General features: G+C 43.0%; 1 protein-coding gene across 1 annotated transcript; it reads left to right on the top strand.

The window, feature by feature from the left end:
* The first annotated feature begins 10,175 nt into the window (after positions 1-10,175).
* On the top strand, positions 10,176-52,101 carry LOC121574803 (semaphorin-4G). The gene is made up of 15 exons (XM_041887391.2): positions 10,176-10,275; positions 18,741-19,241; positions 40,524-40,672; positions 41,494-41,556; positions 41,981-42,079; positions 42,302-42,395; positions 43,072-43,185; positions 43,587-43,741; positions 44,708-44,883; positions 46,105-46,249; positions 47,558-47,780; positions 48,009-48,124; positions 48,414-48,568; positions 48,877-48,938; positions 49,427-52,101. The coding sequence occupies exons 2-15, from the start codon at positions 19,106-19,108 to the stop codon at positions 50,539-50,541; spliced, it is 2,802 nt and encodes a 933-aa protein (XP_041743325.2). The 5' UTR covers positions 10,176-10,275; positions 18,741-19,105; the 3' UTR covers positions 50,542-52,101.
* The last annotated feature ends 5,365 nt before the right edge of the window (positions 52,102-57,466 follow it).

The following is a 57,466-nucleotide window of genomic DNA, read 5'->3' as shown; positions in this document are numbered from 1 at the left end:
AAGATATAAAATATATTTTAAAAATATACTTTTTTGGTTACTACATGATTCCATATGTGTTATTTCATGGTTTTGATGTCTTCACTTTTATTCTACGTTTGCAGATCTGCAGTCTCCTGCCCTGCCTGGATTGCAGCCCCCTGCCTTCGTTGGTATGCAATTGCCTACCCCACCAGGTTTAGAGCCACCTGCCCTGCCAGGCTCTAAGTTAGGTTCCCTGTCTGTATGTCTGTAGTCTCCTGCCCTGCTCAGATCGCAGTCCCCTGCCTTAGTTGATAGGCAGTTGCCTATCCCACCAGCTTTAGAGCCTCCTACCCTACTACGTCCAAAGTTCACTGCGCTAGGTTCTCAGTTCTCAGCCCTCGTTGGCCCTCAGTCCCTAGCCCAGGTGGGTCATAAGGCTCCTGCTCCGCTAGGCTCAAAGGTACCAGTTTCTCCAGTAGGCCCAGAGCTCTACTGGAGTCCTAGCCCTCAGTCGTTGCCCCTGTCAGATCCAGAGCCAGTTTCCCTGTCAGGTCCAGAGATAGTTTCCCTGTCATTCTAGTTTCGCTGTCTCCAACTCTAGTCGGTCCTCAGTCCACTGCTCCATCAGGCTATAAGTTCTCTGCCCCACTAGGTCTGCAGCCTCTGCCCTCAGTTGGTCCACAGCCCCAGTCTCAGTCAGCAAGCAGTCAGCTCCTCCAGTGCTACATGCCAAACCTCCTGCCCTAGGTCTAGGCCCTGGGATTCCTGTCCCACTAGGCACCCAGCTGACTGTCCTAGCGCTAAGCTATAAGTTCCTTGCTCAACTAGGTATTTGTATTTTGTATTTGTATTTATTACAGATCCCCATTAGCGGCTGCCAAGGCAGCAGCTACTCTTCCTGGGGTCCAACCACAATTTACATACAATACATAACACAACACCTTATTACACACTACTCTACCATAACATATTTACAATACAAAATCAATAATACAGCAAAATAACAATATTAAAATGTGTGTGTGTAGAGTGTGTGTGTTAGCATGTGTCTGTGAATGCTGTGTGTGTGCCTGTGTGTGTGTGTGTGTGTGTGTGTGTGTGTGTGTGTGTGTGTGTGTGTCGCTTCACAGTCCGCTCTGTTCCATAAAGTGTAGTTTTATCTTGATTTTTAAATCTGATTTTACTGCTTGACTGAGTTACATGATGTGGAATAGAGTTCCATAGAGTCATGGCTCTATGTATTACTGTGCGTTTCCCGTAGTCTGTTCTGGACTTGGGGACTGTGAAGAGACCTCTGGTGGCATGTCTCGTGGGGTATGCATGGGTGTCCGAGCTGTGTGCCAGCATTCCAAACAGACAGCTCGGTACATTCAGCTTGTCTACACCTCTTAAAAAAGCAAGCAGTGATGAAGTCAATCTCTCTTCCACTCTAAGCCAGGAGAGACTAACATGCATGTCATTAATGTTAGCTCTCCGTGTACTTTTAAGGGCCAGCCGTGCTGCCCTGTTCTGAGCCAACTGTAATTTTCCCAAGTCCCTCCTTGTGGCACCTGACCACACTACTGAATAGTAGTCTAGGTGCGACAAAACTAGGGCCTGTAGGATCTGCCTTGTTGATAGTGTTGTTAAGAAGGCAGAGCAGCGCTTAATTATGGACATACTTCTCCCCATCTTAGCTAGTGTTGTATCAATATGCTTTGACCATGACAGTTTACAATCCAGGGTTACTCCAAGCAGTTTAGTCACCTCAACTTGCTCAATTTCCACATTATTCATTACGAGATGTAGTTGAGGTTTAGGGTTTAGTGAATGATTTGACCCAAATACAATGCTTTTAGTTTTGGAAATATTTAGGACTAATATATTCCTTGCCACCCATTCTGAAACTAACTGCAACTCTTTATTAAGTGTTGCAGTTATTTCAGTTGCTGTAGCAGCTGACGTGTATAGTGTTGAGTCATCCGCATACATAGACACACTGGCTTTACTCAAAGCCAGTGGCATGTCGTTAGTAAATATTGAAAAATGTAAGGGGCCTAAACAGCTGCCCTGGCGAATTCCTGATTCTACCTGGAGTAAGTTTGAGAGGCTTCCATTAAAGAACACCCTCTGTGTTCTGTTAGACAAGTAACTCTTTATCCACATTATAGCAGGGGGTGTAAAGCCATAACACATACGTTTTTCCAGCAGCAGACTATGATCGATAATGTCAAAAGCAGCACTGAAGTCTAACAAAACAGCCCCCACAATCTTTTTATCATCAATTTCTCTCAACCAATCATCAGTCATTTGTGTAAGTGCTGTGCTTGTTGAATGTCCTTCTCTATAAGCATGCTGAAAGTTTGTTGTCAATTTGTTTACTGTAAAATAGCATTGTATCTGGTCAAACACAATTTTTTCCAATAGTTTACTAAGGGTTGGTAACAGGCTAATTGGTCGGCTATTTGAGCCAGTAAAGGGGGCTTTACTATTCTTAGGTAGCGGAAAGACATTTGCTTCCCTCCAAGCCTTGGGGCACACACATTCTAGTAGGCTTAAATTGAAAATATGGCAAATAGGAGTGGCAATATCGTCCACTATTATCCTCAGTAATTTTCCATCCAAGTTGTCAGACCCCGGTGGCTTGTCATTGTTAATAGACAACAATCATTTTTTCAACTCTTCCACACTCACTTTACGGAATTCAAAATGATAATGCTTGTCTTTCATAATTTGGTCAGATATACTAGGATGTGTAGTGTCAGCAATTGTTGCTGGCATGTCATGCCTAGGTTTGCTAATTTTGCCAATGAAAAAAAATATTAAAGTAGTTGGCAATATCAGTTGGTTTTGTGATGAATGAGCCATCTGATTCAACGACTGATGGAGCTGAGTTTGCCTTTTTTCCCAAAATTTCATTTAAGGTGCTCCAAAGCTTTTTACTATCATTCTTTATGTCATTTATCCTTGTTTCATAGTGTTGTTTCTTCTTCTTTTTATTCAGTTTAGTCACATGATTTCTCAATTTGCAATACGTTTGCCGATCGGTTGTGCAGCCAGACTTATTTGCCTTTCCTTTTGCCTCATCCCTCTCAACCATACAATTTTTCAATTCCTCATCAATCCACGGGGATTTAACCATTTTTACAGTCATTTTCTTAATGGGTGCATGCTTGTTAGTAACTGGAATAAGCAATTTCATAAATGCGTCAAGTGCAGTGTCTGTCTGCTCCTCATTACACACCACGGACCAACATATATTCTTTACATCTACAACATAGGAATCACTACAAAACGTATTGTATGACCTCTTATACACAATATTAGGCCCAGCCTTTGGAACTTTGGTTTTCCTAGATATGGCTACTATATTGTGATAACTACATCCAATGGATTTGGATACTGCTTTCAAACAAATCTCTACAGCATTAGTAAAGATATGATCAATACATGTTGATTATTTAATTCCTGTACTGTTTGTAACTACCCTGGTAGGTTGACGGATAACCTGAACCAGGTTGCAGACCCTGGTTACAGTTTGAAGCTTTCTCTTGAGTGGGCAGCCTGATGAAAGCCAATCAATATTTAAATCACCCAGAAAGTATACCTCTCTATTGATATAGCCTCCCGCCATACCTGGCTTGCAGTCCTCAGTCTTAGAAGTAGGTTCCAAGTCCGCTGCCCTGTCAGGCCCTGAGTTTCCAGCCCTGCTAGGCCCCCAGCCCCCTTACCTGGGGGACCCACCGTTCCCTTACCTGGGGGCCTGCTGTCTCCAGTTCGGCCAGATGTACACTAGGACTGGACCTGATCCTGTCTGGTCCCTTAACTGCTCTGTCCCTCTGCCCTGCCTGTCCATCTGGATAGGACTAGACCCCTTTAGGACTAAGCCCTCTACTGAGACCTTTTAAGATGTGTGGATTTCCACCAGAAATCTAAGGGTGGCTGTAAAAATGGCCGGCCCTCTTAACCCGACTGGCCTTCAGACCTGTCAGTCACCAATCTCATTTCCAACCAATCAGGGCGCTTGGACGCACTCCACTGCTCGAGAAGATGCAAGTTGTGGAGTGACGGACTCTCACATGCTGGTTTTCTATCTTGAAGTGTTGTGCATCCATCAAACATAACAATCATATAAAACATATTCAAATGGAAACAGCTGTGTGTGTGTGTGTGCGTGTGTGTGTGTGTGTGTGTGTGTGTGTGTGTGTGTGTGTGTGTGTGTGTGTGTGTGTGTGTGTGTGTGTGTGTGTGTGGTGGTGACCATAAAGAGTACAGTGATGGGCCTGAACATCATGTTCTAACCAGACAGTACTATAGTGGGCAGAACCAAAATAAATCAGCATTAAGTATATAGCAGGTGAGAGCATATCTTGCCAACCGCTCAGACGAGCTCCAGTTAGCCGTTTTTTACAACAGCACTGTTTCCGTTTAATTAAACGTTGCACTCTGGTGACTTTTCTACTCCAAAATAAATTAAAATAAAATAATGGTGACACCATTCCAATATAATTTCCCCCTCCAAAGATTTGCCTAAAAACATATTGGTCCAGAATGATTTTGCAGTGCATGGTGATCAAACAGGTTTCCTGTTATATTCATCAGAGGTGTAGGGAGGGTGAAGTCTGTGAATCCCCAAAATAGTAATTATACAGATAATTAACAAAACATGCACACGGCAGTATTCAAACCTTGGTTTTTGTGGTGAATGTGAATGAAAAAAATTGTTTTGATAATGGTTTTCATACACATACCTTGTCCATAATGCAAAGGCCTATGGGATTTTCATTGAAGAGGTAAGGGAGGAGGATGGTACATGTGATCTGCATAACATACCAGTACCAATTGACATACCTTTGTACAATCTAAAAATTAGGGGTTCAACAAGGGTTCTTCTAAGACCCTCAAAGTTCTTCGAAGAACCTTAGGGTTCTTGGCACTGAAAATGGCCCCCAAAAGGTTCTTCACTTCTCTATGTAGCAGTCTATGGAAATTGTCTTTCTGTTCCGGACGTCAGTTAAACTGCGTTACTGAAGCAAGACTGTAGGAGCAGTCAAAACAGTGCTTCTAAACCGGAACCCTGGCCCCTTGATTCGGCTTTATTACAGCCTTGCCAAGTCAGCCCTTTCTCATGCCATGGTTCTCATAGCTAGACGAAGTGAAATGATAGGCTACAATGACTTTGCTCATGATGCACGCTGCAAATGATATGTAACAACGAGTGGAGGCTGGTGGGAGGAGCTATGGGAGGATGGGCTCATTGTAATGGCTGGAATGGAATGTTGGAACGGAGTCAAACGTGGTTTCCATATGTGTGATGTGTTTGATACCGTTCCATTTATTCCATTCCAGCCATTACAATGAGCCCGTCCTCTTATAGCTCCTCCCACCAGCCGATGTTGACTCCAATGCTTCCCACAGTTGTGTCAAGTTGGCTGGATGTCCTTTGGGTGGTGGACCATTCTTGATACACATGGGGAAACTGTTGAGCATGAAAAACCTAGCAGTTTTGCAGTTCTTGACACACTCAAACCGGTGTGCCTGGCACGTACTACCATACCCCGTTCAAAGGCACTTAAATATATTGTCTTGCCCATTCACTCTCTGAATGGCACACATACACAATCCATGTCTCAATCATCTCAAGGCTTAATAATCTTTCTTTAACCTCTACGGGATCGGTGTCCCGTATACGGGACTGTTGAGCTAACGTGCGCTAATGTGATTAGCATGACTGTTGTAAGTAACAGCAAACTTTCCAGGACATTGTCACGATCATCTACGAGAGAGGACCAATGCGCAGCGTTGAAGGTGAACATAATATATATTTATTAACTGATCACACGATCAAAACAATAACCAACGATGCGTGACGTCTAAGGTTACAACACGAACAAACCTTAACGGAACAAGAAACCACAACACAAAGTGAAAAGACCGATAGTTAAATATGGCTCCCAATCAGAGACAACCAGCTGACACTCGTTGCCTCTGATTGGGAGTCACTCAGGCCCACATAGATATACAAACATAGACTTACATACCCTGGCTCAACATAACATAGTCCCCAGAGCCAGGGCGTGACAGACATAGACATGTCTTATATGGGCAGAAAGCATACATTTTTGTTAATCTAACTGCACTGTCCAATTTACAGTAGCTACTACAGTGAAAAAATAGATGTATCTACCGCTTGGATAGTTTCATCTGAGCCACTGGCATACCTGTCTCCTCCCCTTCATCTACACTGATTTAAGTGGATTTAACAGGTGACATCAATAAGGGATCATAATTTTCTCCTGGTTTTTTGGGGGTTGGGGGGCCCCCTGGAGATCGGTGCCCCGGGGCCTCAAATGCAGTAGTCCGGCCCTGCAGCAAATGCATTCATGTGTTCTGACTGCCATCTTATTCTGATTAGGCCTATCTTCACTAAAGGTTTATACAGAATACCATTATTCTCATTTAAAGTTAGCCTTTTTAGAAAGGGCATCCATTGAACTCCTCTAACACACCCCATTCAGCTCTGGCCCTCTGTTTCTGTAATGAACTGTAGCCTTACTATATATCTGTCCAAATAGGCTTTGTTTGACCCTCTGAATGCTAATAATGTCTGTCTTCACCCAGCAGGTGTCAGTAAAGTTCCAGCTGTGATGTGAAGTGATGCACAAACAGTGCCTTCAGAAAGTACTCACACTCCTTTACATTTTCCAAATGTTGTTGTCTTACAGGCTGAATACTTTTTTATTACATTGAGATTTTGTGTCACTGGCATACACACAATTTTCATAATGTCAAAGCAGAATTATGTTTAAAAAAACGTAATTAAAAATGAAAAGCTGAAATGTCTTGAGTCATTAAGTATTCAACCCCTTTGTTATTGCAATCCTATATAAGTTCAGGAGAAAATAATTGCTTAACAAGTTATATACGTTGCATGGACTCACTCTGTGTGCAATAATAGTGTTTAACATGATATTTTAATGACTACCTCATCTCTGGACCCCACACATACAATTATCTGTAAGGTCCCTCAGTCGAGCAGTGAATTCCAAACACAGATTCAACCACAAAAACCAGGGACGTTTTCCAATGCTTCGCAAAGAAGGGCACCTATTGGTAGATGGTTAAAAAAAAATGCAGACATTAAATATCCCTTTGAGCATCGTGAAGTTATTAATTACACTTTGGATGGTGTATCAATACACCCAGTCACTACCATGATACAGGTGTCCTTCCTTACTCAGTTGCCGGAGAGGAAGGAAACCACACAGGGATTTCCCTGTGAGGCCAATGGTGACTTTAAAACAGTTACAGAGTTTAATGGCAGTGATAGGAGAAAACTGAGGATGGATCAACAACATTGTAGTTACTCCACAATACTAACCTAAATGACAGCGTGAAAAGAAGGAAGCCTGTACAGAATACAAATATTCCAAAACATGCATACTGCAGAAAATGTGGCAAAGAAATGAACTTTATGTCCTGAATACAAAGCCTTAGGTATGGGGCAAATCCAACACAATACATCACTGAGTACCACTCTTCATATTTTCAAGCATGGTGGTGGCTGCATCATGTTATGGGTATGCTTGTCATTTGCAAGGACTAGGAAGTTTTTTAGGATAAAAATAAACGGAATAGAGTTAAGCACAGGCAAAATCCCAGAGGAAAACCTGGTTCAGTCTGCTTTCCAACAGACACTGGGAGACAAATGTACCTTTCAGCAGGACAATAACCTAAAACACAAGGCCAAATATACACTGGAGTTGCTTACCAAGACGACCTTGAATGTTCCTGAATGGCCTAGTTACAGTTTTATGGCTTTAAAATCTATGTCAAGACTTGAACATGGTTGTCTAGCAATGATCAACAACCAACCTCACAGCTTGAAGAATTTAAAAAGAATAATGTGCAAATATTGTACAATCCAGCTCTAAGAGACTTACCCAGGAAGACTCACAGCTGTAATCGCTGCCAGAGGTGATTTTAACATCTATTGACTCAGGGGTGTCGGAAGTTTACATACACTTCGGTTGGAGTCATTAAAACTCGTTTTTCAACCACTCCACAAATGTCTTGTTAACAAACTATAGATTTGGCAAGTCGGTTAGGATATCTACTTTGTGCATGACATAAATAATTTTTCCAACAATTGTTTACAGACAGATTATTTCACTTATAATTCACTGCATCACAATTCCAGTGGGTCAGAAATGTACATACACTAAGTTGACTGTGCCTTTAAACAGCTTGGAAAATTACAGAAAATGATGTCATGGCTTTAGAAGCTTCTGATAGGCTAATTGACATCATTTGAGACAATTGGAGGTGTACCTGTGGAGGTATTTCAAGGCCTACCTTCAAACTCAGTGCCTCTTTGCTTGACATCATGGGAAAATCAAAATAAATCAGCCAAGACCTCAGAAAAAATAATTGTAGACCTCCACAAGTCTGGTTCATCCTTGGGAACAATTTCCAAATGCCTGAAGGTACCACGTTCATCTGTACAAACAATAGTACGCAAGTATAAACACCATGGGACCACGCAGCCGTCATACCGCTCAGGAAGGAGACGCGTTCTGTCTCCTAGAGATGAATGTACTTTGGTGTGAAAAGTGCAAATCAATCCCAGAACAACAGCAAATGACCTTGTGAAGATGCTGGAGGAAACAGGTACAAAAGTATCTATATCCACAGTAAAATTAGTCCTATATCGACATAACCTGAAAGGCCGCTCAGCAAGGAAGAAGCCACTGCTCCAAAACCGCCATAAAAAAGCCAAACTACGGTTTGCAACTGCACATGGGGACAAAGATTGTACTTTTTGGAGAAATGTCCTCTGGTCTGATGAAACAAAAATAGAACTGTTTGGCCATAATGACCATCGTTATGTTTGGAGGAAAAAGGGGATGATTTCAAGCTGAAGAACACCATCCCAACTGTGAAGCACAGGGGTGGCAGCATCATGCTGTGGGGGTGCTTTGCTGCAGGAGGGACTGGTGCACTTCACAAAATAGATGGCATCATGAGGAAGGAAAATTATGTGGATATATTGAAGCAACATCTCAAGACATCAGTCAGGAAGTTAAAGCTTGGTCGCAAATGGGTCTTCCAAATGGACAATGACCCCAAGCATACTTCCAAAGTTGTGGCAAAATGGCTTAAGGACAACAAAGTCAAGGTATTGGAGTGGCCAGCACAAAGCCCTGACCTCAATCCTATAGAAAATATGTGGGCAGAACTGAAAAAGCATGTGCGAGCAAGGAGGCCTACAAACCTGACTCAGTTACACCAGCTCTGTCAGGAGGAATGGGCCAAAATTCACCCAACTTATTGTGAGAAGCTTGTGGAAGGCTACCCAAAACGTTTGACCCGTTAAACAATTTAAAGGCAGTGCTACCAAATACTAATTGAGTGTTTGTAAACTTCTGACCCACTGGGAATGTAATGAAAGAAATAAAAGCTGAAATAAATCATTCTCTCTACTATTATTCTGACATTTCACATTCTTAAAATAAAGTGGTGATCCTAACTGACCTAAAACAGGGAATTTTTACTAGGATTAAATGTCAGGAATTGTGAAAAACTGAGTTTAAATGTATTTGGCTAAGGTGTATGTAAACTTCCAACTTCAACTGTATGTAAATGAGATATTTACAGTTATTTTATTTTCAATAAATTAGAAAAACTTTATAAAAACACGTTTTCACTTTGTCATTATGGGGTATTGTGTGAGTAGATGTGTGAGAAAAATAAATGTAATCCATTTTGAATTCAGGCTGTAACACAACAAAATGTGGAATAAGTCAAGGAGTATGAATACTTTCAGAAGGCACTGTAAGTGCATAGTAGGTCTACAGCTAAGATAAGGAAGGACACTCTGCTGTTTTAAAAAATGTATTTACACAAACACGTTTCAGAATGTTTATTGATCAAATTGACCCATTGATCTCGTCATATTCCAGTTGTCAACTTCCATGAAACTCAGGCATTGAAAATGGAATAGATTAATGGAAAAAGCCTGAAAACATTAAAGAACTACATGCTCACATTTATGGAACCTTATATAATTAATTTGATGATATTTTCTAGGATTCTGTAAAATGTACGTTTTGTCAGATTGCTAGAGTTTAGATCATAACTTGGCATAGGCTACAGTATCATGAATATTCATGAAGAGGCGTGGTCACCTGTGACGGAAATTCTACACCTCTTATTTTTCAGGCTGCCACAGTTCGCTGTGGGCGAAAGTCCACTGTAGATTACAAACACACCGCATTGGAAATTTTTACACCGAACATTCCGTCTCTTCAAGGAATCCCCGCATGATTTCAGGTAAAACAGAATGACTTTATCTCCGTGTACTGCGCTTCTTTGTGACTGTATGATTCATTTCTATGCGTTTTGGAAAGGCTACCTGCTGCTGTACAGTAGCCTACAGCAGGAGCTTACAGTAGGTGCGGAAAAAGATAGGGACTAGATCAGAAAATCGAGACAATGGACAAATGACGATACTGGTGTTCAATATAAAGTAGTAGACTATACCTACTGCATAGATACTGACAGAAAATGTGTTGTTTTTCATTGATAGGCTATGCCTATGTAGAAATATAGACTAGGCTACTTGCAGAAAACGAACTAAAATATATTAGATGCGAGTTGATTAAGTATAGGCTAATTGCGTTTTATAGGAGCTCTGTTAGATGAATTTCCTACCCTGTTGTCACAGAAAAGCGCGTTTGGGACTTCGGTCTAAATAACCGGTGAAAGGCTATCCACTCAAGATGGTTGATAATAATCAATGTAGTGTCTACCTGTTATTCTATTACCAAGACATGTATAGTGGAGTTTAAATGCCCTTGCTGAGTGGCCAATAGCCAGCCGCCTATGTCAACCTGGTCTCAGAACATTTTGTATTATTCTATACGTAAACCTGAGATACTACATTTAGTATGATATGTTACGTTTCAAATGGTATGTATTAATTTGTGTATATCCATTACCCATTTCGTAAGATATGTTACGAATTACAATTCATATTATATGTTACGAATTAGCTAAATGTACAATATGTAATGAATTTTTCTAGCTAGGTGTCTAACGTTAGCTAACTGGCTAACGTTAGCTAGACTAGGGGTTAGCATTAAGTTTAGGAGTTAGGTTAAAGGGTTAGGGGAAGGGTTAGCTAACATGCTAAGTAGTTGCAAAGTAGCTAAAAAGTAGTAAGTAGTTGAAAAGTTGCTAAAATGCTTAAATTGTCCGTGATGACATTTGAACTCGCAACCTTTGGGTGGCTAGATGTTTGCGTTATAGCTAAAAGGGTTAAGGTTAGGGGAAGGGTAAGTAGTTGAAAAGTTGCTAATTAGCTAAAATGCTAAAGTTGCCCGTGATGAGATTCAAACTTGCAACCTTTGGGTTGCTTGACGTTTGTGTTATAGCTAAAAGGGTTAGGGGAGGGTTAGCTAACATGCTACTAAGTAGTTGCAAAGTAGCTAAAAAGTAGTAAGTAGTTGAAAAGTTGTTAATTAGCTAAAGTTGGCCGTGATTAGATTCGAACTAGCAAATGTTGGGTTGCTAGATGTTTGCCTCATATGCCCACCCACGAGACCAGATGAAAATAGATTAGTGTTTCATTAAGCTGTGTTTATGGATTACAATGATTTGTGAGTAATCATCAGCTAGCATTGTTAGCATGGGATACCAGGTAGCGTAGCATGACAATCACATCAGAGCACCTGGGACCATAGGTAGATCACATTGATTCAGATTAAATGGACAGGGAGGACCTGATCCCAGCTCAGGACTCCTATTCTGAGACACTTGATACATAGGCCCCAGATCTAACATTACTGGACAGGTGACAGCAAGGTACCACTTCAAATGCGTTCCCACCATTACAGTCATAGAAGATCAAGGATTACGCCTACCTCAAGGAAGGGAGGAGGAAATTGTACATTTTAGAATTGGAACAAGGGCCACCGTATCATCTGAAAACCCAGTGATGAGATTGGTAATGATCAGATCATTACTACCCTCTTCCATACTGAAGGTATCAATGACATCAAGTGCAATCAATGCTACAATTTCCAATTAGATTGCAGAATGTGAAGATATTTATGTTGGGTAATGACTCAATAAATAATTAACAAATCATTTCTTAATTATAAGCAGTTCATAAGTGGTCTTAAAGTTATTCTTTCTCTATTCTAAAGGAGGAATACATCAAATCAAATGTATTGGTCGCATACGCCGAATACAACCGGTGTAGACTTTACAGTGAAATGCTTACTTACGCCACCAGCCCGTTCCCAACAATGCAGAGTTAAAAAGTAAGACATATTTGCCAAATAAAAAAGGAGATAGTAACACAATAAAAACAATAACGAGGCTATATCCAAGGAGTACCAGTACCAAGTCAGTGTCTTGTTGTCTTTTTTCTGTCTCTTCTCTGTTAGCTGCATTTCAATCACTTCCATTGATAATTCATCCTTCCTCTTTTGTGTTATCCTCTTCTTTATGTTATACTGTAGAGACCATCAGTGTCATACACAGAGATTTGTTCCTACTCTTTATTCCATTTAATAAAGGGAAAGTATTATTAGTCAATGGTGTTGTAGATTTGCATGTTCCAGCTGGGGAGTGTATTGTGTGAGAGAGAACAGTTCACATTCATTAAATTGTTCCCATATATTTTCCTGTTACCAACAACACTGTCTCTCTGCCTCTCTCTCTATGTAAATTCAATGGCATCAACTGTCGTCATTTTCACTATTTGTCTGTCTCTACACATGTGTACACGAGCGCAGACACAGGGATTATATTTTAATTTTCAGAGAAGGAAGGATCATAGATGAAAAAGTATTATAGATAAGAGATGCAGAACTAATCAGGAAGGCTGGCAGCCTGACACACACACACACACACACACAAAGACTGTCTGTATAATACAGCTTTATACCAAGATGTGAAAGTGGTCTGGAGATATTTGTCATTATAAGTTATCTATCCATAATTGGTCCTTATAAAGAGTTCATACATTCATAATTAAAGGCTTTATATTGAGATGTGAAAGGGGGCATCTTGGATGGCGCCACCTTAGTTATCCAATCCGCCATCGCTTCATTAGACAGAGCTCATTGACACACAGTAATTGCCTAATACTCTAAACCCATTTTAGTGGATGAGTTCTAAGGAAACTCACAGTGGATCATAGTCGGGACCTACTGTAGATGATGAGTCACGAAAGCTAATAGCTAATACCCTTTGGATTTGGACTGGGGACCCACTCTGACAACCACTGGATTAGAGTGAGGGCAAGAGGCAGCAGGGGGTATGTTTTGGGCTCGCAGGGTGGATTTTTCTCTCTCTCTAACTCTCTTCCCCGCCCAAAGGTTGAATACTGGAGTGATTTTGCCTGTGGTTGCATCATCGAGATTTATCAATTTATGTATTTTTCTCATTAAGCAGTTTACAGGTCAGTAGCTCAACATTATCCACACATCCTGCTGTGTGTGTGCAGCATGCAAGTTTGTGTCTGCGCACACGTGTGTACTCTATAAAGGTTTTTCATACACTGGACTTTCATTAAACCTGTAGTCCATGAGGAGTCAGAACTAATACATTGTGTGCTGTATGGACACTTCTTTACACTACCCTGTCTGTCCGTCCTTCTGATAATCCTGGCTCACTCCAGACAGTGAGGAACTGATAAAGACGTTTTCTGCTCCTCTGACACATCTTTAAGAGTTTTTTGACAGGCCATCTGAAGGGCATTTCAGGAGGGCATTTCCATGTAAAAAGCCCCATGAGCACTACAATGTGAAGTTCATAGGAACACATCAAATTTGGTGTTAAATGAAAGCTTAGAGTCTATATTTTTTAGAAATTAAGGCATATATACATTTCTCAACCAGGAATAAGTAGCTAGCTATGGCAACGCAATGCTGTCATGACAACAGATTGTGGAGTGTTGTGATGTTTTCAGATACAGTACAGATGTCTAGATTGAGATTCTGCAGGCCCCTCTCGGACGTGTGTGTGTGTTTGTGTGAGAGAGAGAGTAAATGGGGGTAAGAGTGAGAGTTCCGGTGAGTTTGTTTAATGGAATGAGAGAGTGGGAATGTTTACACCAAAGAGAGACAACATTAGGAAGGCAAAGACTGAGGGTGTTTATAGTAGTGCGTTCATGCACCTGTTTGTGAAAAATCTGTCTGTGCCCTTGAGCAAAGCACTTAACCCTAATTGCTCCAGGGGTGCCGTTGATAATGGCAGACCCTGGCCGTGACCCCACTCTCAGAGGGTGTCTCAGGGAGAGTTGGGATATGCAAAAAACACATTGCCAATTCACACATGTATTATTACAAACTTGTATGTGTGAAATAGGACAAATATAAGCACCTAACAAATTATTAATAATAATAATATTATTGTGAGAGAGTATATAGTAGTGTGTGTGTGATGGAGAAGGGCGATTCCACTCCATTGTTCTGACAATTCTCACATAGAAACTTCATTGGAAGGAAGGATGTTTTGATATGCTTTTTACATTTGTATTACAAATACATTTTTTGAAAATCATGATAAAGTGGCCATGTTAGGCCATTTTTAGACCTATACATGATACAGACATCTTGGTGTCATTATACTCCTTATAGTGTGTTCTAACATATGGAGTATGTCTAGATTCTGAAATACTAATTTTCACATTAATTTATTCTCAAAAGTACCCTTTTTGATTTTGTTCATTTTAAGACAGATTGCTTGAAACAATATACAAGTACATCACATATCCAGAGTGGGCTCTGCTAATTCGGAAGGTATCATACATTTTATGAGCACCACCAACACAGTGAATGGGAAAATGGATTCCAAGGGAACTCCCTCTGCTGGTGATTTGCTGAATGTGCAATCCTAAAGGAGGGCTGTGATTGGTTAATGACCGATAATGTCAATTTCTATGTAATAAAATGGCTCATATCATTAAAAGTACCAGATAGCCCACTCTGGAAATTGTACGTGTCTGAAGAGTATATTGTTCCAAACAATATATCTAAAAACAAGCTACAGCAAAAGGGTACTTTTGAGATATTAATATTTGTTATGTAGAGCACACTATATGGAGTATGATGACACCAAGATGTTGTCTGTATCAGGGCTCTAAATAAAAAATGTAAGATTGGTAGCACTGGTGCTCCCAACTTTAAAAAGTTAGGAAAACCACATGAAATTTAGGAGCAAATTGATTGAGATACAGCCTATATTGGTCCTATATGAATTCGAGCCACTTTTGAAGCACATTTTGTGCCCTATAATCTAAAATGTAACACTGTAAATACATTAGTTTATTATAAAAGCTCAAATGTTACTACGAATACCTGCCATTTGAAATTACAAAGTCATTTGTGGAATATTAGGTTTCTACGTTGTGTAAAAGCATTATTTTCCTATTGAAATGCATTACTTTGAAAATTGTACACTGTTTCTTTAAAAAAGTCAAGTTTGTGATGATAATTTATTGCTATGATCATTGATCTCCTGAAGAAGCTATCCCTTTTCCTTCCCCCCCCCCCCCCAAAAAAAAATATACTGGTTACCAAGTTGTTAGCTCGTTAGCCAATGAGGTAACATGACTGAACAAAGTATAAACAAATGGTTAACAACATCGATGCGCAAGTAGTTTTAGAAGGCCCACAATATGGTTTAAGAATGTAAAATGCGGTCCCGGCAATCCGCTATAGGAAAAAAAAAATGTGCCGTAATATGTATCAGATCTTTTGATCTGGTTGGTCTAGAAGCAATCTGTTTTCGCTGTAGGAATGGTGCAACCATGATGCTAACGAATCTTGACTCACTTGTTTCTCTAGGGCACTCTGAAAAAACAGTGCAGCGAAGCCTTCTCATTACAACAATTATTATCTGGGAGATTCATTTCATAGGTCGCACAGTGCTGCAAAAATAAAACTCCTGGTTGCACAACAAAATATTTTGTTGCATATGCGACCAAATAGGTCGTACTTTAGAGCCCTGGGCCCGGTTTCCCAAAAGTATCTTAAGGCTAAGTCCATCATTAGAACCATTTGAGCTCAATAATTCTAACGATGAACTTAGCCTTAAGATGCTTTTAGAAACTGGGCCCTGGTCTGTATCATGTACGGTTCTCTGACCATAGGCTCTTACAGGAGGCATATATAGGTCTAAAAAGGGCCTAGAATGGCCACTTCCGTCATTATTTTTTTGTGATTAAAAAAATGTAAATATCATGTCAAAAATCCTTTGTCCCAATGAAGTTTCTATGTGAGAATTGCCAGAACAATCTGAGATACCAAAAATATTTTCGGGCTACACTGGCATGGAATTGCCCAGAGAGAGAAAGAGAGACATAAACACCCTGCTAAATCAGATGAAACAGGGTGAGCCTTGCGCCACAGGATGTGTCTACGAGTGTTTTTACAGCATGTGATTCCTTATGACTGACCTAAAGCCATAGGACTGAAGAGAGCTAAAGGCAAACTAAGGGGAAGCTAGAGACTTTCTCTATGTTATGCTGCATCCATCAAACTACTTTTCTATCTTCTCTTCTCTCATTCTATCAGTCTGTAAGCAATCTCCCCTTCTACTATAGTGGGAAGCAGGATCATTCTATTACTCTCTCTTCCGCTCCTCTCTCTCTGACTCTCTACGTTCTTTCTCTCCACACAACAGAAAACAGTCTCTCTCTCTCTGTCCCTCTCCTTCCTCTCTCATTCCTGTGCAGCCTGTAGAAACACTCGTAGATAGCTGTCGTTCCTCCGTCTCATCAACCAATGTGAATGTTATATTCTCTCCTTTTCTCTGTGGATTTTAGTGATTTAACTCTCACACTAATTTCATGCTTCTGGATTTCGATTGCATCCCATCACTATCCTATCTGTAAGTGTTTACTTGATTTATTATACAGTGAGGGAAACAAGTATTTGATCCCCTGCTGATTTTGTACGTTTGCCCACTGACAAAGACATGATCAGTCTATCATTTTAATGGTAGATTTATTTGAACAGTGAGAGACAGAATAACAACAAAATAAATCCAGAAAAAACGCATGTCAAAAATGTTCTGAATTTATTTTCATTTTAATGAGGGAAATAAGTATTTGACCCCTCTGCAAAACATGACTTAGTACTTGGTGGCAAAACCCTTGTTGGCAATCACAGAGGTCAGACGTTTCTTGTAGTTGGCCACCAGGTTTACACACATCTCAGGAGGGATTTTGTCCCACTCCTCTTTGCAGATCTTCTCCAAGTCATTAAGGTTTCGAGGCTGACGTTTGGCAACTCGAACCTTCAGCTCCCTCCACAGAACTTCTATGGGATTAAGGTCTGGAGACTGGCTAGGCCACTCCAGGACCTTAATGTGCTTCTTCTTGAGCCACTCCTTTGTTGCCTTGGCCGTGTGTTTTGGGTCATTGTCATGCTGGAATACCCATCCACAACCCATTTTCAATGCCCTGGCTGAGGGAAGGAGGTTCTCACCCAAGATTTGACGGTACATGGCCCCGTTCATCGTCCCTTTGATGCGGTGAAGTTGTCATGTCCCCTTAGCAGAAAAACACCCCCAAAGCATAATGTTTCCACCTCCATGTTTGACGGTGGGGATGGTGTTCATAGGCAGCATTCCTCCTCCTACAAACACGGGGAGTTGAGTTGATGCCAAAGAGCTCGATTTTGGTCTCATCTGACCACAACACTTTCACCAGTTCTCCTCTGAATCATTCAGATATTCATTGGCAAACTTCAGACGGGCCTGTATATGTGCTTTCTTGAGCAGGGGGACCTTGCGGGCGCTGCAGGATTTCAGTCCTTCACGGCGTAGTGTGTTACCAATTGTTTTCTTGGTGACTATGGTCCCAGCTGCCTTGAGATCATTGACAAGATCCTCCCGTGTAGTTCTGGGCTGATTCCTCACCGTTCTCATGATCATTGCAACTCCACGAGGTGAGATCTTGCATGGAACCCCAGGCCGAGGGAGATTGACAGTTCTTTTGTGTTTCTTCCATTTGCGAATAATCGCAACAACTGTTGTCACCTTTTCACCAAGCTGCTTGGCGATGGTCTTGTAGCCCATTCCAGCCTTGTGTAGGTCTACAATCTTGTCCCTGACATCCTTGGAGAGCTCTTTGGTCTTGGCCATGGTGGAGAGTTTGGAATCTGATTGATTGATTGCTTCTGTGGACAGGTGTATTTTAAACAGGTAACAAGCTGAGATTAGGAGCACTCCCTTTAAGAGTGTGGTCCTAATCTCAGCTCGTTACCTGTATAAAAGAAACCTGGGAGCCAGAAATCTTTCTGATTGAGAGGGGGTCAAATACTTATTTCCCTCATTAAAATGCAAATCAATTTATAACATTTTTGACATGCGTTTTTCAGGATTTTTTTGTTGTTATTCTGTCTCTCACTGTTCAAATAAACCTACCATTAAAATTATAGACTGATCATTTCTTTGTCAGTGGGCAAACGTACAAAAGAAGGCAGGGGATCAAATACTTTTTTCCCTCACTGTACATATTACACAGTGATGGGTTGACGAATACACATGCAATTGATGCAGTTATGATGTTATAGTAATGATTGCTGTGGTTATGATATTTAATGATAGCTGAATGTGTAAATGTGTGCTGCTGATATTCTCACAAACAAGAAGGGTTTGGAGTTTGACAACAGTTGCTGGCAGCAATAAATCTAACGTAGATCAGACTTATGTGTAGATGACATTGGATAAGTCTAACATAGTTATCTTGTTGTTGTTGTTGTGTGTTTTCTCTATAGATGGAACCTGCAGCAAGGAGATGAGCCAGCTGCTTCAGCCTTCAGCCAAGAGCGAGAGAGACTTCCAGTGTCTGTTGGCGTGGGTGTGCTAGAGTGTATATGTGTATATGTGTGTGTGTGTGTCTGCTGAGAGGAGAGAAGACTGCCTTCCAGCGTGTGTGTGGGAGCAATCGTGTTTCTTCGCTTGAGTGGGTGTGAGTGTGTGATTTCTTTGCTCTGAATAGTAGGAGAATGGCAGCTCGCTAGTGTGTGTTTATGTGAATGCATGAGCGTGTGTGTTTTCACGAGTGAGTGTGTTGTGTGTCCTCCTCTCTAAGGAGTAGTAGGAGGGCAGCTCTCTCCCCCTGGCTGGGGTGTGTGTGGAGATGGCAGTGTGTGTGTGTGCTGCCTTGCCCTCCCTGCTCTTGCTCCTAAGCTGCGGTGTGTGTGTGACGGTGGGATACCCCTTTAGACCCCCCATGGACCTGGATGTCACCCCCAGGATCACCGTAACTACCAGCGGTAAGCACACACACTTGATAGATACGTAGAGGGAAAAAAATAAAACAGAGAGAGAGAGAGAGAGAGAGAGAGAGAGAGAGAGAGAGAGAGAGAGAGAGAGAGAGAGAGAGAGAGAGAGAGAGAGAGAGAGAGAGAGAGAGAGAGAGAGAGAGAGAGAGAGAGAGAGAGAGAGAGGACGACACACTACAGTCAAATGGATATAAAGAACTCACTAAAGACTGAAGGAAATGACAGTCATGACTCATGATGTACAGTGCCTTGCAAAAGTATTCAACCCCCTTGGCATTTGTCCTATTTTGTTGCATTACAACCTGTAATTTAAATGGATTTTTATTTGGATTTCATGTAATGGACATACACAAAATACTCAAAATTGGTGAAGTGAAATGAAAAAAATAACTTGTTTCAATCTAAGTGTCACATGATCTCAGTATATATACACCTGTTCTGAAAGGCCCCAGAGTCTGCAACACCACTAAGCAAGAGGCACCACCAAGCAAGCGGCACCATGAAGACCAAGGAGCTCTCCAAACAGGTCAGGGACAACGTTGTGGAGAAGTACAGATCAGGGTTGTGTTATAATAAAATATCTGAAACTTTGAACATCTCACGGAGCACCATTAAATCCATTATTAACAAATGGAAAGAATATGGCACCACAACAAACCTGCCAATAGAGGGCCGCCCACCAAAACTCACAGACCAGGCAAGGAGGGCATTAATCAGGGAGGCAACAAAGAGACCAAAGATAACCCTGAAGGAGCTGCAAAGGTCCACAATGGAGATTGGAGTATCTGTCTATAGGACCACTTTAAGCCGTACACTCCACAGAGCTGGGCTTTACGGAAGAGTGGCCAGAAAAAAAGCAATTTCTTAAAGAAATAAATAAGCAAACATGTTTGGTGTACACCAAAAGCCATGTGGGAGACTCCCCAAACATATGGAGGAAGGTACTCTGGTCAGATGAGACTAAAATTGAGCTTTTTGCCCATCAAGGAACACACTATGTCTGGCACAAACCCAACACCTCTCATCACCCCGAGAACACCATTGAAGCGTGGTGGTAGCATCATGCTGTGGGGATGTTTTTCATCGGCAGGGACGGGGAAACTGGTCTGAATTGAAGAATTATGGCTGGCGCTAAATACAGGGAAATTCTTGAGGGAAACCTGTTTCAGTCTTCCAGAGATTTGAGACTGAGACGTAGGTTCACCTTCCAGCTGGACAATGACCCTAAGCATACTGCTAAAGCAACACTTGAGTGGTTTAAAGAGAAACATTTAAATGTCTTGGAATGGCCTAGTCAAAGCCCAGACCTCAGTCCAATTGAGAATCTGTGGTATGAATTAAAGATTGCTGTACACCAGCAGAACTTGAAGGAGCTGGAGAAGTTTTGCCTTGAAGAATGGGCAAAAATCCCAGTGGCTAGATGTGCCAAGCTTATAGAGACATACCCCAAGAGACTTGCAGCTGTAAATGCTGCAAAAGGTGGCTCTACAAAGTATTGACTTTGGGGGGGGGTGAATAGTTATGCACGCATTTTGTCTTATTTCTTGTTTGTTTCACAAGAAAAAATATTTTGCATCTTCAAAGTGGTAGGCATGTTGTGTAAATGAAATGATACAACCCCCCCCCCAATTTTTTTTATTCCAGGATGTAAGGCAACAAAATAGGAAAAATGCCAAGGGGGGTGAATTATTTCGCAAGCCACTGTAATGTCGTGAAGTATGCTGTATGACTACGCACTTCAACTGGATATGATTTATTGGCGAGGTAGCCTAACGGTGACTATTGCATTCTGGTCACATACTTCATGTAATTCAAACGGGACAATATAGGCTAACTGCATATATATTCTTTGTGTGGATGAAAATTATATCTAACTAATCATAGACCCGATTTATTTTGGTTCAACGTATCATGCTTCCTTTATGTTGAAGTGGGGTTTGTGGGTGCGCTCATCTCCATGCCCGTCGGGGCGGCCGGCCGGGCGGGGTCTTTCCCATCCTTGGAAAATCCCTTTGGGCCCAGGGGGCAGGGGCCTCGGCCGACCGACGGCTCGAGGCGGGTGGGGTCGAGCGCACCTACGGTCAACAGTAGCCGATTGTATGGGTCTATTCTGTTTGGATTTGTATATTGGTGTGGCGTCTGGGTGTCTGTCCGCTCTCAGGATAAAGATTCCAAAGACCTTTCTCTTTTGTTTTTACTCCATGAATGGTTCATTTAATAAGGCCTATGTTTTTTATGTTGGAGCTGAGAGCGCAGAGGGAGAAAATGACATGAGCCGGTCGGACAAGCATCATAATATGGCCCGAATAATCTAGATTGATAGATAGATATTGAGAGGATGTTCTGTTTGATTTTGCTGTCTATAATACGAAGCAGAATGGGATTTGTCCTGACATTCGATTAAGAAGCCAGCTGTCATGAACGAATCCCTCAACTTTCTTAAGTCTATTGTGTTCTTATTAAACTAGAAGATTGTTTAATTAAGGGAAGTTTGTAATAATGAATTAGGTTATAATTAATTAATTAATTAATTAAATAGTACATTATCTGTCAGCTAATGGCTTTGCTGACTGAATGCACTATTGAATGCTGTTTTAATTGCACTGATATCTACTTCCATTTGGGAAAAGGCCTCTAGGAAGGTAGACGGTACCAGAGTAGCTAATGGTAAAATCGAAACATTTATTTGGACCAATGATGAAGATGCGCATAGGAGACGATGACCTAGACCACGTTATATTTAATTTCAGATGCGGTCAAGACTCCACCTCCCCCGCGGTTAGCCTCCTTCAGTATCACGTACTGATTCAATCTTTGTCAGATGTTTTTATTTTGTTTTGTAATGTCGGTGTGTATGGTTTGTTTATGTTTTTCTTTATCTTAATGTTGGCCAAATATGTGAAATATTATCAGACTGGTCTTATTGCTCTTTCATTGCTTGTTGCAGATTCTGTAACAACAGCAAACCCCCATGAGTGATTTAAAGATAACTACTATTAATTTGAAAGGAATTAATTTCCCTATCAAACGTAAAAAAGTATTGACTTCAGCTTAAAATAAAAAAGGTACAGATTGCTCTCGTACATGACAGACATCTGACTGACTTGGAACATTAGGAATTAAAGCGAGACTGGATAGGCAAAGTGTTTTACTCCTATCATTCTAAAAGCAGAGGGTCTGCCATTCTTATTCACAAAAATCTCCCTTTTACACTGGATAAGATTGTTAATGACTTTGAAGGTAGATATTTGATTATTACTGGTTTTCTATATGGCGAGCATATTCAGCTGGGATCAATTTATGCACCTAATGTTTACAAAAATACCTTTATTGCAAAACTTGTAAATGATGTGGCCTCACTGGCGACACCATTTTGTATTTTAGGAGGAGATTATAATTGTCCATTGAACCCACTGGTCAATCAGAAACCTCCCAACCAGAAGGTATCTAGGAAAACTAAGGGTATACATAATATTTGTGATTTCTGTCTGCATGATGCCTGGAGGATTATGCATCCAAATGAGAAGGACTTTACTTTTTATTTTGCCAGACATAAATATTTTTCTAGAATTGACTACTTTCTAACTTCACAACTGGTTTTAGACCGAACACAGTCTTGTGATATCGGTATCTTATGTTTGTCAGTCTTCACACCTTAATAAGGCCTACAGCGATCCATCTAACAGAAGGGTGCGTTTAAACCCTATGCTATTTAACACACCTGAATTCACTTCATTTTTTTCTTTTTAAATAATCAATGGAATCTCTATATGGAGAATAATGACACCCCTAACGTATCTCCTTCAATCATTTGGGAAGCAGGCAAGGCAGTTATCAGAGGGAATATTATTTCCTATGTTGCAGCTAAAAGAAAGAAAACATTTAAACTACAGTTGGACTTAGTTAAAAGTAAGGCAACTTGAAGATGAATTTAAAAGGACTTCTTCCAAACAGCTCTTCAAAGAATTACAATCTGCAAGATCAGCATTAGACCAACTGTTTACAGACGAAGCAGAAGCATCTATTTTCCAGGCTAGACACAGATTATATGATCATGGAAATAAGCCAAGTCGATTCCTCTCAGGACTGGCAAAGAACAGAGGCTATACCCTCGTTAAAGGATCAATCGGGGGTGGAACGATTCACCACTAGGGAAATAAATACCATTATGAGGGACTACTACCTGTAACTCTACAGCTCCGACTCCAGCAATAATCTGGCTGACATCAATCCTTTCTGGACAAACTATCTCTCCCAACGATACATGTGGGAGACAGATAATTATTATGCAAGGAGATACCCAAAGAAGAAATACAAGAGGCAATTAAAACCCTTAAAAATGGGAAATCCCCAGGACCTGATGGGTTTGGACCAGAGTTTTATAAGAATTGTCAAGATTTCATAACAGAACCCCTTTTCAGAATGTATACAGACTCCTTTGCCAGGGGCAAACTCCCTCCAACTTTAAACCATGCTAATATTGTTCTCATTCTTAAGAAAAATAAACCAGCCAAAGATTGCTCTAGCTATAGGCCTGTGTCCCTTATTAATGTGGACAGTAAGCTCTTATCTAAGATCCTAGCTAGGAGACTAGAAAGATTTCTACCAACTTTAATAAAGCCGGACCAAACTGTTTTTATAATGCAAATGCATTCATTGACAAATGTCAGACATCTCCTCAGCATAATACAACTCTGTAAGCAATCACAACATAGAGACACTGCTCTATCATTGGATGCCAAGAAGTCATTTGACTGAGTAGAATGGCCATACCTATTTAAAGTACTTAACTGCTTGAAGTGTGAGAGAATTTCGTTAACTGGATAAAGCTGATAGACCATGCCCCTCAGGCCGCTGTGATAACAAATGGAATGCAGTCACCCACTTTCTTTCTGGGTAGAGGGACACGCCATGGTTGCCCACTGTCACCTCTGTTATTTGCCTTGGTATTAGAGCCCCTGTCAGAGGCTATACGTACCCAGGAAGGTCTTACAGGTGTGAAGACTGAAAAACACTCACATTATATCTCTATATGCAATTGATATTTTGCTATTAATTTCTAACCCAGAAACCTCTTCCCATTCTTATTGACTTAATTAAGAGGTTTAGCTCCTTTTTCTGGCTTCAAAATTAATTTTAATAAATCAGAAGCTATGCCCCTAGGGAGCTTGAGTGACAACAACAATTTGAATGACTTCCCGTTCAATTGGACATTTGTTTTGTTTTGTTTTTTGGTATAAAAATGTTGAATAAACTTCACAACCTGTCTAACATCAGCTTTGCACCTGTACATAGGGCAGTTAATGAAGACCTAGATAGGTGGATGGACCTGCCATTATCATGGATGGGTAGAATTAATCTGATTTAAAATGATGAATGTTTTCACCAGACTTTTGTTTCTCCAGATGGTCCCATTATATATAAAGAAAAATAATTTTAATGAACTCAATAAATACCTCTCAGACTTTATATGGCACGGCACAGAAAAAGACCAAGGTTGAAAATTTGTAAACTGCAGCTGCCGTATAATTTAGGAGGCCTAACACTACCTAATTTGCTATTTTATAACTGGGCATGTCATGCTCGCAAAATTGCAGAATGGCTCAGAGATGAACATTGCTCTAATTGGGTCAGTAATGACTCCTGTTTCACATCTCCATACTCATTCATCAGTGTTATGACTGGTGATAGAAACTCAGTCAGCACAGAAGTGAAGCATAACCCGATTCTTAACAGCACCTTTAAGATCTGGAGAGATATTTGCAAACACTTTGGGAGAAAGGATTACTTTCCCCCTGGCATCTCTGATAGCATTTTCCACCTCCCCCACAGAACCCAATACGAACTGCAGTGGACCTCCTGTTGAAAGTTGAAAGACCTAAACACTTTATCTCTTCATTTTAAGCTGCCATACACTCTAATGTTGAAAGTAACTAAAGTGCTCTGATTAGGGTATGGGAAACAGAGCTGGGGAGAGGCACAGAAATTCAAAATTGGACAAAGGCTATGCTCGAAGCAAGACAACTGTTCACCTACAACAAGGTGCAAGAGATGCAATATAAGATTATGCAAAGGGTTCATAGGACTCCCATTATATGTAATAAAATAAAAGCAGAATTCTCTGATACCTATTAGCCATCTGTTTTGGACTTTCCCATTAATTAAAATGTTCTGGGAAAATGTCAAAACGAAGCTGGAGGGCATGTTCATACAGTGCCTTCGGAAAGTGTTCAGACCCCTTGACTTTTTCCACATCTTGTTACGTTACAACCTTATTCTAAAATGGATTAAATAAAACAATATCCTCAGCAATCTGCACACAATACCCCATAATGACAATGAGAAAACAGGTTTTTAGAAATGTTTACAAAAATACCTTATTTACGTAAGTATTCAGAACCTTTCCTATGAGACTCGAAATTGAGCTCAGATGTATCCTGTTTCCATTGATCATCCTTGAGATGTTTCTACAACTTGATTGGAGTCTACCTGTGGTAAATTCAATTGATTGGACATGATTTGGAAAGGCAAACACCTGTCTACATAAGGTCCCACAGTTGACAGTGCATGTCGGAGGAATTGTCCGTAGAGCTCCGAGACAGGATTGTGTCGAGGCACAAATCTGGGGAAGGGTACCAAAAAGTTGCTGCAGCACTGAAGAACACAGTGGTCTCCATCATTCTTAAATGGAAGAAGTTTGGAACCACCAAGACTCTTCCTAGAGCTGGCCGCCCGGCCAAACTGAGCAATTGGGGAAGAAGTGCCTTGGTCAGGGAGGTGACCAAGAACCCGATGGTCACTCTGACAGAGCTCCAGAGTTCATCTGTGGAGATGGGAGAACCTTCCAGAAGGACAACCATCTCTGCAGCACTCCCCCAATCAGGCATTTATGGTAGAGTGGCCAGACGAAAGCCACTTCTCAATAAAAAGCACATGACAGCCCCCTTGGAGTTTGCCAAAAGGCACCTAAAGACTCTCAGACCATGAGAAACAAGATTCTCTGGTCTGATGAAACCAAGATTGAACTCTTTGGCCTGAATGCCAAGCATCACGTCTGGAGGAAACCTGGCACCATCCCTACGGTGAAGGATAGTGGTGGCAGCATCATGCTGTGGGGATGTTTTTCAGCTGAAGGTACTTGGAGACTAGTCAGGATCGAGGGAAAGATGAACGGAGCAAAGTACAGAGCGATCCTTGATGAGAACCTGCTCCAGAGTGCACAGGACCTCAGACTGGGGCAAAGGTTCACCTTCCAACAGGACAATGACCCCTAGCACACAGCCAAGACAACGCAGGAGTGGCTTCGGGACAAGTCCCTGAATGTCCTTGAGTGGCCCAGCCAGAGTCCGGACTTGAACCAGATCGAACATCTCTGGAGAGACCTGAAAATAGCTGTGCAGCGACACTCCCCATCCAACCTGATAGAGCTTGAGAGGATCTGCAGAGAAGAATGGGAGAAACTCCCCAAATATAGGTGTGCCAAGCTTGTAGCGTCATACCCAAGAAGACTCAAGGCTGTATCGCTGCCAAAGGTGCTTCAACAAAGTACTGAGTAAAGGGTCTGAATATTTATGTAAATGTGATACTAAAGCAGGAAGTACCAGTGACTCGCTCAATACGGAATTGGTCAGATGACACAGATGCTAAGCTACAGGACTGTTTTTCTAGCACAGACTGGAATATGTTAAGGGATTCTTCAGATAGCATTGAGGAGTACACCACATCAGTAACTGGCTTCATCAGTAAGTGCATTGATAACATCGTCCCCACAGTGACCGTACGTACATACCCCAACCATAAGCCATGGATTACAGGCAACATCCGCACTGAGCTAAAGGGTAGAGCTGCCACTTTCAAGGAGCAGCACTCTAACCCGGACGCTTATAAGAAATCCTGCTATGCCCTCTAACGAACCATCAAACAGGCAAAGCGTCAATACAGGACTAAGATTGAATCCTACTGCACCGGCTCCGACACTCGTCGGATGTGGCAGGGCTTGCAAACTATTAAGGACTACAAATGGAAGCACAGCCGCGAGCTGCCCAGTGACACTAGCCTACCAGACGAGCTAAATTACTTCTATGCACGCTTCGAGGCAAGCAACACCGAAGCATGCATGAGAGCACCAGCTGTTCCGGACGACTGTGTGATCACGCTCTCTGTAGACGATGTGAGTAAGACCTTTAATAATAATAATAATAATAAAATGCCATTTAGCACACGCTTTTATCCAAAGCGACTTACAGTCATGCGTGCATATATATATATTTTTTGTGTATGGGTGGTCCCGGGGATCGAACCCACTACCTTGGCGTTACAAGCGCCGTGCTCTACCAGCTGAGCTACAGAGGACCACAGGTCACTTTAAACAGGTCAACATTCACAAGGCCGCAGGGCCAGACGGATTACCAGAACGTGTACTCCGAGCATGAGCTGACCAACTGGCAAGTGTCTTCACTGACAATTTCGACCTCTCCCTGACCGAGTCTGTAATACCTACATGTTTCAAGCAGACCACCATAGTCTCTGTGCCCAAGAAAGTGAAGGTAACCTGCCTAAATGACTACCGCCTCGTAGCACTCACGTCAGTAGCCATAAAGTGCTTTAAAAGGCTGGTCCATGGCTCACATCAACACCATTATCCCAGAAACCTTCAATTTGCATACCGTGCAAACAGATCCACAGATGACGCAATCTCTATTGTACTCCTCACTGCCCTTACCCACCTGGACGAAAGGAACACCTACGTGAGAATGCTATTCATTGACTACAGCTCAGCGTTCAACACCATAGTGCCCTCAAAGCTCATCCCTAAACTAAGGACCCTGGGATTAAACACCTCCTTCTGCAACTGGATCCTGGACTTCCTGACGGGCCGCCCCCAGGTGGTAAGGGTAGGTAACAACACATCTGCCACTCTGATTCTCAAAACAGGGGCCCCTCAGGAGTGCGTGCTCAGTCCCCTCCTGTACTCCCTGTTCACCCATTACTGCATGGCCAAGCACGACTCCAACACCATCATTAAGTTTGCCGACGACACAACAGTGGTAGTCCTGATCGCCGACAACGATGAGACAGCCTATAGAGAGGAAGTCAGAGACCTGGCAGTGTTGTGCCAGGATAAAAACCTCTCCCTCAATGTGATCAAGACAAAGGAGATGATCGTGGACAACAGGAAAAGGAGTGCTGAGCACGCCCCCATTCTCATCGATGGGGCTGTAGTGGAGCAAGTTGAGAGCTTCAACTTCCATGGTGTCCACATCACCAACAAACTATCATGGTCAAAAACACACCAAGACAGTCATGAAGAGGGCATGACAGCGCCTATTCCCCCTCAGGAGACTGAAAAGATTTGGCATGGGTCCTCAGATCCTCAAAAAGTTATACAGCTGCACCATCGAGAGCATCCTGACTGGTTGCATCACCACCTGGTATGGCAACTGCTCAGCCTTCGACCGCAAGGCACTACAGAGGGTAGTGCGTACGGCTCAGTACATCACTGGGGCCAAGCTTCCTGCCATCCTGGACCTACAGTGGGGAGAACAAATATTTGATACATTGCCGATTTTGCAGGTTTTCCTACTTACAAAGCATGTAGAGGTCTGTAATTTTTATCATAGGTACACTTCAACTGTGAGAGACGGAATCTAAAACAAAAATCCAGAAAATCACATTGTATGATTTTTAAGTAATTAATTTGCTTTTTATTGCATGACATAAGTATTTAATACATCAGAAAAGCAGAACTTAATATTTGGTACAGAAACCTTTGTTTGCAATTACAGAGATCATACGTTTCCTGTAGGTCTTGACCAGGTTTACACACACTGCAGCAGGGATTTTGGCCTACTCCTCCATACAGACCATCTCCAGATCCTTCAGGTTTCGGGGCTGTCGCTGGGCGATACGGACTTTCAGCTCCCTCCAAAGATTTTCCATTGGCTAGGCCACTCCAGGACCTTGAGATGCTTCTTACGGAGCCACTCCTTAGTTGCCCTGGCTGTGTGTTTCGGGTCGTTGTCATGCTGGAAGACCCAGCCACGACCCATCTTCAATGCTCTTACTGAGGGAAGGAGGTTGTTGGCCAAGATCTCACGATACATGGCCCCATCCATCCTCCCCTCAATACAGTGCAGTCGTCCTGTCCCCTTTGCAGAAAAGCATCCCCAAGGAATGATGTTTCCACCTCCATGCTTCACGGTTGGGATGGTGTTCTTGGGGTTGTACTCATCCTTCTTCTTCCTCCAAACACGCCGAGTGGAGTTTAGACCAAAAAGCTCTATTTTTGTCTCATCAGACCACATGACCTTCTCCCATTCCTCCTCTGGATCATCCAGATGGTCATTGGAAAACTTCAGACGGGCCTGGACATGCGCTGGCTTGAGCAGGGGGACCTTGCGTGCGCTGCAGGATTTTAATCTATAGTAGGAAAACCTGCAAAATCGGCAGTGTATCAAATACTTGTTCTCCCCACTGTATATACTAGGCGTTGTCAGAGGAATGCCCTAAAAAATGTCAAAGACTCCAGCCATTCAAGTCATAGACTGTTCTCTCTGCTACCGCACGGAAAGCGGTACCAGAGCGCCAGGTCTTGGACCAAAAGGCTTCTTAACAGCTTCTACCCCCAAGCCATAAGACTCCTGAACAGCTAATCAAATGGCTGCCCGGACTATTTACAGTGACCCCCTTGTATTATTTGATTATTTTTCACTGACTCTTGCACTGGCTTTATGCACACTCACTAGACTCTACCCACACACTCACACATACTACATTGACACTCCAACACTCCAACACACACACACACACACACACACATGCATATTGACACCATACACACTCACACATAGACACACTTTCACACTCTTCACATACCCTGCTGCTACTCTGTTTATGATCTATCCTGATTGCCTAGATATACATACTGTATTACTCTATGTAGGGTAGTGTCTTTGTAGAGATGTTGTCATCACAAGTTTACCTCATATCAAACTGATATAAACTAATCCTGTGTGTGTGTGTGTGTGTGTGTGTGTGTGTGTGTGTGTGTGTGTGTGTGTGTGTGTGTGTGTGTGTGTGTGTGTGTGTGTGTGTGTGTGTGTGTGTGTGTGTGTGTGTGTGTGTGTGTGTGTGTGTGTGTGTGTGTGTGTGTGTGTGTGAATTCCTTTGGATTATGCCAGAGTGAATAATATCTGCCTGTGTTTGGAGCACCTTTAAGGCGTCAGCATGCTTCAGCCTAGCCGAACTGAACGAGTGTGCTCGTATACTCCCTTAAAATACCTTTTCTTGAAAAACGAGAAAAAAGCGGCAATAGTACTGTTTGTCCGTTTTGAGACACCGTAGCCAGTATACGCTTCCTCAAAATAGTCAGAAATAATCTAAGATAACTGAAGAAATCTGTCATTAATTTTGACGTTTTTGCCGAAGAGATCTTAGTCACACAATTTTACATCTAACTAAGATGTTTGGTGCAGTATTTTTTTAATGAATTAATCTCTCGTTGAATGAAGACTTAATTGAAAAATCCCTACTGATGACCAATCACCGACGAAGGGGTGTAGACTTCGGCTTGCCTCCAGAAAAAAATGTGTGTGCCCGAACAGCCGATAAACCCCTCACCGAAATCCAAAACGAACAATAACGTCACAGAATGTCATCATAATATATGCACAAACTCTACCGAACTGTTTCGACTGGGAAGCATGCGGACTCCTTTATGCGATCACATCTGTAAGAGGCTATTTGGACAATGGTCCTCCTCTCCTTCCCTCCTTCCCCTCTCTCATCTCACTCATTCTAAATCAGCACTACCTCTCCGCCTTCTTACTTGTCCACCTGAACACTCATCTCCCTCCTCATCCCTCTCCTTTTTCCTCCATTACTTGCTCCCTCCTCCCCCTCTCTTCTACTCGGCTCCCTCTCTCTTTCTAACTTCAAGTCTGTATTCATTCCTTCTCTTTCTTAAGTTTGTTTTTTATCCTTCCATCACTGTGGCTATCATCTGCAAACTTTTACTAATCTCTTTAATCTAAGTGTTACCAACGCAACACTCCAAACCCACCATGGGGTAGTAAAATACACTCTTAACCTTAACCATCAGGGAGGGGAACACAAAACTGACCTTAGCTCAGTGTCTAGCGGCAACTTCATAAACTCATGGCAGACTTTGGGAGGTGGTGACATTTTATTGTATACAGAAACTAGTGTGAAAGAGCAAAGGGGAGTGAGAAAGGGGGAGGGAGAAGAGGGGACAAATATCTGAAATGTAAATTGAAGAGGGGCGACTGAGTAGAGGTCATTAAAGTTATACTCTTCCAATCAGAGGACTATACTGTACCAGTCTATGGGAAAGTAAAAAATGTGTGTTAGCCTTTTACACAGATGGTAAAGAGACTATGGAAGAGAAGACAGGCTGACACACACAGTACTATACTTAATGTAGGCCTACATCAACTTTAAATACACCTGATGCGTGTGTATATCTGAACACTGTTCTGAACTTCTGACCTGATCAACTGAGGCCCCACTGGGTTAAAACTGCTTGAATCAACGTTGTCTCCACATAATTTCTACGAAGAAAATGATATGTGATGATGTTGAGTCAATGGGGAAAACTAATTGGATTTGCAGAAAGTCATAAACGAAAGGGAATTTCGTATTTTTTTCACCCAACTTTTAATTGAAATCCAATGGCAGGGTGACATTTTTGGTTGATTTTATGTTGAATTCAACTCAACCAAATGTAAATAAAAACTAAACATTGAACTAACGTCTGTGCCCAGTGTGGCCCTTCAAAATGTTTACATAAAGTCCTCAGGGTCTCTCTCTCTCTCATAAGCACACACACTGTAATTAAAGGTAACAAGCAATATTGCTCAATAATGAATTGAATAGCAGACAGTGTGTGAGAAACCAGTGTTTGTATTCCCAGTCAAGCTTAGCCGTACCTGGTCAAACAAAGGTTCATGAATAGCACCTGAATCCTAACTGAAGTAAATCCTGAATGGGATAAATCCACAGCCTAAGGGACAGATTAATTCTGACCCTTAGTAACCCCTGATCCCCAGTGACCTTTGGATCCTCTCTCTCAATCTATGACACACTGGGATTGTTCCCTCAAGGTAATCTTGTTGTTCCTCTTAGGTGTGTGTGTGTTCATGTGTTCATCTGTGCGTTCATGCATTTGTTCTATTGTGTGTGTGTGTGTGTGTGTGTGTGTGTGTGTGTGTGTGTGTGTGTGTGTGCGCATTTGTGCATGTATGTGTGTGTTTTCTTTTCCTTCATACTCTCACCTGCCTTAGTGAGGGAAAATGCTAGGATTACAATGACTGGTCTCTGCCTGGGGCCTCCAAATCACTAAGTCCTCCCCTGAACTCAGGCATTGTCTTTGCAACACACATTGTCCCCGCTCTCAATGACAGGCTAATTGTGTGTGTAGTGCGTGTGTGTGAATGGCTTTGTCTTTCACAGTTCTGCTTACAGAAGATCTCACACGATTCCAGGGGAAAGAATACTATATTCTGGTAATACAATCATCCAGAAGGAATGTATTATGGAAGCTGTCCTTTGTGTCTGATTAATCTCAATGCTAGTCACTGGGAAGTACAAATCTGAAGAAAGATGGGATTACAAACCTAGTATAAGAAATTAAGCAGAGTAACTTGCCAGTTAGGCTGGTCTGAAGCCGAAAAGTAAAGTAAATTCACATGAGCATCACAAGACCTACAGTGCCTTGCAAAAGTATTCAGTCCCCCTTGGCGTTTTTCCTATTTTGTTGCATTACAACCTGTAATTTAAATGGATTTTTATTTGAATTTCATGTAATGGACATACACAAAATAGTCCAAATTGGTGAAGTGAAATTAAAAAAATTACTTGTTTCAAAGAATTCTAAGAAATATATAACGGAAAAGTGGTGTGTGCATATGTATTCATCCCCTTTGCTATGATCCCCTAAATAAGATAATAAAGTCCACCTGTGTGCAATCTAAGTGTCACATGATCTGTCACATGATCTCAGTATATATACACCTGTTCTGGAAGGCTGCAGAGTCTGCAACACCACTAAGCAAGAGGCACCACCAAGCAAGCGGCACCATGAAGACCAAGGAGCTCTCCAAACAGGTCAGGGACAAAGTTGTGGAGAAGTACAGATCAGGGTTGGATTATAAAATAATATCTGAAACTTTGAACATCCCACGGAGCACCATTAAATCCATTGTTAAAAAATTGAAAGAGAATGGCACCACAACAAACCTGCACCACAACAAACCTGCCAAGAGAGGGCCGCCCACCTAAACTCACGGACCAGGCAAGGAGGGCATTAATCAGAGAGGCAACAAAGAGACCAAAGATAACCCTGAACACAGCGGAGATTGGAGTATCTGTCCATAGGACCACTTTAAGCCGTACACTCCACAGAGCTGGGCTTTACGGATGAGTGGCCAGAAAAAATACATTGCTTAAAGAACAAAATAAGCAAACACATTTGGTGTTCGCCAAAAGGCATGTGGGAGACTCCCCAAACAAATGGAAGAAGTTAGTCTGGTCAGATGAGACTAAAATTTAGCTTTTTGGCCATCAAGGAAAACGCTATGTCTGGCACAAACCCAACACCTCTCATCACCCCGAGAACACCATCCCCACAGTGAAGCATGGTGGTGGCAGCATCATGCTGTGGGGATGTTTTTCATAGGCAGGGACTGGGAAACTGGTCAGAATTGAAGGAATGATGGATGGCGCTAAATACAGGGAAAGTCTTGAGGGAAACCTGTTTCAGTATTCCAGAGATTTGAGACTGGGACGGAGGTTCACCTTCCAGCAGGACAATGACCCTGAGCATACTGCTAAAGCAACACTCGAGTGGTTTAAGGGGAAACATTTAAATGTCTTGGAATGGCCTAGTCAAAGCCCAGACCTCAATCCAATTGAGAATCTGTGGTATGACTTAAAGATTGCTGTACACCAGCGGAACCCATCCAACTTGAAGGAGCTGGAGCAGTTTTGCCTGAGGTACTGAGCGCTCTGGAGCAGGTTTTCATCAAGGATCTCCCTGTACTTTGCTCCGTTCATCTTTCCCTCGATCCTGACTAGTCTCCCAGTCCCTGCCGCTGAAAACATCCCCACAGCATGATGCTGTCACCACTATGTTTCACCGTAGGGATGGTGCCAGGTTTCCTCCAGACGTGATGCTTGGCATTCAGGCCAAAGAGTTCAATCTTGGATTTATCAGACCGGAGAATCTTGTTTCTCATGGTCTGAGAGTCCTTTAGGTGCCTTTTGGCAAACTCCAACCAGGCTTTCATGAGCCTTTTACTGAGGAGTGGCATCCGTCTGGCAACTCTACCATAAAGGCCTGATTGGTGGAGTGCTGCAGAGATGGTTGTCCTTCTAGAAGGTTCTCCCATCTCCACAGAGGAACTCTGGAGCTCTGTCAGAGTGACCATCGGGTTCTTGGTCACCTCCCTGACCAAGGCCCTTCTCCCCCGACAGCTCAGTTTGGCCAGGCGACCAGCTCTAGGAAGAGTCTTGGTTGTAGAAACATCTCAAGGATGATCAATGGAAACAGGATGCACCTGAGCTTAATTTCGAGTCTCATAGCAAAGTGTCTGAATACTTATATAAATAAGGTGTGTATATATATTTATTTTATTTGCTGAAATTTCTTAAAACCAGTTTTTGCTTTGTCATTATAAGGTATTGTGTGTAGATTGATGATGATTTTTATTTATTTAATCCATTTTAGAATAAGGCTGTAACGTAACAAAATGTGGAAAAAGGGAATGGGTCTGAATACTTTCCGAATGCACTGTAAGCACAGGAGGTTGGTGAAACCTTAATTTGGGAGGACGGGCTAGTGGTAATGGCTGGAGCGGAATAGGTGGAATGGTATCAAACACATGGTTTCCATGTGTTTGATGCCATTCCATTTGCACCGTTCCAGCCATTAGTATGAGCCGTCCTCACCTCAGCAGCCTCCACTGCATATAAGGGTGGTTTTCCGGACACAGACTTAGCCTATTTCTAAACTAACTAACAGTAGAGATTGTCTCTTGGAAGTGCTTCTTAGTCCAGGGAAATCGGCCAATAGAGAGTCACTTGTTATTAATAAGGAGCTAGATAAGGAGCTACACAGTACACTTTTTTTTTTTTAAAGGAGTACCCTTTTTGGTTCCAGGTAGAACCCTTTCCACATAGGGTTCTACATGAAAGCCAAAAGGATTATACCTGGAACAAATGAGGGTTCTCCTATGGGGACAGCCGAAGAACCCTTTGGAACCCTTTTTCTTAGAGTGTACATTTATTGTTGATAATTATCTGCGACGTGTGTGACTGCTCAACCATGGCTGCAGATAAGAATCTTCTTAATACAACTTACAGAATATACCAGCTACTAGTACCTTCATGAGGTGGAGAAGTCAGACATTTCTTGTCCACAAGTCTTCTCTTTCCAGGAATCATGTTGATCTAGGATCAGATTCCCTCTGTCCATGTGATGTTATTTGTTGTGAACAAAAAGCTAAACTGATCCTAAAAGAATTGCCACACTGGGGGAACCTTTCCAGTTCAAAAAGGTTCCTTGAGGAACCCCTCTGAAAAGGGTATTTGAGGAATCCCTGTGTAAAGGTATTATTTGAACCTTTTTAGTAATATATTCTAGAGGTGGCAGCCTATCAGAAGATTGGAGGTGTTGCTTATTGGAGGCGTGGCTTTCAGATAGTTATTGTTGGCTGCAAATTGAAATGTTTCTTGAATATTTATGCATATTACATATTCTATAATGGTATTAATAATACTAACATTGCTGATTACATATAGTAATAAAGGGGTAACTATTCCAACTTTTTTTTTTTTTTTTTTTGCATAGGCTCTTGAAGAACTCGGTGTTTAACCTTAACATGTGATGACAATACAACAGAACAGATGACCCAGACTGACATTTACTCCCATGGGTGTCCTAAAAATATATATCTGAAAGCCACTTTCGTTTCGATTCATGACGTTCTGGCATGTCTGCCTACAGGCCATTTGTTGGGAGAGTAGTCTGTCTGAAGAGGACCCTCCCCAGAACACTTTTTTTTCCTTCCTTCCGTTTTGAATTTACCAAGACAGTCTGTCATGATTTCCACACCTTAGTCACTGCTGTTACCTGTGGGTCGGGTTTCCGAGACAAAGCCCAGCCTTTACAGTCTTTATCATTGAGTCTGTGCCCCTGGAACGTTTTTTTTTAGGACTATCATTTCCTCCACCAGGCTGTTTGTCTCCCTTCTTTCCGTAGGCCTAGGCTATTGGTACACTCAAGACAAAGTTGTTTTTAATTATTTAAGTTTGTCAGTGTCATTTCGTTATTTTTTGTGGTATTTAAAAATATTCTAAATGTCACCAGTCTTTAAAATGACGTCATAATTGCATGTAATGCGTTTAGAAAAGGCAAACATTTTCCTGGACCTCCTAAAATAATTGACCCCTGGGGCTGAGCCTCGAATGTGTGCTCTATTCAGAACGGTCATTTTAAATTAGTGAGTTAAATTAACAATTAAGTCGTGAGTTAAATTAACATATTAGGCTGCAGTGACTAGGCCTACTATTACCGAATGTAGGCTAGAGAGTCTGCGGGTCCGGACAAAGATAATTGCGGCGCGGCGGCATGTTTCATGCTGCGGTCGGGAGCGGGTAGTCTGACAGACAACTTTTTTTGTCCAGCAGATTATTTGGAAATGGTCTAATTTCTGTTTTGTATGCTGTAGCCTAGGCCAACCAATTGTATTAAAAGTACCGCATTATTCACACACCCTCATCATTGGCTTCATGTTCTGTAGCCTACCTCTCCTCGCCTAGTTGAGCATGCGAGATCAAGTGCGCCTGTATGTGTAATCTCAATGGAATAGAGTATGCTGCCTATAATCAATTGGCAGTTATCTTGCCAAGGAAATGTGCTTAAATATGATTAGGCTATAGTTTTACTATAGTGTCTGTAAATAAATGTTAGTCGAAAGAAGTGGAGGGCGCTCAACTAACCCCTTCAAATAAGTGGATTCGACTATTTCAGCCACACCCGTTGCTGACAGGTGTGTAAAATCGAGCACACATCCATGCAATCTCCATAGACAAACTAGTGGAAAGCCTTCGCAGAAGAGTGGAGGCTGTTATAGCAGCAAAGGGGGGACAAACTCCATATTAATGCCCATGATTTTGGAATGAGATGTTCGACGCGCACTTTTGATCATGTAGTGTATGTACATAAAGGCAGGGGTAAAGTGACTAGGCATCAGGATAGATAATAATAAGAGTAAAATAAAGAACATAGTAGCAGCAGCATATGGTGTGTGTGTGTGTGTGTGTTTATGTAGTGCATGTAGTATGTATGGGTTTGTGTGAGAGTGTCAGTGTAGTGTGTGTGTGTGTGTTTATGTAGTGCATGTAGCATGTATGGGTTTGTGTGAGAGTGTCAGTGTAGTGTGTGTGTGTGTTTGAAGGAGTGGGTAGAATCTTGTGAGTATGCATAGATTCAGTGCAAGATAGGGTCAATGCAGATAGTCTGGGTAACCATTTTATTAACTATTTAACAATCTTATGGCTTGGGGTTAGAAACTGTCTCGGAGCCTGTTGGTCCGAGAGCCGATCCTCCGGTACCGTTTGCTGGACAGTAGCAGAGTGAACAGTCTATGGCTTGGGTGGCTGAAGTCTTTGGTAATTTTTTGGGCCTTCCTCTCTTCATGACTGTGCGAGTGTTTGTGGACCATGTTAAGTCCTTAGTGATCAGGCCTACCACCGTCATGTCATCAGCAAACTTGATGATGGTGTTGGAGTCGTTGTGCGTGCCCACGCAATCGTGGGTGAACAGGAGTATAGGAGGGGACTAAGCACACACCCCTGAGGGGCCCCCGTGTTGAGGGTCAGCGTGGCAGAGGTGTTGTTGCCTACCCTCACCACCTGGGGCCGGCCCGTCAGGAAGTCCAGGATCCAGTTGCAAAATCCACTAGCCCCTAATTTGGGATTTTATCAGGCCAGGCCAGGCCAGGCTCTTCTCTGTCCTGGCACCCCAATGGTGGAACTAGCTTCCCCCTGAAGCTAGGACAGCAGAGTCCCTGCCCATCTTCCGAAAGCACCTGAATCCCTACCTTTTCAAAAAGTATCTTAAATAATCCCGCTCCTCACCTCGACCCTCACCCCCCAATTTTATTTTACTGAACCAACACTTTCACTTGACTCTCCTACCACATCTGATCAGCTGAGAGTGCTAATATCCTTTGGCATAGATCCTGTTCTCTCAGTTAGACCAGATGTTTTTTGTCACTGTTACTTCTATCATTTGAAAACAGTCAAATGTTTTATTATCAATGTTGTTTGTCCCTCAACTGCCAGTCATCCCAGTTTTCTGAGAACGTGTTATCACTAATCACACTGCTAATCTTGGCTTCACTTGGGGATTGCAGTGGTATGATTCCAACATATTTTGTTATAGGAAAAAATTATCATAATCTGCTCCAGTCTCCAGCAAAGTCATTTAAAATCATACCCAAACCATGTGCAGGCGAGTTGCCGCGCCCTGAACCCTGAACTCAAAGAAAACAAGCATTTGAAATGTTCTTGTTTTGCTCTGCTAATATAGAGTTAAAACATAGGCACAAAACCTGCCTTAAGAAACCGTTTTTTATTTACAGAACGGATTTTTTGGAGAGCCATGGTTTTAACATTTCAGTCCAGGGGAGGGTTTATTGTTTTTTATTTCAGTACAGGGGAAGGTCTTGTAATTTGTAATTGATAAAATGTTCAATATTTCCAAGTGTTTTAGAAATAGTTGCTTATTATTATATCTCTATGTCTTCCTGATGCCAACCCTAATCTCTGCTCAGCAGCACGATTCTCCGCTGAGTGCCATGACGGAAGATCAAATGCGCCTACAATTTAGGCCTAGTGTGGTTAGGTAACAGTGGTCTCAATCAAATTATCAATATCCTATAGGCTATAGGCCTACGAAGTGCATGCTCGGAGAAACACAGCACAAAGTTATATTTTTAACGTGTGTGTAGAGATCTTTTTGGCTTTCCAAGACACTCCTTTTGCATGTGGATATGTCTATTGATGCTGTGCCTACGATGGTTGCGTCATTGTTATGCTCATAATTTGTTTAAACTACATAGCAGCTGGCTTTCTGTAGCTTAGATATACAATAGGTTAGCAATAGAGGCAAGCGCTATGTTATGGTAGGCTGTAAGTAGATGTAGTGTCATGACTCAGGTTAAGCTTCATAATGTTCGCACACAGACACACACACACACACACACACTTGTACCCGCCTCTGTTTGGTCATTACTATATCATAGCCTCTCAACTGGAGAACTAATTAGAGCAGATGCTATACTGCTGAGTCGGCTTCACACACACCCACAGGCACACACACACAGTGAGCGGCAGAGCACAAACTGTGTCACTGGGGTGGACATGTAAGAGGGCACTTTAATAAATGATTATTTCCTCTATCTCCTCTTCCTTCTTAACCTTTCCTCTTTCCTCTCCCCTTCTCTCTCCCCTTCTCTCTCTCTCTCTCTCTCTCTCTCTCTCTCTCGCTCTCTCTCTCTCTCTCTCTCTCTCTCTCTCGCTCTCTCTCTCTCTCTCTCTCTCTCTCTCTCTCTTTCCTCTCTTTCCTCTCCCATTCTCTCTCTCTCTCTCTCGCTCTCTCTCTCTCTCTTTCCTCTCCCCTTCTCTCTCTCTCTCTCTTTCCTCTCCCCCTCTCTCTCTCTCTCTCTCTTTCCTCTCCCCTTCTCTCTCTCTCTCTCTCTTTCCTCTCCCATTCTCTCTCTCTCTCTCTCTCGCTCTCTCTCTCTCTCTTTCCTCTCCCCTTCTCTCTCTCTCTCTCTTTCCTCTCCCCTTCTCTCTCTCTCTCTCTTTCCTCTCCCCTTCTCTCTCTCTCTCTCTCTCTTTCCTCTCCCTTCTCTCTCTCTCTCTCTCTTTCCTCTCCCCTTCTCTCTCTCTCTCTCTCTCTCTCTCTCTCCTCTCTCTCTCTCTCTCTCTCTCTCTCTCTCTCTCTCTCTCTCTCTCTCTCTTTCTTTCCTCTCCCCTTCTCTCTCTCTCTCTTTCCTCTCCCCTTCTCTCTCTCTCTCTCTCCATCTTTCTCTATTTTCTTTCTCTCTCTCTCGCTCTCGCTCTCGCTCTCGCTCTCTCCTCTCCCCTTCTCTCTCTCTCTCTCTTTCCTCTCCCCTTCTCTCTCTCTATCTATCTCTCTCTCTCTTAACCCTCCTCTCATCCCTCCCCTCCTCTATCTCCCCCCAGGTCTGTTGGGCTGCAGGCGTTTCCAGACCTCAGTAGTGAACTACAGTACTCTGCTACTAGAGGAGGACAGGGGTCTTCTCTATGTGGGGGCCCGGGGGGCCGCATTCTCTCTCAACGCCACAGACATCTCAGACAGCACAGCTCGCACTGTAAGAGAGAGAGAGAGGGAGAGAGTGAGTGAGCGAGAGAGATTGTGTGTGCGATTTCAGGGAACTTACAGTAAAGAATTGTGGATCTTACCACTCCCACTATTTTCTACTAAACATCTCTATTGCAAGGTAAACATCCCCACCTTGAGTCAGTGGCTAGGTCCTAAATATCTCTTCTTCCTCCCAAAGTGTTCACTTGTTCAGTTTCCTTCAATGATTTGAAAGAAATTGCTGATATAAAAAATGTGGGTCATGCCTACACCAATCCAATGCTTTTTAGGTTTGTGGGAACTGGGAAGTAGTGAACAAGTGTACACTTCAGGAAAAATTAGATATTATTGGGACGCAGTGACTGTCGCTCCAAGAACATTAGCCTACTGTCTAGTTATTGTTAAGGGCACAAAATGATGTTCTGTCACTTAATCTAGCTACACTAGGACAGTAACTCAACACCCTGTTTCACATGACACCCTACCATAAAACTGTTGTAAACTTAGTTAGCCAAGAACCCTTGTTAATGTTCCACTAACTTAGTATAGATGCTCCACAAAGATCAATTAGTAGAAGTGTGTAAAGCAGAAACTGACTGGTGGTGATCATTTCTACAGATTAAACAGATCAAACTGTCATGAACAACACACTCTCTTCTTTATCTATCACCTGAACTGATCCTTTATTGTGTAACTTCTTTTTTTTAAACTCTCTCTCTCTCTCCCTCTCTCCCTTTCTCTCTCTGTCGCTCTCTCTGTTGCTCTCTCTCTCTCTCTCTCTCTCTCTCTCTCTCTCTCTCTCTCTCTCTCGCTCGCTCTTTCTCCTATCAGATTGAATGGGAAGCCTCGACTGAGCAAAAGCAGCAGTGTCTGAGCAAAGGGAAAGACAATAAGGTAGGTGTCTTCCTTTATTTCTTAATCTAACAGGTAGTGTGCATCTTCTCCATCCCTCCCTCCCTCTCTTTCTCTCTCTTATTCTCTGTGGTATGTTTCTTTCCTTTGCAGAGTGCTATCATCACGTCCTCCAGAGGTTTACTCTCTCTGTCTTTCTCTCTCCAGCTCTCTTCCTCGCCCTCTCTTTATCTCCCTCTCTCTCCTAGGGAGGTTTAAATCTACTCATCTCAATATATGTGGGATTTCTTTCTCTCCCTCTCTCATATATCATCCGTCATGAACAGTCTCTCTCTCTCTCTCTCTCTCTCTCTGATGTATTCTCTCTCTCTCTCTCTCTCTCTCTCTCTCTCTCTCTCTCTCTCTGATGTATTCTCTCTCTGTTGATGTATTCTCTCTCTCTTTGATTTATTCTCCCTCTCAACAGACAGAGTGTTATAACCACATCAGGTTGCTCCAAAGATTTAACTCGACTCATCTCTACATGTGTGGGACTTACGCCTTCAGACCTCTCTGTGCATACATAGTAAGGAACCTAAACATACTAAGTCATAGAATGAACATGCATAAAACATTTAATAATCATTTCTCAATGGGTTATTTGGTATTCTATCTAAGTAGAATAACTCCTTCAAGGTATTGTGTGGGTCGATTCTCTCCCCCTTCCACAGTAATTGACACAATATTGAATATGTTATGCTATACCACTGTGTCACTAGCCTCCCTAACCTCCTGTTCTCATGTGTAGGATGAGGAGAGGTTTAAAGTGTCATCTGAGTTTGAGGAGGGCAGAGAGAAGTGTCCATATGGACCTGCTACAGGCTACACTGGCCTCATCGTAGGTAAGACAACCATTCTTGGGCCTCCCAAATTGCGCAGCGGTCTAAGGCACTGCATCGCAGTGCTTGAGGCGTCCCTACAGACCTGGGTTCGATCCCAGACTGTGTCACACCCAGCCGTGACCGGGAGTCCCATAGGGCGGCGCACAATTGGCCCAGCGTCGTCCGGGTTAGGGGAGGGTTTTGCTGGGGGGACTTTACTTGGCTCATTGCGCTCTAGCGACTCCTTGTGGCGGGCAATGCACCTGCAGGCGGACTTCGGTCGTCAGTTGAACAGTGTTTCCTCCGGCACATTGGTGCAGCTGGCTTCCGGGTTAAGCGGGCGGGTGTTAAGAAGCGCAGTTTGGCGGGTCATGTTTCGGAGGACGCATGACTCGACCTTCGCCTCTCCCGAGCCCGTTGGGGAGTTGCAGCGATGAGACAAGATCGTGATTGGATCGCAATTGGATATCACGGAATTGGGGAGAAAAATGACAACCTTTCTTAGACCCTGTATACATGACTACTGTACATCCTTTATTGAGAAGTGTTCTGTCATCAAACATGAGATCACATTTTAGAAAATACTTTTTTGGGGGGGAATATTAGTCACAATTTTTATTTATGCTCAATGCTGATGGCGTACTTGTTCTTAAATGTAAACCTACCAATAACCATTGCTGTTCCTGTATTGGTCCAGACCAGCAGATGTACACAGCTTCTCAGTATGAGTTCCGGGGCTCTCCAGACATCCGACGTAACTCCCCCTCCCCCACGGTGAGGACAGAGGAGGCACCCACACGCTGGTTACATGGTGAGTACCCTGGGGCTAGAACAGTTCCTTACAAAGAACACACGCTGGTTACATGGGAAGTACCCTGGGGTTGGTGCAGATCCTTACAAAGAACACACGCTGGTTACATGGTAAATACCCTGGGGTTGGTGCAGATCCTCTCAAAGGACCTATACCTATGAGCCTCCTCCCTCCCTCCTGGTTCTTTGGCCGTTATGGTCCTTCTCAAAGATCTATTCAAATGCTTATTTTCATGCTCAAGTCACCAGGTCTTCAAATAACATTGCCTTCACTATAGCAGCACCTTCTGTTCTGCCTTTTATTCAAAAGGATAGGTTTCATTTGTATGAAAAGTTTTAGTGCATTTCTAAGTGAAGAGTTGGCATGTTTCACTACTCTGTGTGTGTTTCTGTGTTCCCCAGAGGCTGACTTTGTGGGCAGTGCCCTGGTGAGGGAGAGTGAGGGCAGTACCACTGGTGATGACGATAAAATCTACTACTTCTTTACTGAGAAGAGCCAGGAGCAGACACCATACTACAGCCACATTAGAGTGGCACGGGTTGGACGAGTCTGTAAGGTGAGGAGAGGTGTGAAGGGGTGAGGAGAGGGTGTGGGTTGGGAGGGAGGGTGAGAAGAGCCGGGAGTAGACACCATATTACAGCCAGGAGAGAGTGGTGAGGAGGGAGAAAGAGGTGAAGGAAAAGCGGGGTAGGGTGAGGCTGGATGGGGGGTGAGGGGCTGTGAACAGTGGGCACTGACTTACTGTACTAGGGATAGGACTTTTAGACAATGAACAAAATGTCAAAGTGAGATATGATTTGTTGAGGACAAGTGTCAAAGGATCTGATTTGATTAGCTTAGACCACCTGGTCACCACATCTGAGTATTTCTGCTGAATGGACAGTGTTTTCAGTGCTCCTGAAAAACCGCTTGCCCTCGACTTTAGTATAAAGCGAGAGTGTGTTTTGATGTCTACGTTGCCTCTGGCTTACCCTCTGAGCAGTGTGTGTGTGTATGTGTGTGTGCTTCTCAGCAGCAGATAACACTCGACTGCAGAGTGCACTTGATGTCTAGTGTGTATCACCCCTCTCAACAGGGTTGCCAATGGGCTATCATAGGGCAGTGCTGTTGCTAAGCACACATACAGACACAAACACACACTCACTCCCATGGCTATGTTCTCCATCTCGTGTCTTAGCTCCACAGAGCTGTAGATTGAAAAAGTAAACAACCTTGCAGATACGATAACCTCCCTTGACCCTCCTTTGTGCCCAAGAAAGGCATGTTCTCTGGACTTTGTTTAGGTTGTCCATATGTTGAGCACTAACCTTATTTCTCCTCCTCCCTCTTTTTCCATTCTCTTTCATCCTCATCTTCTCCCCTGTCCTCTCCTCGCTCCCCCTCATCTCCTCATCTCCCTCTTCCTCCCTCCCTCTCCCTCCATCCTCCTCTTCAACCTCCTCTCCTCTTCTCCCTCCTCCTTCCTCTCCTCTTTTCTACCCTCCTACTCTCCTCCCCCTCCCTCCTCCTCCCTCTCTCGTAGGGAGACAGAGGAGGTCTTTTGACCCTGCAGAAGAGGTGGACATCGTTCCTTAAGGCCAGACTGGTGTGTTCCCTGCCGGAATATGACTTCCACTTCAACATGTTGAGGAGTGTGTATACGCTGTCGGGACAAACACCTCACGACACACTCTTCTACGGCGTCTTCGGTCTCGAGTGGTGAGTAGTAGTAGAACTGTATCGATCCCAAGAAGGGATGGGAGCTGTAAGGAGAAGAGAGAAGAGACGCCGATACAAAGAGACAGGAGTTGGGTGTTTGCTGAGTCTAAGAGAAAATGTGTGAAAAATAGAGAGTGATAAAAACAGACAGGCAAGGAGAGAGAGAAGAGACCGGATGTGTTAGCTGTGTCAGATGGGAAGGTGTGACGAGAGAGAGAGAGATCAATTGTCTGTACTTATGACCTCTATGGTCAGGTTACACTTGGCAATGTCAATGATGGGTTGGCTGTGTGTGTGATAGAGGGAGGGCAATGCCCTCTGGCTGTCTGAATATCAGGTGATATAGTAGCTCAGCTCTGGTCACCAACTCTCCCTCTCTTTCTCTCTCTCCCTCTCTCTTTTTTCCATTCCCTTAAGAGGCCACATTCCTTCTTTTGTTTACCTCTTTCTCTTCTCTCCCACTCATACCTTCTCTTATCCTTCACGCCTACACTCTTCTCATTCTCCCTCTCACTCTCTCTCTGTTCGTCTCACTCCCTTTTTTACTTGTCAAAGGAGACGTAGAGCTTCTCTTGATTAGCTTTGAACATTTCTCTTTGTCACCATGCCCACTGCTCTCTCCCTCCTTCTCTCTCTATTTCTCTTTTCATCTCCGCTACGTCAGTCTCTGATCTATTTTAGCTGTCGCTGTAGTAACATCTAAGGTTTACTGCTGGTGTTCTGGCGGACGTGTGCGCGTGCACGTGTGTGTGTGTGTGTGTGACCCAGGTCAATGAACAGATCCATTGGGAGAGAGAGGTGTTTATACTGTATCAGTGTGTGACGTGTCCTCTCTGAGTGCTGTAGTGTTTACAGACCATGTCCCTGGAGACAGCACTGTTTGTATTAGGAACCTAGCTATGAGCTCTCCTGGATTGGAATAGTCACTTGTACCTCTTCACCAGACCTGGGTCCAAATAGTATTAGTTTTCTCTCCAATATTTTTGGTATTCTTAATTTAGTGACTTCATTTATCTTGTCCAGCCTAATGGAACCAATGGAATAGATGGAAAAAGTGCAAACCCCACATGGAATAGTCCCAAACCCCATTTCTTTATGTGGGATATCAAAAACTGTTTAGGGCAGTGTAACTGTTGATCATATCAACTCAACGTCTTCGTATGTTACGGTAACCTTAAAACTGTTTGTGTTTGTGTGTGTGTGTGTGTGTGTGTACTATAGGAAGAACGTGAAGGCATCGGCAGTGTGCCGGTTTTCTCTGTCTGAGCTCCAGCAGGTCTTTGACGGGCCATACATAGAGAACCAGGACTCTGGAGCCAAGTGGAGCGAGTACACTGGCAAGGTCCCTGACCCACGACCTGGATCAGTGAGTGTCACACACACAAACACACACACACACACTACGTATTTTGCTGTCCAAGCAGACTTCTATATAACAGGCCCAGTCAGGTCTTCTGAGTTGGTGATCTAAAGTTTCCCCTAATCTCTTTATCTCCTCTTTCCCCAGCATCCCAACATCCAGTATACTGAGTCTAAATACTTAAATGAAGAACTGAGGGGAGGGAGAGGGGGAGATATTGAGATGGTAAAGGGTGGGGAGAGAGAGAAGGGCGAGGGAGATTGGGGAGAGAGGGGTTTATAAAAACAGAGTGATAAACAGAGAGAGAGGAGGAGAAACCGGGAAGGAGAGAGAGGAAATATGGAAAAAGTGAACATAGAACTGAGTGGCAGATTCTTGGATGAGGATCAAACGGAAGGAGCTTATGGCATTGAAAGCCATTTCCATGGTGATTATTGCTGGGCCGAGACTCTGCGACAGATATGATTATTACTTATTATGGGCTCCAAAGCCATGACATCATTAACGAGACGAGACGTGATCTACAGTAGTGTCGTTTCAACACTGAAAAGCTTAATTTCCACTCTCCGGGTCTAGCTGTGAAATGGGGTAGAGGAAGTAATGGTTCTGGGTTTTAACTGTATTGGCAGTGTCAAAGCCTCTTAGCAGAGTTGGCAATGACATCTTACAGAGGACAAAGTCAGATAAGTTGTTTCCTTAGTCAGGTGGAGAGAAATAAGCAGCTTACACGGATGCACACACTGATTTTTCAGCTCATAGTGGCCTATAGGCCACAGGAGGCTGCTGAGCAGAGGACGGCTCATAATAATGGCTGGAATGGAGTAAATGGAATGGTATCAAACACATGGAAACCATGGAAACCACGTGTTTGATGAGTTAGATTACCATTCCATTTATTCCAATCCAGCCATTACTATGAGCTGTCCTCCCCAATTAAGGTGCCATCAACCTCTTTTGAAATTGGCCTATTATGAACTATAAACTCAGAGGTCTTGCCTTGTATACTATAAACTTTCAATTCACAAGGCTATACTGTAAGGGAGGGCTATATCCTCCACTCATCTCTCACCATCCATCCATCCCTCCGTTAATTTATTCATCCATCCATCCATCCCTTTTCCCATGTATAACAGACCATTTGAGAGCCAGAGGCATCAACTCCACCTCTTTCTCTCCTCTATCCCTCTCTCTTCTGTATTTATTTTCTTCATCTCTCTCTCCTTCCCTCTCTCCAGTGTATAACCGACTAGTTGAGATCTAGAAGTGTCAACTCCTTCCTCTCATCCCTCTCCTCCCCTCTTCCCTCGTCTACAGTGTATAACAGACCAGTTGAGATCCAGAGGTATCAACTTCTCCACCTCCCTGCCAGACGACGTGTTGAACTTTGTGAGGAGACACCCTCTGATGTCCCAGCAGGTCATGTCTACAGAACAGCGCCCCCTGTTGTTCAGGAGAACCACGGACTACACCCAGCTGGCGGCTCACAGGGTGGAGGGGCTGGACGGGCAGAACTACCATGTACTGTTCATGGGCACAGGTTCGTGGGGGGGGGGGTTATGGGGGTAAGGGATGTCAGGGTGTGCATGCGTGCATGTGTTATGCTGTGTGTTTGCATACATGTGATTAGTTTGTGTGGCACTAGGCAGTCAATTATTGCGATCACCAATCATCCCAGTAAAGGAATGGAACAGACTTCAAACCACATGTTCAGTACATCCCATTGTATGTGTGTGTGTTGTGACCCTGTCTCTGTCTCCTGTTTCAGACGATGGCTGGCTGCACAGAGCTGTAGAGGTCAAGGGTCATCTACACATCATAGAGGAGCTACAGCTGTTTGACCAACCACAGCCTGTGGATAGCCTGGTCATCTCACACGCACAGGTATACACTCACAAATGGACGTGCAGGCACATACACATGCACGCAGGAACACACACACACAGATGCACATTGGTAGTATTATGTTTTTTGTTTGTTTTGTTTATTGTTCTTCTAACTGAAGGACAGCTAACCCAGATCCACTGGGTATGCAGGCTTTTGCTCTAGCCTATTTTCAATAACACAGGCCTCAACATATCTCCCTCCCTCCCCTCTCCTCCCTCCCTCCCTCCCTCCCTCCCTCCCTCCCTCCCTCCCTCCCTCCCTCTCTCCTTCTCTCTCTCCCCTCTAGATGAGTGTGTATGTAGGTTCTCCCTCTGGCGTAGTCCAGCTGCCTCTCTCCACCTGTAGCAGGTACACCTCCTGTTACGACTGTGTCTTCTCCCGGGACCCTTACTGTGGCTGGGATGGACAGGACTGTGTGGACATCACAGCACAGACTGACAGGTGTGTGTGTGTTTGTGTGTGTGTGTGTGTATCATCACGTAACTGTCAGGTGATGGGGTGGAGTAATACCATTCTAGCTGGTGCCCTTGTGTCTGTCTGTGTGTTTGATTTTGACTTATCTTATCTTCTATATATCTCTGTCTGTGTTGAAATCTCTGCAATGCATTCACAACTGTTGCATAATGCTGATGTTTGTTGTTGACTGTGCTGGTGAACGTGACATGAATAGTTGTGTGTGTGTGTGTGCACTTGATAACAGGCTAACAGTCTCTCCTCCTCTCCTCTCTCCTCCTCTCCTCTCACCTTAGGTCTAACCTGAGTCAGGACGTCCTGTATGGGAACAGAGGATGTGACAGCAACACAGCAGATGGTACGCAGACACACACAGACAGGCCTTATATGACCATACTTAGTTGTATTGTAGTACAGATTTATTTTCTCTGGAAAGTTGAGGGATTAACAGAAATGATAAGAGTTGTATTAATATTTGAAAGTTGATTATGCATACTTCTCTGCAGCACCCTCATTTCCATAGCATCTCTAATCATATTTTTGATGCACTTTACATACTAAGAAGTTAGAAAATACTATGCAATTCAGGATTTGAGATCCTCAAGCTTTTCTGATTACAATGCAATTATTTTCATATGGGAGAATGTAACATATTGGATTCTTTATGCATCAGTGATTTAAGAGTAATATATGCAGTCTGATAAGTTGTATAGAAGTTGCATTTAACTCCCAAACACATAGTACAATGGCCATGGGCCTTTTAGAGTCTATTCTGAGATCCATAACAGTATATCAGTCTTATTGTGAGAGGATACCCAGGTTTTATGTGTGTTGCCATTCATTCAGAGCTGGTCCAGCACCGGAACCGGTCTGTGATGGTGGGAGATGACGTGCTGCTCCAGTGTGAACTCAGCTCAAACCTGGCAACCCCAGTGTGGACTCTGGATGGGTCAGAGCTGCAAGGCTACGGCCTGGACTCCGGCTTCAGAGTGGGAAACGATGGCCTCCTGGTCATTGAGTCCCGACCTGAGCAGAGCGGCGAGTACACCTGCCATGCCCTCGAGAACGGCGTCCGGGTCGCCGTGGTTACGTACTCTGTGACAGTTCGTTTAGACATGCCCCAACACCCTCCCCCGACCGTGGACCCCATCCAGGAAGACTCCTCCTACTACACCCCCTGGGACTCTGACTCTTCCACCCTTCACCCCCCTCCTCCATCCACCGCACCCCCCTCCTCAGAGAGGCCCCTGCTACCCCCTCCCCCGGCCCCTCTCCCCCCCACCTCGGAGCTGCTCTCCCCCAGGAGCATGGAGGCTATGTACCTGTCCATGATCACCATCCTGGGGGGTCTGTGTCTGGTTCTCACCGTGGTCCTCTTCTACATGGGCTTCTGTCTTCAGGCCGGCCGCAGGGGGAAGTACTCTCTCCGTGCTGCCGCCGCCGCCGCCGCCGCCTCTGCCAATCACACGGACAGGAAGAAAAAACACAGGAAGCAGCAGAAGAAACGCCACAGTAGCTCTGCCCACCTAGAGCTCAAGACCATCTCCAGCCACTGTAACGGGAATGGGATCTGTAATGGTAACGCCGTCTCCAAACAACCGGAGGACGGCGATGCACACGAAGGGGGCTTCCTCCAGATCGTCCCTGGGGAGGGCCAGTCATCCCCCAACAAGGACCCCCCTCCCCCTGCCCCTCCTCTTCCCCCGCCCCCTCAGACCCCCCACACCCCCCTCAACCAATCAGAGTGTGACTTGCAAGACTTCCCCAGCCCCAACGGCCTATCAGCGACGTTACCCAGCGTCTTGCGGAGGATGCACGGGAACAGCTACGTGTTGTTAAGACAGAGTGATGCAGACAGCAGCTCTCCTCTCTGCTACTCCTTCACTGAGGAACTCAACAGGATCCTGGAGAAGAGGAAGCACACGCAGCTGCTGCCCAAACCGGACGAGAGCTCTGTGTAGTAGAGGGAATCTGTGTCTGGGAGGTAGCGCCCCCTGTGGTGGGTGGACTGAACTGGGACATTAATATAGGCCATTTAGCAGATCCAAAGCGACTTACATCAGTGAGTACATACATTTTGTATGGATGGCCCAAGTGGCAATTGAACCCATGACCCTGTCATTACATGCTGAAGGGCCTGTTGTAAGGCTCTGACTTTATCTCCTTCTCCACGTCAAGAACAGCAATACTCATTGAGAGGAACTTGAGAAACTGGCCCCATTTGTGGATGACCTATGCTGCTCACAGAGTAAATGGGCTCTAGTCAAGTCTAGCCTGAACTGAATTATGAGAGAGGGAGATAGCCTGCCATTTGTCCTGCTTAAAGGCCCAGTGCAGTCAAAATGCAGTTTTTCCTGTGTTTTGTATGATATTGTACAACTGTTGATGAAACTAACACTGTAAAAGTGTGACATTTTTTTATCAGTGTTATTTCCTGATATTTTCTGGTTGAAATACAGTCGTCTACACAGGAACTTCTAATCAGCCTGTTTGCATGGGCGGGAGTTTCGGCTTGCCTGGTGACATCACCAGGGCGGTAAATTGGTTAATAGACCAATAACAAAGAGAGTTTCTATCCTCTTTGCCAATAACACAATTCTTGCTTAAAAAATTGTTATTTGCTAAATAGCTATTTTTGTCAATTCTAAGGAAGGGTACTTCATTGTTACCCAGAAATGATTTGATATTGATATACGTTTTTGCACCACTGAAAAGGGACACACATCTAATGAGTCTCTTGCAGGTGTGTTGGAATAACAACTGTGTTTCAAAAGAGGACATTTCTGCACAATATTCAACTTTCCTAGGAGCTATCCTTTTATCGCTATCCCCTGTTTGACACCCAAAGCCATGGGTTACAGTGAGGACTATCATAAGATAAGCCTGCCTAGGAGAGACAGAGAGAACCTACCTCATCTCCGCGAAACTTACAGGCTAGATCTAACCAAGCTCAAGTCAATATGGCTCAGTCTGGATCAATAAAAGACTACTGGAAGGGGTGATTCAGGGAGCAGGCCTCAGATCTCAGCCCCAGAGTAAGGTTCCTCGCTGGGCAGGACGCGAGTGGCAGGGTCCCTGTGAAGTCTCATCACAGACAATGGTAACAAGGAGGAAGAGGAGGAGGAATAAGAGGCTCATGGGAATATGAATTGTTGTGAATTGTGACAATGATCTTGACTTGGCTTGTGTCTTAAAATGGAGGCAGATGTCCAAAGAAGGGACAAGATGTGTTTTAAAATGGTGTGCTCTACACCTTTATAGCAGGTTTCATATAGAACATTGAGGGGGAAAATGTATTTGTTTTTATTCTTAGAAGTTCTCATTGTAAATTATCTTAATATTGATTACAATGGTAACACAAACTGTAATAACCAAATTCAAGTATTATTATTAACATATAGCAACTCTTAACCCAAGACCGAGAGAGTAATCCAATGAAAAGATCCTTTGAACATTATATTTGTGATGGGAAATTTGACTGTATTAACAGTTTTGATGCACTTTAAATGCCATTTGCTTCAGACGTTCCCTGGTTATTATGTACTCAAATCAATGGATACTACAAGCACATCAGGACTATGAGAGATTCAACATCATCACACCATGTCAAGAGACAACATCATCAACTGAGTTGGAGCTAATGGATTATCAGTACCCCTATGCTACTGACTCTCTCTCTCCTAACCAACTCCAACTAATGGGTCTGAACTAGGGTTGCCAAAATTCCCGGATCTGAACTCTACCACGACATCACAGCTCACACACAGAGGATCAGACATCACTTCTGGTTCATGGCCATAACAACCCGTAGGCTACACCTGAGGTAAGCAGACTGAGTTTTGCTTTCTGATAGTTTGTTGGTTATACAGACAGACACAGACAGACAGACAGACAGACAGACAGACAGACAGACAGACAGACAGACAGACAGACAGACAGACAGACAGACAGACAGACAGACAGACAGACAGACAGACAGACAGACAGACAGAGCAATACAGGCACTCTGCCAGCTAGCTGCTTAAACCAGTGTTTCCCAACCCTGGTCCTCGAGAACCCCCAACAGTACACATTTTTATTATAACCCTGGACAAGCACACCTGATTCAACTTGTCAACTAATCATCAAGCTGATGAGGTGTGTTTATCCAGGGCTACAACAAAAATGTGTATTGTTGGGGGTACTGGAGGACCAGGGTTGGGAAACACTGGCTTACAAAATGATATACAGTTACACAGACAAATTGCAATCTCCCAGAAAAGCACAGGTGTTAAATGGAAGAGCAGTATAGGCCTACTAAGAGAGAGGGAACTAAGTTGAGAACAAAGTGGGATTGGTTATATTGATTTGACTAGATATTTGCAGCCTGTGTTACAGCAAAACTGATATTGTGGCCAGATAGTGACGTCCAGGGGACTCTGCTCTAGTCCGTTCTCCTCTTTTCCTCTTTTATTTTAGGGTTGGTTGGGAGGAATACAGAGCGTAGAGTAGAGAGGGTAGATTTTAGTGAAACAGAGTAAAAAGGTCAAGAGGCTGCACGTAAAGGAAGCGGAGATGAGATGAAACTGTTCACCATTCTCTGAATCGGATGCTCTCTCTCCATTTCTCGCAGTCTCAATCTCCACTTGCAGTCTTTTCTCTTTTTCACCATCTCCTTTCACACTTTCTCTCATTTTCACTCAATACACATTTTTCTTTATTTTTTTCCCCTCATCTTGTCCTTTCTCCTTTGCTTTCTCTTCCTCTAATCTATTTTCTCCATGTCACCACTGATCTCCAGAGTTCTGTCTCTCCTCTGTGAGACGCAGTAGTTAATTGGAGCAGGTGACCCTGGCAAGAGCTCCTGACCTCTCTGTAGAGAGATTGAAGAGAGAAAGAGAGTGGTAGAGGGGGAGAGAGAGTTCCACCAGAGATTTCCTGATTAGATTTATTTCAGATGCTTTCCTGAAAATGGAAAGTAGCACACGCATGCAGACACACGCACTCTCTCTCGCTCACTCACTCACTCACTCAACTCACTCACTCACTCACATGCGCACACACACCACGTATGATTGAATCTAACAAGCCAGGACAGGTCTGTAATGTGAGTGTGATGTGGGCTGGAGAAGCAGTGAATTGAATGCTGCAGTAAATTCTAAAAGGCTATAGTTGGTTGGAGACCAAACCTCACATGACCATGGCATTGATGGAGGAGATGAAAGAGAGGAAAGAAAGAGAGACAAACCAACACAAGCCATTAGAGAAGCCTTCATTAAGCCCTATTCAGCTAGTCTCTAAATATACCCAGGAGTGATGAGACAAGGTGACAGTTATTTATTTAGTTAGGTAAGTAAACTATACTCCCAAAGGGATCATTTGAAATCAAGGTTTGGGATCTACAAATGACGTGTGGATACGTTTGAAGAGCTACGGCCCGCTTCATACACACAGGGACAACTGTGATGCTATCTATAGCACTTTGCTAGCTTTCATCTATGTTAGTTTTCTTACCTTTTTCATCTCTTTATGCAAGTTATTTTTGTTTCTCGTGGCTACTGCCCACTGGGCACACCATATAATTTCAACGTGGATAATTGGGTAATATTTGGTTGACGTTGATCAATGAGATTAGAACCCACTCAAAAAAACTGCCAAAAGTTAGTTGAATTTCCAATGTGTTATCACTATGCTTTCAACCATCTAAAAGAACAAACCAAATTCCAATGGAAAAACAATGTCAGATTTTTGGTTTAGTTGTCACCCAAATGTCTGTCGCTGCGCTTTCAACCATTTAAAAGCACAGCAAAGATCAAATGGGAATAACAATGTCAGATCTTTTGTTTATTTATGCAATAGATTAATGTGTTATCACTGTGCTTCATTTTATAGCAGAACCAAATGACCTGGATTGCAGGTGAGATTACATTAAAAGTACATGGTGCAAGTGATCAATGCTGTTAGAGATTCTGCACAGATTATTATAGCAATTGTTAAGATCTCCACAGACTTGCGATGACATACAACGCCTTGCAAAAGTATTCATCCCCCTTGGCGTTTTTCCTATTTTGTTGCATTACAACCTGTAATTTAAATGGAATTTTATTTGGATTTCATGTAATGGATATACACAAAATAGCCCAAATTGGTGAAGTGGAATGAAAAAAATAACTTGTTTCAAGAAATTCTAAAAAATAAATAACGGAAAAGTGGTGCGTGCATATGTATTCACCCCCTTTGCTATGAAGCCCTAAATAAGATCTGGTGCAGCCAATTACCTTCAGAAGTCACATAATTAGTTAAATAAAGTCCACCTGTGTGCAATCTAAGTGTCACATGATCTGTCACACGATCTCAGTATATATACACCTGTTCTGAAAGGCCCCAGAGTCTGCAACACCACTAAGCAAGAGGCACCACCAAGCAAGTGGCACCATGAAGACCAAGGAGCTCTCCAAACAGGTCAGGGACAAAGTTGTGGAGAAGTACAGATCAGGGTTGGGTTATAAAAAAATATCTGAAACTTTGAACATCCCACGGAGCACCATTAAATCCATTATTAAAAAATGGAAAGAATATGGCACCACAACAAACCACAGCGGAGATTGGAGTATCTGTCCATAGGACCACTTTAAGCCGTACACGCCACAGAGCTGGGTTTTATGGAAGAGTGGCCAGAAAAAAGCCATTGCTTAAAGAAAACAATAAGCAAACACGTTTGGTGTTCGCCAAAAGGCATGTGGGAGACTCCCTAAACATATGGAAGAAGGTACTCTGGTCAGATGAGACTAAAATTGAGCTTTTTGGCCATCAAGCAAAACGCTATGTCTGGCGCAAACCCAACACCTCTCATCACCCCGAGAACACCATCCCCACAGTGAAGCATGGTGGTGGCAGCATCATGCTGTGGGGATGTTTTTCCATCAGCAGGGACTGGGAAACTGGTCAGAATTGAATGAATGATGAATGGCGCTAAATACAGGGAAATTCTTGAGGGAAACCTGTTTCAGTCTTCAAGAGATTTGAGACTGGGATAGTTATGCACGCTCAAGTTTTCTGTTTTTTTGTCTTATTTCTTGTTTTTTTCACAATAAAAAATATTTTGCATCTTCAAAGTGGTAGGCATGTTGTGTAAATCAAATAATACAAACCCCTAAAAAAATCAATTTTAATTAAAGGTTGTAAGACAACAAAATAGGAAAAATGCAAAGGGGATTGAATACTTTCGCAAGCCACTGTAGCCTACTAACTTGTTGACAAGTTAACAAATAATATGTTGGATTCACGTCTCCAACTCAACCAAAAAGAATAGTTAAAGAATGGAATTAAGCCAGTGGCTCAGATGGAACTATCCAAGCGGTAGATACATCTCCTTTAAATGGTGATATTTTGTTGCATTGTCAACCAAACACAATCCAATATTACTTGTGTTATAAAGTAATTTGAAGTAATTTCCTTTGGAATTACTTCAATAGCAACAGTAAATCTAGTTAGTTTTTAAGTGGAGATTTCTCAACAATCATTCCCACAATAGCACATTGGAAATAGTCAGTGACAAATATCATAGCTAAGCAAGGCTTTTCTAAAAACCCTGGATGGGAGACCAAAGGGTAGCTGTCTATGAAATTTGGTTACCATGATGACATAATCCTGTGGTTGAAATTTCTCCCTCAAAACAACAGTTTACGTTGATTACTTTTTTTTAAATCCAATGTATTTTCCACGTGGATTTCACATCACAATACATTGACAAATTACGTTGAAACAACATTGATTCAACTAGTTTGTGCCCAGTGGGTGGTGACACATCAAAACAACACCAGTAAGTGAACCCAGAATGTAAATCTCAATTTCTGTTTCTCTTTCTTCCACAGGCCTGAGAGATGCTGTCTAGTTTGGGGCCTGTCTGTTTGAAACAGATCTGGCTAACTTTAACTCCAGCCATTCTTAAATATGGTGTGATGTCTGGTACCGTGACACTAAGGTCTTGCCAACTGGGAATACTGTAGCTTCAAAATGTCAGGATAACGTCACCGTTTGGAATCAATTGGAAGACAGCAATTATAATCCAGAGTGAGGGAAGAAAGAGTCAAATCATCCCTTCTACAACCAGTTCACTGCTCTATCCCATCTTAACCTGAGAACTGGAGTTGAAATGGATACCTCAGTAAGTAATATAGGTCATGGTACAGTACAACTACTCTCTGCTCTCTGTAACCGGTATGTCCCTGTGCTGTTCACCACAAGATACAGGAGCAAACTGGGGAAAGTGGCATTTAATGGTCCTTGTCTTCACCTAAAACTACTCTGCCCTCTCTCTAGCCCTCTCTGCAAAGATGACAAACTATCAAAATGGATGCTTACTAATGATGATGGTCCCCCATCCTAACTGTTGCCAGGTTTTAAAAGGACTGCACTATTAGTGCCACTATGTTATTTAAAGAAAAACATTTAAAAGAGAAAAAAAAGCATTTATATTGTGATTTTGTACCAAGTTGCTGATCTATTGCCAGTGTTGTTGTTTTAAAGCCATTTGTAAGAGTCTCTGATGTGGGTCTCAGTCCATTAGTGTTGCACTAGTAGTCTAATAGCACTGCTGAACAGGGGTCTCCAACTCTGGTCCTGGAGAAATGAGTGGTGCAGGCTTTCGTTCCAGCCCGGTGACTAACACAGCTGATCCAACTTATTATGGTCCAGAGTCAGACTGAAGACCATGATGAATTGATTTTGTTTAGTAGGTATGTTAGTGATGAGTTGGAGCAAAACCCTGCACATCCAGTTGCTCTCCAGGGCCAGGGTTTGGGGAACCCTGTTGTAGAAGCATGGTAGGTTAGCCAACAGCATGACCAACAGATATACAACCGTAGCCATAAGGCTTCATTTCCAAAATAATAACATGTGACAGAT

The sequence above is a fragment of the Coregonus clupeaformis genome, chromosome 1 (assembly GCF_020615455.1).
Source record: "Coregonus clupeaformis isolate EN_2021a chromosome 1, ASM2061545v1, whole genome shotgun sequence".
Classification (NCBI taxonomy): Eukaryota; Metazoa; Chordata; class Actinopteri; order Salmoniformes; family Salmonidae; genus Coregonus; species Coregonus clupeaformis.
This window is presented reverse-complemented; position numbering and strand designations above follow the sequence as displayed.

Excerpts from the sequence above, each read along its gene's own strand:
- LOC121574803 (XM_041887391.2), top strand. The coding sequence starts at position 19,106 with ATGGCAGTGTGTGTGTGTGCTGCCTTGCCCTCCCTGCTCTTGCTCCTA. Across the intron at positions 43,186-43,586 it reads ACCCACACGCTGGTTACATG|AGGCTGACTTTGTGGGCAGT; the intron begins GTGAGTACCCTG and ends TGTGTTCCCCAG. Across the intron at positions 48,569-48,876 it reads ATCACAGCACAGACTGACAG|GTCTAACCTGAGTCAGGACG; the intron begins GTGTGTGTGTGT and ends CTCTCACCTTAG.